The 72,089-nt window shown below is 36.5% G+C and overlaps 3 protein-coding genes across 6 annotated transcripts; 2 read left to right on the top strand and 1 right to left on the bottom strand.

Moving 5' to 3' along the window:
• The first annotated feature begins 1,008 nt into the window (after positions 1–1,008).
• Positions 1,009–25,126, top strand: LOC755047 (D-beta-hydroxybutyrate dehydrogenase, mitochondrial). Its single transcript, XM_001188132.4, has 5 exons — positions 1,009–1,798; positions 21,576–21,788; positions 22,648–22,830; positions 23,779–23,916; positions 24,655–25,126. The coding sequence occupies exons 1-5, from the start codon at positions 1,534–1,536 to the stop codon at positions 25,110–25,112; spliced, it is 1,257 nt and encodes a 418-aa protein (XP_001188132.3). The 5' UTR covers positions 1,009–1,533; the 3' UTR covers positions 25,113–25,126.
• A 14,252-nt stretch (positions 25,127–39,378) lies between these two features.
• Positions 39,379–66,758, bottom strand: LOC590523. 4 transcript variants are annotated; one of them, XM_030989286.1, is made up of 10 exons: positions 66,645–66,758; positions 56,903–57,400; positions 55,410–55,666; positions 53,277–53,342; positions 52,086–52,199; positions 48,699–48,808; positions 47,575–47,686; positions 44,640–44,770; positions 42,306–42,453; positions 39,379–40,140 (listed from the first exon to the last, which is right to left on the bottom strand). In XM_030989286.1, exons 2-10 carry the CDS (start codon positions 57,206–57,208, stop codon positions 40,119–40,121), a joined length of 1,266 nt encoding a protein of 421 aa, XP_030845146.1. In that variant the 5' UTR covers positions 57,209–57,400; positions 66,645–66,758; the 3' UTR covers positions 39,379–40,118. The 4 variants fall into 4 exon arrangements, with proteins under 4 accessions (XP_030845146.1, XP_030845145.1, XP_030845148.1 ...); XM_030989285.1 differs by having other exon boundaries at positions 66,640–66,747; XM_030989288.1 differs by having other exon boundaries at positions 56,903–57,238; positions 66,645–66,739.
• A 23-nt stretch (positions 66,759–66,781) lies between these two features.
• On the top strand, positions 66,782–69,454 carry LOC115925453. The gene is made up of 2 exons (XM_030989289.1): positions 66,782–67,872; positions 68,982–69,454. The coding sequence occupies exons 1-2, from the start codon at positions 66,904–66,906 to the stop codon at positions 69,264–69,266; spliced, it is 1,254 nt and encodes a 417-aa protein (XP_030845149.1). The 5' UTR covers positions 66,782–66,903; the 3' UTR covers positions 69,267–69,454.
• The last annotated feature ends 2,635 nt before the right edge of the window (positions 69,455–72,089 follow it).

The following is a 72,089-nucleotide window of genomic DNA, read 5'->3' as shown; positions in this document are numbered from 1 at the left end:
TAATTCTAAAAGCAACTAGGAAGTATATTTTGGTACATAGGTTTACTTAGGAAATTAACATGTGATGTAACATTACTCACACTCTGTCTACGGTAAAATAGTACTATGAATGATCTACTTATGTGAATATGAGAGGCAGAAAGCAGCCGCCGTTAGTATACCCTTCCGATCTGAGAAGTTAGAGATAATTATGATGCACATGTGATCGGAGAGATCAATTTGAGAGATATAAAGAGAAAGAGAGAGGGGAGAGAGAGAGAGAGAGAGAGAGAAAAGAAAGAGAGAGAGGGATAGAGAGAGAGAAAGAGAGAGAGAGAGAGAGAGGGAGAGAGAGAGAGAGGAAAGAAAGAGAGGGATAGAGAGAGAGAAAGAGAGAGAGAGAGAGAGAGAGAGGGAGAGAGAGAGAGAGGGAGAGAGAGAGAGAGAGAGAGAGAGTAACATATACATGTTTATAAATACAGGGGTGAGGAAAGATGAAAGAGGTAGCTGAACTTCCTGACACCTTTACAATTTCCAGAGACGCCGTCGAAATGTTGTCAAAGTTGAGCATCCTCATTTTTTAAAAATTTTTAAATATTTTTCACTAACATCATGTAGATGACTGTATGATTAATTTCCAAATTCTAGAAATTCCCACACGAGACCTGTAATTTAATAGGGAAAAGAGATGAAAATAATATCACATATGCGTCCAAAATTTTGTTCAAGGAAGAATTTTATTCACGTTTTACGTATAATGGATATTCCTACACCAGTGTATCGGTATTAGCGGGATATCAACTTACATAATTATTTGTGTCCGAGTCAAAAACAAATGCAATCAAATTACAATTTGAAACGGGTATGCGTTATTAGACTAATATATCTATTCTCCTTTCATACGTCTCGCCGACACTGGACTGGTCTATTCATTAACATGGCCATAACCTTGCACGCTGTGAATAGACTTGTGTAAACTGTCTTCTCCTCGTCGAGTATACTATACATGCGACGTTCACAGTCGTTTCATCCCGTACGAAAACGGTGGGCGACGCTCGATCCCGCGCGCCGCGAGAAATCATAAAACCGAAGATTGATTAAGAAAATTTGGAACAGTGGAACAGTATGGTTAGATTGCCCCCAAGCGGTTTTCTACAACGCATAATGAAACACGGGGTTTTCATGGTACACGACGCACAACGGTAATATTTCAAGCAGAGGATATATGATTATTATTCCATATTCGCTTTCCGTTGTCGTGTTCGAGTACAGTGCGAAAACCCGCACCAGGAGAGCGAAAGATTTATCGTTCACGACTTTGTACATTGACCAGTGATCAATGTTTTCGTGTGGGTTGAGGGTGCATACTTAGGAACCCTCCTGGCTGAGTACTTATACCAGTACATTCTTTTTGTGAAGCGAACTGGAATATAACCTCGGAATATATAGTTCACTGGTGGAATATATCCCATTTCGGAGGCACCCCTTTGTTGGCTATGAGCAAATAAAGGTCTACACGCTTGTTTCCGTATTGCAACTCCACGTATACCTACAATGATTCCACTGAAACTGCTCTGCTACTCCGCAATAACGCTATGCTTCAACGGGGCCGTGCTACGCCGCTACCTCCGGGAGGAGTTACGTCTAGCGTTCCCTTATACTTTCCTGGTGCTTTTGCCTACGATCGCTCAGCCATTTTGCCAGTTATTTCTGGGAGGATTTTGCGGAGTGACGGTCTTTGCAGTCGCTTGTTATTATCTGTTCAGGAATTTACCCCAGAAATGCCTGAATCCGAGAGGGAAAGCCGTGTTTGTGACAGGTAAGAAATATTGGACAATGCATATACAGTGACAGTACAAAAAAGAGTATCCCAGAAAAATATGTATTGCATGTATGCAAAGGGCATAAGCAGTATCGGTACTCTAGTATTAGTGAAATCTAAATTCATGTATGATTCAGCATGAACCTGAAATGTATTATCCAAAAATAAACACATAACAATAGCTACATATATTTATAGGGCCTATGTAATAACATTACCATTTTTTTTACCATTTGTATAAAACTGCTCTTTTGTTTGTAACTACTCTTATTGTCAGCTCTTGAATTTGTATTTTTCATCCTTTAATATGCAGGACCATTATATAAAACAGCCTGCAAGCTGATCAATGTTATCCTGTTAAAAGATGTTTTGATAAATAAATAACAAAATAAATTAACCAATAAAAGGAACCATAAAATAGCATGAATGCTATTCGAGTCTGGTACATTTAGTACCACTACCAGACTCGTATATTATATATCCTTGCTTCATTATTTTATACAATCTGTTGCTAGTATCTGTAATAATTATCTCTAGTAGATCATGATCATCTGATCAATCTGATCCTACAGACATAATTATAGGATATATAAAAAAAACTATATAAGCTGAATATTATCTTGACACTATTGAAGAGAGGTATATGGCATTATGCATAATATTTAAATTTGATATATTTTTCCTACAGACCTCTTCCTTTTTTATAATTTTTTATTAGAATGATATAATAATTATAATATTGTTACTCAAAGACATTGTAGTAAATAATGATTGGTGATTTATTTTGTTTGTCAAAATTGATCTGTCAGCTCTTCATCTTTTTTCTGTCCCTTCCACTCTCCCTGAGACGTGTTCATGACGAAAACAAAATCCATTATGATATCATATGTCAATTTTCACAGATCAGTTTTATATGAGCCATCTCCTCTTTCGAAATGTTTATGACGCTCACTGAAACATTATATGTTGTCAATGGAAAGATAATTGTCAATATTTCTGCATAGCAATGGACTACAACAGTGAAATACTTGACTATTAGTTCTCCTTGACGCGTTCCTATATCGAAATTTTTTTTCAAGGAGAGTATGCAGGATTTCTAACCCACATTTTGACTCCTATATTTTACCATTACCAGTTTTCTGCTTTTTGTAATTATTTCATTGTAATAATATCTCTGCAATCTGCATGTCATCTATTATATCAGACCATGCAAACCGATGTTAGGTTAACTTCGAATGGTGGGCATCTTGGGAGGCATTTTAAATTTGACGAATTTCAATCGAGCTTGAGATCTTTAATTAATTACCAGGTTCGAGCCGAAATTTCAACATTTGGTTATAGATTTCCCCATATAAAAAAAAAAATGGATATGCCTACTACGCATACATTGAAGGACCTCCATGCATGTAGGCCCCCATTGTACAGATTTAGATGTTCAGTCATTTGTGCATAGCATATTGATTTATTCCTTTTAGCTTAGGTGAGACCCCCTGGCTTAGTCTGAGTTCATCGCTCTGATGTATTATGAGAGAAAGAGAGAGACAGAGAGAGAGAGAGAGAGAGAGAGAAAGAGGGGGGGGGGGTGAAAGGCAGGGGATATGTATTCTACCTGTAGGCACATACTCTAATTTGACATTATACACGATTCATAAGGCATTGAGCTGAGCCTAGGTCTACCTTTTCACGGACTGTGTTATGAGTAGATATAGTACAGTGCATGTAGAGTGCAGCACTAGACCCCGCAGTCTGCATTATAGTCTCTTAATTCAGACACTGTTTCACTTTCTACGACTTACAAGGGTCTGCGCTTGCAGACTATGGGTGATGCATGACAAACAAGGTACTGTTCAACGATTTTGGTTAGCGATTGTGACGTAAAGTGACAGTAGTGTCTCCTACTGAGAAAGGGAAACCCCCTTTTATTTGAGGCCAAAGAAAAATCACGTGATCACCATGCAGAGCTGCAACTGTGATGTGCAAAACAATTTTGTTCAAAATAGTTCACTTATTTTTTGTAATTGAACGTCTTAGGGCAATTTTTTAATCATAGTTTCCTTTCTAGTTTAATGTAAATTTTGGAATCATTGGATTTGATCTGGTCTATCTCTGACACGGGTTCAGACGCATCTCTCGGATGTTATTAGTTATTTGTGCTGCAAGACAAAGTTTATGCTCCAAAGTTATGGTTTTTAGTTTATATACACCTTTGCATAATAGTAGTGCTAATTAAGTTCCATAGGTTCGAGAAGATTAAAGCTTTCTAGATATTTTTGTGCATAATTTACAAAATAGATATATAGTCAAGCCGATGAGGACTTCACAGAACCATGCTACCCAGAGTTAAATACAAAACACTTATGCTGAAGAGGGAAGAACAAAGCACGCTATAATAATTTCCACCTTTCAGCATTATAATCTGCGTTACTTATTTTTAGGCATTCCTAAGCATTATGCCTATTATGACTCATGAGTTTAAGATTTAACATGTTGGTCTACCCAAAAGCAATCGATATTAAAGGTACTATGTCCCTTTTGCAGCCAATCTCAAATTATGTAGAACTTGGCAGGAATTATGAATATGTCATGTATGTCCTATCTGTGAAATTTAAACGTTGACTGACTGGCTTTTTTCTTCTTTGGTAATAACATACATAAAATGAGCTGTGAATGAGCATTTGTCTACATCAATAACCTACTTCTTGTGATGGCCAAAATTAAACTGGTTGAATCTTTGCGAAGCATAAAACGTATGACCATTCGGTACAATGGTCTGAAAATCAAAGACTATTACTTATTGGTTCTATAGCTCCTAAGTCGATTTGACAACTAATAGTCGTTATTTTCCCACTTTTCAAGCCCCACCTTTTGAGGGAAGTTTTAAATTAGTATTGTCTTTCAAATGCCGTTGGAATTTAACCTTTTCATTTTTTGGCCTGCAAATGGGACATAGTACCTTTAACCCATATGAGTATCAAATAATGACCGCAAAACAAGGAGAGGGGGGGGGGGGGGGGTTATAGGGGACCTAACAAATCACAGCGTAATACAAGCCGCTATTCTATTCTTCTGTGTGATGGTATGAAACATGATAGCAGTTTTCCGTACACGTTGCTAATTCTACTTTATTACTATGAATTTCTGCGGGTTGTTAAATAATAATAATAGTACCTGTGTACTGTGTACCACAGTACCAGTACATTATCCAGAAATTAGATGCCAGTGTAATGGTATGAATTTTGGTAAACGATTTTTAGCCTGTGAAGTGAAGTGTGGACTGGAGTTGAATCGAACAGAGACACGCGGCCTCAATCAGAATAATGGTAAAACAAGAAACGGGTTCGTGGAAAAATAGAAAAGAAGAATAATTGAACTCTTTTTGGGTATAATTATACACTAGCATGGTTGCACACTGACAACACTGATGCTTCTGCTAACCCTCCATGTCTTTGTATACAGAAGAAACATTGCTATTCCATTCCTTGAATAATAATGACAGGGTAGAAGTGATTTAAAGACATAGTAGTGGGTTTCATGGGGGATCTGACACCATTCTCGTGTTTACCCAATAACGTGTTATCAGTCACCAAGAGTGGACTTCACTTTTACGACAGACAGGTCATGTGTAGTAAGTGCATTGTGACCTATAGCATACCGCCTTATGGAAGTTTCATCATACATAATCAGCTTTCGCTTATTTTCTTAACGGACACAGATACTTCAAAACAAAATAAATTCCAATATTAAAAAAGAGTGATTTAAATGTAATATATACATTTATACAATTTGACTTTTTAAGTTTTTGGGTCATTTGATTATATTTCTGCATTTAAAAAAAAAACACGCAACCTCAATACATATTATGCAGGCTAGAGTATTTTATGATGGGACTACGGGTTCGCTGCTTCAGAGACCTTTGCACTCACAAAGACATTAATTGGTAATTCAATAAACTTGAGTGTCCGCGAATTATGATACAAATCACATGGCCACTAACTACTACAAATTATAAGGCGTTCGGTGAGATATTTCTGTGTAACAGATATGAAGCAATGTTTCGTTTGGACACAATGGGAGATCACTAATTCATTGAGTGATTTTCTTTCATTGATTTCCAATCACGAACTGACGATGGCCTATGGGGCAAACCTTTCCCAGCGCCTCGCATATTTTTCGTAATAGACAAAGATTCTTAAGATTGTCATATAACCTACAATTAAAAAGTATAGCCTAATTACCCTTATTCAAAAGTGACTCAAAACATTACTAGTAATAGGCCTATACATGTAAACAATTGATTAAAAAAATTAATTGTTTCGGAAATTTTTCAACATGTAGTAGAAAGTGATATACATACAAGGTACATTATGTTATGAAAAAAAGTAAAAGTAGATATACGATCCTATAATATAAATATATTAAGTAATCATACTTTTCAAAAAACATATAGTTGACAAATCATTTCAAAATTGAAAAATGCAGGAGACCACCGTCTTAAGCTAAACCTTAAACGTGATAACCCTTTAACAGGCACCCTATTTGCTATCCTCCTCGAAACACTGCAACAAACACTGTCTGTAATGAAATTATCGGCTCAGTATAGTCCATGATATCACCATTATTTATCCTCGGGCTCGTTGGAAGGGCTTATACCCAGCTTTTCTACTCGAGCGCGGGGCATTTAATTACGAGATCAATTTGCCAGTGATTTATGAAGCTGATTTTTTAAAACGATGAGTTTAATCTGATTTTCTGCGTCGGTTAGGGGCCCCTCGCCTGCAATATTTTGAAGATGTATGTTTAGCGAGAATAATAGAGATGGGAGGGAAGCATTATCAAATATGGAACCATATGGGCCAGTGTTCAAGAGATAAATGAAAAATGGTTTGATGGTGGTATACTAATATGGTGAGGTGAACATTGTGATGGGTCTACAACTCTACATACACTGTTCCCATGAAGTTGGAATAGTTATTTAAAAACTTCCTTTCATGAAATGTCACTGACATTAGGATTTATTCTTGGTAGTTGAAGTTATATCTTCTCAGAATTTTATATGATAAAAGGATTGAAGGGTTCGAATCCCAGCAAACACACTTTGACAAGACATTAAACCACTCTCTACCCAGGTGTATTGGTACCCGGGAGGATGCGACAGTCATTGTAGTTCGCTCAACGTTATGATCGTAAAATGGCGCCCGATGAAAATGCTCCCCAGCGAGTGGAGAATGTACGCATTCATTTTGAGCGGACATGCCTGAAGCCGATTACCGGGGTGTATATAATATACATGTATCTGTAAAACGATGAGATACATCATCGATGTATTCAAACGCAATATAAAACTGGACTATTATTATTAGTGATGGTGGCATATGATAAGGTGATTCGGAAAAAAGAGATTAATTAAATGGCCTGTTAGCGTTAGGAATAATCTGGTTTGATATTTCCGTCACATTTTTCATCATATTATATTTTGATAAAAGGCTTTTTGGAAATTGTTTTTAATCTTTGGTCCCCTACAGTATCAGACTATATTATGTTATTAAAGCATAATACGTTCCCAAAATTGAGACAATAAATAAGGGCCTAATGAGTTCCAAAAAATTGTAGCAGGAAATGTATCATCGAAACTTAATTTCGTACAACGGTGATGTAGCACAGAGGTGAATAAATGATTTTGTAAAGGTGGGGGAGGGGGGGGGGGCGCTCGATAATATTCCGCAAAAATATCTAAACATATCTGACAAATGAAATGAATGAATGAATGAATAAATAAACAAATAAATGAATAAAGAAAGAAAGAAAGAAAGAATTAAAAAAGATGCATTTGTAACAAAATATTTATTTGAAACTATAAATACTGTCCACTTTTTTCTCTCTCTGGTTGTACCTTGTCAAGGGCATCTGGTTCGAAAAGGGGTACACTTTACGGTAGTATACTAAACAGGTTGTAAAGAGAATGTGAACATGTGCCGTTTATGCACCCCCTAGTCAGTCTTACTGCATGGACTAGGTAATGTTACGACATATCCTCAAATATCATAAGCACGGACCTGTCATCCGTGGTAAAAGAACGTAGTGTTTTTAATAACATATTACATGTATGTAACTATCTCCTTTGAGGCCTCTATTGAATGTATAGTATCGTAGTCGTTCTGTACAATGTGATGTGATATGCTGTTTTATATCAGATGATATTGTAATATAAATCATAAACAAACAAACAAAAGTTTCATTTTCACGTTTACACAAAAAGATACGATACAGTTCATCTGCATGTATATTTGTACATTTAAGTCTATGCAGTATGCATCATGACGAAGACCTAATGTATGCGGTGTGTGCAAACTGTTTGTGTAATAAATTATTTGATCGAACACTTCCTTATCGTGTAGTACATTAGTTATCCCTATCTTATATTTATCTTAGATTGCAGTTCGAGGAAGTGATTATTTATGAGCCAAACAACCAAGCATGATATAGCCCCTGGGCAGAACTGGGTTCACCATACTCAAAAGGGTATGCATGGGACAAGCATGTAGCTCGTATTTTGTAAGCATAAACCCTAAGCAGAGGGTCTGAATCTAGAGACTATGGATACTGCGCTGTATCCATAGAGCATGTATTGTAAATATGACACAACCAGAGACTGGCATAGTTATAGACTAGGCTCGAAGCTTTTTGAAATTCTGTTAAGTGTCAAATGGGGTCTGTGGCTGCAGACTATAGATAATAATAATAATAATATTTAGCTTTTATATAGCGCTTAACACAAATGTCTCTAAGCGCTTTACAAATATACATATACTATTACAGAAGAAAAAACGAAACCGAAAACTATTGATGTTTTATCACAAGTTAATTACAATTATAATTAATAAATGACACATATTTGTAAAGCTTATATCCTCTTCTTTCATGATTGTGATGCAACTCATCATATTATGATGCATATTTCACGCATGACTGATTAAGAACAATTTGAAGAAAGGGTACCAAAAAGTCATTTGGCGAACGATATCTGAATTTCAAAGAGAAAATCACATTTCTAGAAAGTTTGTCTTTTGCCCTTTCATATGACACCTCAATCAGGAAAAATGAGTCGGGCATAACAAATTTCTGTGTGTTCAAAGCAATGCTTGCATTTCCATATTTTTTTTTTATTAAACGCATATTTATTAAACTCATATTTTGGTATAGGAAAGGGTTAGTGGTAGTGAACAAAATATACGGGAGCGGTGACCTATTTAGCTCTGGGAAGCTCCCGAAGAGCTCTGGTAAATAAACAATGACACATTTCAATATATCGCTTTGAGAATATCTCACTTATTCAAAACCAAATCCTATAAGAGCTCCCTCGAGCAGAAAAGTAGTGGAAGGGTTGGGATTTAGGAAATCTTTAGCATTAGGGAACCAATCAATAACCAAGTGGTTGGAGAACGTATAGGGTTAGGTTTAGGAGTAGTGTTTTGTCAAGGCTTTAAGTTAAGAATTCGGGTAGTGTAGGAAATTGACCGGTAAACATATTCAAGTTTATGTTTCTTTCCTGGGGACATAGTACATACTGACGAGTTATTCTAGTCCGCATACATTACTTGTTGCTATGTCGGGTACGCTTTTCAGATTGTTAATAGCAGGCTTTGTTTAAAGACCGTCAATACTACTGGGCCAGAAGGAATTAGACCACACAGCGAGGTCACTGGCAGGTGGCTATCTCATTAACTCAGCTCTCAACTAACATAAGAAAAAGAGGATCATGGGGGACCAACAGGCACCGATTTAGGAAGTTTTCTATATAGAGGGAGCAAGTAGTTACTAGTACGACAGTGGGGCTTTAAAAGGTACGTTAATTGTTTATACTCATTTTAATATTGTAGTAATCCGGTCTCTTTGCCTCGGGTTAGTATTGTTGCTCAATGCTGAAGCATTATTTTGTAGAACCAAAATAGAATGTACCACCACATAGGCCTGTGTAGATCATATGAATGTTCGGTATTCCAGCATTGCAGTGGGTGTCATCGCGACTGCAACACAATATGACGTATCGCATTCTATATCATGTGCTGTGCTAATTACATACGTGCTGGTACAGTCACAGTAGCTAATTTAAGAGGAAGGGGGGGGGGGGGGGGGGGGGGGGAGGGGGTGACAGCCGATCTGTGCCCCAACCTCCCACAAAAAACACCCCAAAAACCCCGTAAACATGGCTTCCGGCATTTTTGAGTAAATTTGAATTTTATAATGTGATTATAATTTCTATTTTTCGAAATTATCCTCGACTTGCAGTGTAAAAGTATCTTACGAACATTCATCAACTAAAGTCTATGAAATCTCATTAAATTGTTTCAAGGGGAGGGGGCTTAATAAAACTGTATACAATAGGCAGAGATATTGTAAGTCGGGTACCTAAAGATTATTATTTGACATGCACTGTTTACTGAGAAAAGATGCCGATGTATATAGAGCTGGGGTAATAATTTCTAAATTTCTTCGGAAGCGTTAAAAGACTTGATATCACAATACAATAACGGAAAATTATAACACCTGCCTTTTCGAAAAAAATAGACGGATCTCCCCTTTAAGCGCAAACATTGTCATTCATGAGTGTAGCCTTTGGAGTGAGTCGTTCTTCAATCTTCAAATTGGCAACATATGAATCATAATTGTGTAAACATGGGTACAGCTGCCGAACAATGCGGTACATCAATGGGTGGTCAGGATTGCCGGAATAAGTCCAAGTGCTATGAACTATTCGCATAATACATGCTCATATATGTTTTTGTTAATATTATATACCGGATCCGGTAACTTTGTCTCAGATTTTGAAACAAAATTCTGGATTTAGCTCATGCTGCAATGATAATTATAAACCTTTAGGTCAGTTAGGAACCCCATGACTTTTACAAGCCGATCGCCTGTCTGATTATCAAGATATTTATGATTGGAATTACAAATTTTGAAAACCGTTTGCCTAACGGTTTTCATAACACTGCAGTCTATTGGAGAAAACGAGTATGGTAAAACCGGTCACTTAATTTTTTTTACTTTTTTGAGGCACTTCTTGACCATTTTGAAGCGCAATTTTTTAGGACTTCAAAATTACACCATATCACATACACTGCTAACAAGTTGGGCCGTGTATCTCAGATTTAACATTGTTAAACGATCCCTGATACTATGTTCCTTTTGCAGCCAACATTAAATTCTGTAGAACTTTGCAGGAATTATGAATATGTCATGTACATGTATGTCCTATCGGTGAAACTTAAACGTTAGCAATGTCCTAATATTCAAATTATGCAAGGAAACCCATTTACTTGCTAGACTTCACTGTCAAACACTATTGCGTGACTGACTGGTCTTTTTCCTCTTTGGTAATAACATACATGTACATAAAATGAGCTGTAAATATTCAATATTCGAGGACTGGCTGTTTCTATACTGGCTCGCGGGAAAGTTACATCCGCTGCCCAGGCGCTCCTCGGGGTGATAGCAGCGGATGCAACTTCCCCTTGAGCGTATAAAAACAGCCAGTCCTCTCGTAGAAGTCGATATCTTTATTATATATATATTTTTTTAAAACTGAAATCAATTCCTAGTGTGTCGTCCCCTTCTACTTCCCCATTTTGGGCCAAGCTCAATTTTTGTTATTGATATTTCCGTTTTACTGAAATGAAAATGAACAAGAATCTGAGGACATCTCGATAGCTAGATAACAAAATAGTCATTAACGAAGTGCAATTCCACCTTGTTTTGAGGCCTTGGAATTCATTTACAAATTAAATGAATTATTAAAACTATTGACCTTGTAGCATTATATGTATACAGGGCTAAATTACATGGATCCTTTCCTTATTTTTGACCAAAAAAGAAAAGAAAAGAAAAGAGAAGACAATTTTACTTGGGTAAAGCTTTGGGTCACTATTTTAAAAGATCAGTGCGCATATCGTAAAGTATAGGCACGGACTATAGTCTCTACACTCTTGGCAGATACATGTACCTTGCTGTGTTCTACCCTAGTTGCAGTGACACATATTTGCACTTTTGAAACTAGTGATGGAGGCTGAGGTCTTTCATATGACAATTGCATAGATTCCATGAGAGAGATAGAGAGAGAGAGAGAGAGAGAGAGAGAGAGAGGAGAGGGTGGGACAGAGAAAAAGATAAAATACACTTTAATAGAACAGAAGATGCTTTGCGTTTACTCTAGGGTTGATTTTAAAAGCTGATTTTTCGATGACAGTTATGAATAAAACAATATATAACAAACAATGGCCTCTTTCACTTTGGAAGTTCTGCTACCTCTTTTTTTCTCTCTCTCTCCTCCTTTTTTTCCGTGTACATCTCAATTTACAGCCTCCTTTCTCTTCTTCCCGTTTTCTCCTTCTTCCCGTCCTTCTTCTCACTTTTCCCCTCCTCTCTTTTCTCCTCCTATTTTCTCTGTCCCCTCCTCCTCCTCCTAATTTTTCTCCCCTCCTCTCCTCTATCGTCTCCTTCTGTCTTTCCATAGTGTCCTCCTAAAGTACCATGTTGCCATGGTGATAGAGGTCACGTCAATCAATTCCAGGTGAGAGGTAGCCTTTTGACAAGGCCTCGTGACTCTGGCTATTTTCCACCCAAATCAGCGGCTGAGATGAATCTAGAGACCCATGGTGAACGCGCGGTCGAGTGGCGGTACGTTCTGGCGTTCACTCGGGTTTTCGCGATTAGTCTCTTTTTAGTCGCTCGGCGTCTATCAGACATGTGGCCTTGCTTAAAGATAAACTCCAGTACTGGTAAAAAAAAAATAATAATTCTCACAGAATCAAACGAAACTTACACTGAATGTTCAAGATTACAAATAAATGACATGAGCCAAACAATTTTGGAAGAAAATGTATACTGGCTGAGTAATGAGCACAGAAAGACAAGGAAATCAAGGTAGTACTAGCCCCGACACCATGTGTGTTGTCCCATATATAGCTTTCTATGTGAGTGCTTGTTACTTTACCAAGACTCGGTCAAATTTATTATGATTTTGATGACTCCAGAACCTTGCAGTGCACACCAATACTTATATGCTACATGATCAACTGTTTCTGATCCTTCCACACCTTTTCTTTCACAATGCAATCGCATTACCAGTACTAAAGTTTATCTTTAAAGGCTTGGTGAGAGGGGGACATCTAGATTGTTTTGCGCCACGAGCAAATGCAGACGATCCCAGCTCATCTCCATATTCATTGTATACATGGTAGTTCTAGTACAGACCATCTCACTCACACCATTACAAACACACTGTATCTTACCTGAATTGCCTGAGAATTTATGTGTTATGTGTGTTATCTGACAATTCTGACTATTGTTCACAAATGATTATAGGCCTATCATTATTTTATTTTAACATTTCGAAAATGATATTGTAAAAACACGTACCCCGTACCCATATTGAAGATGCGAGAGAATTGATTGAATAAGAAGAAATAAATAGATATACTCCTTTTGCTTAAAGGGATCCGGTAACTTTGTCTTAGATCCTATAAAAAAATCCTTGATTTAGCTCATGCTGCCACGATAATTCTAAACCTTTAGGTCAGTCAGGAACCCCATGACTTTTACAAGCCGATCACCTGTCTGATTATCAAGATTTTTTATGATTGAAAATCGAAATTAAATTTTGCGTTTGCCAAACAGTTTTCATAACACTACAGTCTGTTGGACTAAACGAGTATGGTAAAACCGGTCACTCAAAGGTTTTTGCTTTTGGAGGCACTTCTTGATAATTTTGAATCGCAATTTGTTAAGGGCTTCAATAACACCATATCACAGACACTGATAACACGTAGGACCGTGCATCTCAGATTTAACATTGTTAAATGATCCCTTTAAATACCCCACGTCTTATCGTTAATACATAGCCCTAAGACCATGGTGCTATGTGGAATAATTACTGCATTTGTCGTTCGACCTGATGCTCATAGCATGTGCGCATAGTCTTGACCTTTGAAAGGGAAGAGTCGCCGTCACATCCAAGCAACCTCGTTTCTTTTCTCTCGTTGGTCTCCAGTGATTAGAAGGGAGATGTAAATATTGAAAGGCTGATCGTTTGACATTTTCATGCGAGCGCCACGTCTAGAAGACAAACACCGGCGCGTATCTGGTTACGCGAGCCATACGGCGTGGAAGTCATCTATCCCTTGTGATGTCCCTCTGTGTATTTATATTGGTAGTCTGCCATTTTAGGCTTGTTGCGTTCTGCCCTTCTCCCCCTGAACTCTTCCAGTCTGGATTCTCTCTCTGTCTGTCTGTCTGTCTGTCTCTTTCTGTATCTGCTTCTGCCTCTCATCTATCTCATGTTCTATCTATATTCTCTATCCCTCTTTCTCTCTTCCCCTCTCTCTTCTCTATCTCTTTTCTCTGTCTCCTCCCTGTCCCTGTCTCTCTTTCTCCCTCCCTCTCTCACTTTCCTCCCACTTTCCCCTCTCTTCCCTCACTCTTCTCTCTCCTTTCTATACCCCTTCTCTCCCCTTCTCTCACTCTCCTCTCCTATACCCCATCTCCCCCGTGTTTCTATCTGTTTCTCTCTGTTTTTTCTTCCTCTCTCTCCACCATGGACATAATTCAATGAAGCAACATGATAGAATCAGCAGTAGACTCGAGGGGGGGGGGGGGGGGGGGGACCAGCTGGTCCATTAACCCAATATCGCAATTAGTTTTCAGTGCACTGAAGGAAGCGCGCCCCTTATTGCTTTTCATGCTCCTTTTTAGCTCTCCGACAAAATGGGAAGGCACCCGATGAATTTTCTTTTGCTCATTTTTTTCTTCTTCTATATTGCATGTGATTCATCCACCCACCCCAATGTAGAGGTCAATTGCTGTTTGGTCTACATCCAGTTCGTCTAATAACCTTTGATTATCATTATATTGATCAAGTGATTATGAGACCATATAGATAGTCGACAAGATGGGCATTAGACGAACTGGGAATTAGACCGACTAAAAATAAGACTAAATGAGCAAAATACCAAATGGGTAGTAGACTCATTGAAGATAAGACCAAAATGGAAATTAGTCCAAGTGATATTATTAGTCGAAATGATTATTAGACCATGTGGATAGAAGACGGGATGGGCGTAGACGATAATGGGAATAGACCGATTGGGTAGGAGACGAACTGGTTGTACATGTAGACCAAACGGAAATATAACCATGTGTATAAGCCAATATCTTGTTTCGGAAATTCTCTAGATTTCTTTATTCCTCGAATATTTCCAGTAATTGATTCAATTTCGATATTCGTATGTTATCATTTGTAATGTCAAATGTATAGTGGTGAAGAGAGGCCATGCAAGACGGTCCTAAATCAGCCGAATTAAAGGGAATACTGAAATGAGGCTGCACATTCTTGTGAATTCTGTCTAGGCCCATTTCCTCCCTCTCCTCGCGATACAGGGCTAGAAGCCTAGAAGTGGATCATTATTTTTGTGAAAAGATCAGGTACTCCGTAAGTGCCATTAAGACACCAGGGGGTGTTTCACAAAGATCTTAAGTCGGACTGAACTCTAAGTTGAACTTTAAAATTATGGAGAGCCATTTGTAGCCTTAAAATGAAATATATTCAAAAGAGAAAATTCAACTATTTTAGATTTTGTATAAATTCCACATCAAGAACATGAAATATTTCATGATAATGGAAAATATGAATAATTTGAATCAACATTTTATACCTTTTAAAATAACTTTAACAAAATATTTTCAAGGATGTTAATGGCTTTCCATAATTGTTAAGTCCATCTTAGAGATATGTTCAACTTAGGATCTTTGTGAAACACCCCCCAGGTGATTCAAAACTTCGACTTGCATGTGTCCGATGCACTAAGGGATTTGTGAGCAATCAAGACTATGTGATCTCATACTTTATGCCTCTACTGTAAGGAAGAAGGAGGTTATATGAATGCACGTGTGACAAATGTCGAGTATGGCAGTCCAATCTTTGTTCCATTAGTCCATCAAAGCCGATAATGGGCAAACATTTTAACTTTTTATAATTATGTTGACGAGTAAATGATTTTATTCCTGTTTGCGTTCAATGCGACACAGGATATTTAGAAGCGTCCGTGGTTGATCGTAATTTATTCACTTCCCATCCCCACCCCAGTTCTCACCATCGCCCTCTCCCCCCCCCTCTCTCTCTCTCTCTCTCTCTCTCTCCTTTTCTCTCTCTTTAACTCTCTCTCTCTCCATACTTTTCTTCTCTATATTTAGTGTATACTCCATCACCAACTCCCTATCACCCCTTGATTGTTTTTTCTGACCGTAATCCCTCTATCTTTTAAAAATCTCCTCTTCGAACCTTCTGTCGTTTACGAGGTCCAATTCATTAGTCTTCTTTATTTATTCGAGCTCCATGCATGCCCATCTCGCCTTTGCCCGATCTAAATCTTGTATTTTATCTGGTTCAACTTTCACTATTTATGTTTGTATATAATACATGTATACTCCTTGCTACACGCCGGGCTGCTGAGAGAGAAGGACTATTTTTTTTTTCACATCGATGAAATATAAGATTTTTTAATCGATCTTTTATGTATTCATTTTTTAATATGTTATGACTACTAATTGAAAAATGACTCGGTAGACTACAGATACGATTGAGTAGAGAAGCATTTCGTTCGTTTTTATTACAGTTTCTTTGAGACTTTTATGGAGGTAAAACATACCTATACGATGACATTTCTTTCGATTTATACCAGAATGGCACTGCATGTAATACTATCCATGTAAGACATACACACTCTTTAGTTTCACATAGATGGGCAATGCTGGGAATGGGGTGTGTAAGAGAGAGAGAGAGAGAGAGAGAGAGAGAGAGAGAGAGAGAGAGATGGAGTAACTGTACAAAACGGAGAAATATATCAAAGATATAGATGAATAGGCAGAGAGGTAAATAGACTGAGACATAGATAGAGAGAGAGAGAGAGAAGGGGGGGAGATAGATAGACAGATAGATAGATAGAGAGACAGAGTGATATATAATGGATATATATAATTTTATAGAGGGAGAGAGCAAGAAAGAGAAGGGGAGAGCGAGATAGAGAAGGGGAAGGGAGGGGGGGGGGGGGAGCGATACCGAGAGCGGGATTGAGAGATGATTTTACTCCAAAACAAAGGTAGAGAGGGACACACAAAGGCAAAGGCAGAGAAAGAGATTGGAGAGACGGTGAGGGGCGGGGGGGGGGGGGGGGAATAAGACGATTAATTTGCCCTAGTAATTCTTGTGCTGTCACATGTCAATTAATTGATCTGATGTTGACACGCACATGCTACAGCTAAGTCTCTTAATCACCATTTCCCAATTACAAAAATGCAATTAGAGAAACATACTCACAACAAACGGATGCTTATCAACAGGGGGGAGGGGAGGTATGTGGGGTTACATCATACATGTTAATACTCTATAAGCAGTATTCCTACTTGTGGCATATTCAGTTTGCAGGCGAAGTCCTCCGTACAAAAATAATTAAGTCTAAATGAAAATGAGTATATTACCATTGAATGTTGAATATGAATTTCGGCCTGTTCATTTTTTTTCCCTGGTCAACACAATCATTCTTAGATAATTGGGATGCAAAATAATACATGAGATAAGTAAATAAATGAATAGATAAATAGATAAATAGATTAAAAAAGAATAGATGAATGAATGGATTCATGAATAGATTAATGGGTTTAATAATGAAATATTTGAATGAATGCTTTACGCGATAACATTTAATGAAGCAGTGAATAAAAAAACTAATAACATCACACACACACACACACACACCACATGCACAAAACAAGCATTGCACACTGTCACACACAATAAAAAAAAAAAAAAAATACAAGCACAGACATATACACACAACTATTGCATTAATTATACATCTGTATGCACCAGAATAAAAATGCTAACCTTTACATGTAGACAGGAATCGCCTTGAGCGAATACATTCGTAACACATGTTACCCTCTGTAATTGAGGCGAGAATGTAGGTCTTGCATTTATAATACTTGCATACATGGCGGAAGGATGAGCTAGAGAAAAATATACCTGGGAGGGGGGGGGGAAGGCTGAAACAGGCGTTGAATACAGAATAACCAATAAGTGGTAGACCATTCAGGGGCGGGTGGGGCACCTCGGCCAAAAAACAAGGAAAAAAAAAATCAACACCAACAACAAAAACAGACAACGACAAAAACAACAAACAAACAGTGCAATTATAAATAACTGGGCAGTTTGGTCAAAAATTCATCGGGGTATAGTCCCATATACCAATTTTTGTGTAATAATTGTTGATTGGACGTGATATTTATCAGGATTGAGTCGTGTTATCCTTTAACTTTGATCATGCCAATACTACACGGTATACATTTATTTCTTATGTAAGCCCCCTGTGCACAGTTCCTTCTATAGAGTTTCTTTCGCAATGTAATTCCATGACTAGTGCCCAACTTCATCTGGGATATCTGATTTCCAATAACGTATAAATGGTTTTCAATGATGTAATGTAAGCCGCCCATTCAGAAGGTTCAAGTGGGCTCTCTCGATGGGAAAGTAGGCAGCTCTCCGTAGTATGAGGGTACATACCCGTGTCAATCATGGTGCCAAACAGTGTCTGCACTTTGAGACTAGGCTGACGGCATACTGTATAGGCTCTGTACCTTATCAGCCCCTGTCACAGCCATAGACTGACAGAGGTAGGCTCTGCTCAAGGCTTGAGGAATTGTGTTAAAGAGTCAAGTAAAAGTCTGTACCTTCAGACTAAGCTCCCCGTGCGTACCATTAATGTTTATCACCAAATACACGGTGTCACAAAAAAGAATATACATAGAACTTAGTTATTCCTGGCTCACTTTCCTGATTAAGGTGTCATATGAAAGGGCAGAACATGAACTTTCTAGAAATGTGATTTTCTCTTTGAAATTCATATACCGCCCGCCAAATGACTTTTTGTTTTTCTTTCTTCAAATTGTTTTTAATCACTCATGCGTGAAATATGCATCATTAGTGTTGCTTCAAATGAAAGAGGAGGATCTAAGCTTTACAAATATGTGTAATTTATTAATTATAATTGTGATTAAGTTATGATAAAATATCTATAATTTTCGATTTCATTTTTTCTGGGACGCTCTGTATATATAGATAGATTGAGGAATTGAATCCAGTTTGATACATCAAGAAAAATACAAAAGAAAAAAAAAAAAAAAAAATTTACTTTGACAGAGCGACCCATACAAGCTACTAATTAGATTAATTCCAAGAGCATAGCACATATAAGATGATGAAGAAGAAGGAGGAGGAGAAGGAACAGGAGGTGGAGAAGGAGAAGGAGGAGGAGGAGGAGGAGGAAGAGGAGGAAGAGAAAGAGAAAGAGGAGAAGGAGAAGGAGAAGGAGAAGGAGAAGGAGAAGGAGAAGAAGAAGAAGAAGAAGAAGAAGAAGAAGAAGAAGAAGGAGAAGAAGGAGGAGGAAGGAGAGGAGGAATATAATCAGCGCTTATTACAGAATCCAAGCAGTTCACAAACACTTTGCAGTAGCATTACGAGGAATAATATAATACACCTAGATCGATGGAGAGAGCGAGAAAAAGAGACATCGAGTGAGAGAGGAGAGAGAGAGAGAGAGAGAGACAGACAAACAGAGACAGAGACAGAGCTGTATATAAAATACATTGTCTAGAAGGTGGAGGAAAATGCAACACGGAAAAGAAACGAAAAGAGAGAGAGGGAGACACACACTTTTTTTATGAGAAAACAAACAAGGAACGGAAATAGAATCGCATAAAGAGAAAAAACTTTAAAAATAGAGAGAGAGAGAGAGAGAGAGATGTCAAATTGAGTGAATTGTGATATACAAAAATATATATGTGTGTGTGTGTGTGCGTGTGTGCATGTTTACATCAAATTCATCTTTCTCCATTGAAAGTGAACTGACCTGTGTGATTATTAAAGTGATCCTTAGGAATTTATAGATCACTATGAACTATAAACACAATTATGCTTTAAAAATGTATCGATAATACCTCCTTCAACTAGGCCGACAAAATATGTTTGAACTTTCCCCAGTTTGAGAACTGAGCAAAAAATACATTTCAGGAGCATCTGCGTTCTCTTCTTTTTTCTCACCCCCCCCCCCCCCCGACAATCGTTCTGAATGCGTTGACCTTTAAATAGGGGCATATACTTTTATTTTTAGATGAACAGCACTCTTAAATCAGTTTCTATTTTCACTGATGATAATAACAAAATAGCAGACGACCTACAGATGGATGTTATAGCTACTGTTTGGGGATTGAATTTGCTTTTGTTTTAGAGCTATTTTGCTTTGCGCCGACGTGTTTTGTGACGTCAGTCTGTAGTCCGCATCCCCTGTTTGCACAAACTGTCATCTCGTAGAGTACACACCCACCCCTCCAGAAGAAGATTCACGTCATACGTGACGTCATCGGGGTCCTAACTTTCCCCACACTCTCTTGGATTTGGCTATTTATATCCCGGCGTGACGTCATTAATTGGCATCTGAACAATAGCGGCGTCCTTAATTCTTACAGACGTGAGATCGATGTCTCTTGAGTTGGAGGGGATGATCTCCAAGATGTTAAGGTGGGGGTGTAGAAGGCGAATTGGGTTAAGATGAGAAAAAAAAAATAGGGTACACGATAAACAGGTAGTTTGCATGCACCACCATTTTCCTTCAGACATTCGACACAGCTATAGAGAAATCAATAACTATGAATATACAATATTCAGAAAGAAAGTAGTATCAATTCTTCAAAGTTCATAAAAGATTTGTGAAATGTCACGCACGCAATATGATACAAATCATATATTCTGGCCATATAGGCATGGGGAAATCAAGTTTCTGGTGATAAAAAAGGGAAATTAATGGGATTAAACTATATTAAGCAATTAATAAATAGTGAGGACACGACGTCACCAAACTAATAAGCAAATAAGCAATTTGTGTAGTGATTTCCATTGTTCCATAGTTTTACATACTTTTTCAAAAAAATCGTAACTTTCTTATTAGTTATCTGATTTTGCTCATACTTTTTTGATTGGTTTGTCTGATTGTTCTGCTTCTATTCAAAGTAAGTTATTTTTTGGAGTGGGCTTGCCCTTTAATGGATTTTGGTGAAGTGATAAATTAGAGTCTGTGCCAACAGCCTAGTATTAATACGAGAGTGGTGAGCGATTCAAGTCTGAATAAAGACTGGCAAGATTTTCAAAATACCACCCTAAAGGTTCAATAGCCATGCATGTCTATCACCGATTGAAATATACAAACATTGCAATTAATTATATACCCCCTTCACGAGCTGCCGATATAACTTGGAAACACAGAATCGGTTTCCATGCAGTCCGGTAAACAACATCAATATTGATGTTTTCTCTTCTTCTTCTTTTTCTTGTTCTTTTTTCTTCTTCTTCATCACCATCATTCTTTCTTCTTCTTCTTCTTCTTCTTCATCTTTATCTTCACCATCATCTTCTTCTGTATTCTATTTCTTCATCATCATTATCTTCATCTTAACATTATTATTAATAGTATTAGTCGTATAAGTAGTAGTAGTAGTAGTAGTAGAAGTAGTAGGCCTAGTAGTAGTAGTAGTAGTAGTAGTAGTAATATTCTTCAATATAAGTACATACCAGCGTCGGGTGTATTCTCGTGTTATTAGTATTAGTATTATGATCATTATTGTTGTTATTGATGATCAATCGATTAACAATTAATTAGCATTTTTCTAATTGCAGGATGTGAATCTGGATTAGCGCACTCTACGGCAGCTCATCTTGATTCTCTCGGCTTCACGGTCTACGCAGCTTTCCTGACAGAAGACGCTAAAGCAGAGAAGGAGCTAGCAAAGCTATGCTCGGACAGACTGGTGACCCTATATCTGGACCCTAGCGACGATAACAGAGTGACGAGTACTGTCGAAGAATTGAGGGAAAGCCTCAACGGAAATGGTACGTTAGAAAGTAATCCGTGTTAAGAAATCATATCATGTACAGTGACCTTCATTTTAGATGGCTGATAATTCCCTTGGATTAAAATTATATCAGGAATTTTATTGATACATCAACATACTTCCCTTTCGAGTCATTTCAAACACACACATTTGAGACAATTTAAAGGAATTAAAAGCAGTACTGATTCATTAACATCTTGCATTTTTAGAGTCATTTACAACACACAGATTTGACAATATGTGAGGGAAATGCGACAAATTAAAATGTTGATTTTGTGTTTAGTAATTGCTGGATCCAGTGTAACGATCAGTAATAATATTGGTGACACACACAATAAATTTGTGGTCTTGGCTACGTTGATATCTTAATGTAGCTTTCAAGCAATAACATATTTGGAAAGAAATGAGAATTCAGAAAGATTTCCTATAATAAACTAGATCTTCTATAGCGCCGGTATCCGCCGACTTATACACTCGTATTTCATCAAAAATAAATGAGAATATTCTCTTGATTATGTATATGGTGCCTTTTGCTTACACTACCACCAGTCACAGTCACATCAATAGATTTTGTACTCTCGGATGAAATATATGGATAAATTCATATGTCGCACGGGTCCACTAATCAATAGAATATTGCAAACCTTTCAAACTTGTTTATATCTTATGACACGAAGTTGCGATAAGTGTGAATCAAATGAAAAAGTTCATAGTGCACAATTGAAATTAATATTGTACTAAGTTGATTAGAGTGTATTTGAGGTTGATATCCCCTGCAGTCAACCTCTAGGCATTGTACCTTTCGTAAACTTCCGTCATTGTCTAACTTGACTTCTTGTTATATTTACTTTGGACAGATTTATGGGGTTTGGTGAACGGTGTGACCTGCTGCTATTACGCAGAATCAGAAATCATGCCACTGGATTTCTACCGGAAGTTATGGTCGGTCAATGTCGAAGGTCAAATAAGGGTCACCAGAGCGCTTCTTCCGCTACTCAGGAGGTCACGGGGTCGAATCATCAATATTACGGGTATATCAAGTGAGTAAGGTGTAGGTAGCAGTACAATATTATTTTATACAAAATAGGATCAATGTTTACCAATACTTCTTGGCATATATATATTTATATCATGTTAATAAAATAGGCATTATCCTCCCTGGAGTTCCATATATAAGGTGGATGAGGATGTTTGTGTGTATGTGTGCGTGTGTGTGTGGTGTGATGTTGTTGTGTAGAGGGCATCAGTGACATAAACCAAGGTCCATCTGATACCACATGAATTTTTAAAAACAAATAATGTTAGAAATAATGTGCACAAAGTCAAAGAAATTGTAGAATCTACAGACCGTATTGATGAATAAAACTATATACAGTCAAACCTGACTATATAGCGACCGCACAAAAAGTGGTCTCTGTAGACAGGTTCCTTTAGTACATGTTTCAATGAGAAACCATTTTCAAGGGAAACAACAAAATCTTTGTAGACAGGTGGTCTTTGTAGACAGGCGATCACTAAAGCAGGTTTGAATGTATACATATTGAGTTATAGATAAATTAAAGATAAAGGTGAGTTCTGGTAAAAAAAAAGAAAATAAATTCTCACAGAATCAAACGAAACTTACACTGAATGTTCAAGATTACAAATAAATGTCATTTACCAAACAATTTTGGTAAAGGATGTATACTGGCTGAATAATGAGCATATACAGATTAGGAAATCAAGGTTAGTAGCCCCGACACCATTGTGTAGTCCCATGTACATCTTTCTGTGTACAGTGCTTGTTACTTTACCAAGACTGGGCTAAATCTATTATAATTTTGAGGACTCCAGAACTTTGCAGTACACACCAATACTTACATGCTACATGATCAACTTTTTCTGATCCATTCCACACCTTTTCCTTCACAATGCAATCGGATGACCAGAACTCACCGTTATCTTTAAATCGAACGTTGTGCTTTTTTTTCTTTGACTCCCGCTTTCAGACCGGCTTCCTGCACCGGGTTTCTCTGCCTTCTGCGCCTCCAAAGCAGCGCTGCTGATGTACAGTGATGTGCTGCGCTTGGAGATGAAGAAATGGGGCGTCCACGTATCAGTCATAGAGCCGTCCGAGTACAGAGCTGGTAAGTCCACGCACTTTAAAGGGAGTGTATCATGGGAAATACTGGTTAACCCCATCTACGTCTTCTTTTGGACAACTGCAGGTAAACGAATGGACTTGATTAACTGGGTCAGCGCGCTAGCGTTCGCGAAACAGACCGAAATTCTCCTCACGCTTCGGTTTCGCGTATGTTTTACGCACGTGAATGCTGCGGCCACGTCGTCCGAAGTCGTATTATACTCGATTGGCCCCGAGTAGGGCGACGGGAAAGACACAAAGTCTCGTCATGATACACTCCCTTTAAACACCCTGTTTAGTTTGTTTCGGTTGTACGTTGAATTTGTGTTTCTACATACCCGTAATTTAACTTCCATATAGAGAGACTATTAAAACCATTTACAGCAGAGTCTTTACGATTGCACTGACAGTTATTTGTTTTGTAGTAGTTGTTGTCGTTTTAATGGCAAACAGTCAACTTTTAGTATTATTGCTGAATAATCTTGTTTCATTTTTGTTCAAGCAATGTTCCCATTTTTCTGAAGTGATCGATGGATATGAGATAAATAGATAATAATATCACAAACTTTGAACTCGGCACGATGATTGAAAGTCCTTGTTTTGTGCGGTGAAAAGAGAAATGTCCTTTTGATCTTTTTGAAATAATATTCAAAGTGAAAGCAAGACATCGTTCTTGAAGCCCAATCTTTATGATAACGATATTGTAATGACATTTCTATTTTTACTTAATGACTCTGTACAGCTTTCAACAAAGATGGGAGGTTAAAGAAAGCTCTTCATCACATGACGCACGAGCTGAGCCCGTTGGTATCACGTGACTATGGGGATCAGTACTTCGACGCTGCCATGGCAACAGTGGATCGGGAGGATGGGACTGACTTTACTCCCGACCAATCAGCTCCGTGCAAAGCCATCGAGCATGCGCTGTTGGCAAAGAACCCTGATGAACATTACTCGTGCGACAAAACTTCCATTGTGCTCGGCGCCCTAACAAGCCACGCCCCCGCGTTCATCACAGATACCATTGCGAAGTTTCTGGCGGGGACGCAGATCTCAGAGCGTTGCCTAGCGATGACGTCAGAAGATAAAGACTCTGGGAATTCCCGAAAAGCTGCAGATGATTATAAAAATGACAACGTCGAGTCCTCCAAAGATGTAACTAACAATATCAATGCACATAATTATCCTGTAACCACCTGAGAAATCGTTATAAAACAAAAACCATTGAAATCATTATTGTTGATAATCGAAATGGCACATAAACTCCCTTGTAGGACAAGTCCACTCGAAAAACAACTTACTTTCAATAAAAGCAGAAAAATCAGACAAACCAAAAAAAAAAGTTTGAGCAAAATCGGATAACTAATAAGAAAGTTATGATTTTTTGAAAAAGTTTTTTAAAACTATGGAACAATGAGAATCACAACACAAATTGCCAAAATAGTTATCAGTTTGTGACGTCATGTCCTCACTATTTATCAATTGCTCTATATAGTTTAATCTCATTAATTTCCCTTTTTATCTCCCAAAACGTGATTTCCCCATGCCTTTGCCCAGGTTATATGATTTGTATCATATTGCGTGCATGACATTTCACAAAATCTTTTATGAACTTTGAAAAATTTATACTATTTTCTGTTTATTGTATATTCATAATTATTGATTTTTATATAAATAAATTATCAAAATTCACATTTTTCATGATCTAATTGGAAAAAATTACTATATATTAGTGCATCCACACAAAACATATTACTCTTGATCTAACTTGGATGCTGGTGTGAAAAAACAAGATTCTTAAGGAGAAAAAAGGAAATTTATATCATCATAATATAAAGAAAATAATTTGTGGATAGTGAGGACATGACGTCACAGACTCATGAGTGAGTTGCCAATTTGTCTAGTGATTTTCAAAGTTTTTAATGTCATTAAAAATTCATAACTTTCTTATTAGTTATCCGATTTTGCTCAGACTTTTTTTGATTGGTTAATCTGATTTTTCTGCTTCTATTGAAAGTTTATTATTGTTGGAGTGGACTTGGGCTTTAAGGCTTAACGAGGTGTTACTTGGGCGTGACTTCGGGGTCAATCGTGAATATTTCACTAATATGAGATATATGGCATTGTGACTTTGGTGTTAATAAGGGGCTGCAATATAACATATTCAAATGTATGGGGGTTTCTTTCCTGGGGAAGAAGTGACGACTTATTCCATTATCGTGTTATTAAGCCTTTTCGTAAATACTATCTGCGCATGGGCAGATAAAGGTAATTTCTGATAAGATTATAAAACCCACCGACAGGAATACATGCTCTTGTTATGTAATCATTATTCATGTGTGCACAAACGGTACATTCTTAAGATACACGAGGGCAAACAAAAGCTTGTCATTAAGCACATACATGACTTTGGCATTGATTATTCTAAAAGACACATAGTGGGACTTCTCCATGAGTGAAAGATCTGTGGATATTTGGGGTCATTTGACCTATGTGCTAACTGCGAAATGGTCTATACTCGGCATATAAACGGTATTCACGAAGATCATCTATTTCTTTGGCAGTGACTATTCTATAAAGTCAGAAATTCTGATTTCTCGATGGATCTGTAGATATTTTGGGGTCATTTGTGCTCTGTGCTTTCTCCGAATCCAATTCCTCTGATATTCTGCAGAAAAAAGGACGTAGGCCTACCTTGATATAATCATAAGCCCCTCATCAACTTTTCAAAAAAGTTTCTCAAAGAATATAGAAATTATCAGAAATGATTTGCTTGATAGACTATCATTAATGAATAACCCTTGACAACTCTTTCCTTGGTTTTAAAATAACTCTTGAAATTATGTTTCACCTTGCTTTTTATAGTACTATGTATTATATAATTTGCGTATATACATATTTTAATATCATATTATCCTGTAATACTGCAAGAAGATGATGGATAATGTGCCAATCATCATTTCAATAAAATTCTACTGAAACAAAATAGTGAATAAACCTTATAGTACCATGTAGAATATTTATTCAGCTTCCAAAGGCAAAAATTCAATTTCTTTGTTTTAATTTAGCAAATAATATATTCATGTATTTTGCAGAAAATTATGTATCATCTTGAAGATGATGCATATTTTAGTGAAACTATATCTTTTCGGGACACATGTATTGAGTTTGATTACACATTATTTATGACACTTTCGAGTTAGTTGATAAATTGAATTTATGACTGATTTTATACTACATCTTTTGCCTTGATTTATGTTTTTAAGGTTAATTAAATTGCCATTTGAGTTTTTAAATTAGTTTATTCTACTATTTACTTTTTAAAATTAAATATACTATATTTTCTTTGTTATGAATGGCCGATGAAAGGGAATTTCTTTCTGCAAACTTTCTGCAATTTGGTGCGTATTTTAAATTACTCTTTTTAAAAGCTGTTGTAGACATAAGAATATTGATTACTGAATCAATTTTAGGTCTTCCGGTTGTGATTTCTAAAGAGAAATCAAGAGATTTCATGATTATCACGTGTTATCAGAATGTAGTCATATAGCAATACTTGTAGAAAAGGCTGATGATACTTCATGTACAGTGTAACACATAAGTTGTTGTCATGGTAATGTATAATGGTCATGTAAATACTATTCAGACATTAATCAATGTTATGTCGAAATCTTGTATCGATGTTACTTCCACTTATGATGTGGTAGTATAAGTCCACCGCCCCCTTTTACGTTTAGGAAAATAGTTGAATGGAGCATGAGTGTTAAATTGTAATTCCTTGGACTAGTTCTCCAAATCGTCTGGTGTTGCAGTTCACGGATTTCCAATTGAAACGCGTTTTAATTCTATAGCATACGATTATGAAGGATATCCAAGATAAAAAACTTATGACAGTTTTTGAGAAATGGTCCTATAGCATACGATTATGTAGGATGTCCAAGAAGTTAGACAAATGACAGTTTTTGAGAAACAGTCCTTAGTTTTTTAAATAAACGTTCATTTAGATTATTTGGACCTCTGAAGATAAAAAGACTCAATAAATCTTTGTTTGGAATGGGAAAGTTTAGCGATATGTCTTGCCGATGTGATGTGGAATAGAATGATCAGTACTTGAATCGAACTCGCGTTTTTGAAACCTGGTATCTTTAACGACACTTTTTTTAACGGAAAAAAATTATGCAGAACGTAAAAAGGTAGAAGAATGTGAATATTGGCTAGTTAGATTTTTTAAACGGACTTTTTTTCTTTTCTTTTTACACGCTGATGTACATTTGGTTTAGGATTAATACATTTTGGTATATTATCAATTTTTGAAGACACAAGTTTAATCCAAATTAATTGATAAAGGTCAGATTCATTTATCAAATGTGATGTTATTTAATGATGGACTGTTTTTAACCGATGTAATAGCCATTTACAATTTTAAGTGCATCTGAAGTGGGGTACAGTCCGCCGTGCACGCTGCTTCGTGTAATCGTGTATTGTGTGCAAGATGGTCTGGAGTAAATGAAAGAAAACAAAATATATAAACGATTTTAAATCGTTGAAAGGATTTCTTTAAATACCAATATATCGATCAAAAATTAAGAAGTCAGGGTTATAGGAGACAGAAAAATACTTATTATAAACTGCAGCAACATCAATTTAGTAATATAGTCAGAAGTAGTAGTAGAAGTAGTAGTAGTAGTAGTAGTAGAAGAAGAAGCATCAGCAAAAGTAGTTCAATTGTATTTTTTATTATAATAAATGTTGAAGTATTGTACAAAGAACCAGGGGTATAAAAGGAAATATAGAATATAGTCGCAAACGTGAACGCTGGATGAACTTGTTCCTGAAATCGGTAGTATGCAAATAATAATAATAATAAAAACGTTATTTATAAAGCGCTTACCACCGAAGTCTCTATGCGCTATAACACATAAAATAACACACAACGCAAAATCAGTGTAACTCAATAACCAATAAAAGAGGCATTAACTGAAATATTATCTCAGTAAATTAAAATGTAGATACATACTGGAACTTTCTTATCACGTTTTCTACCTGCGCTTGCCAAGTTGAATTAAAAAGAATGAGACAAAATTAATGATTGAAGTTAATTGACACTCTTCTTGACACGTACCATATTTGTCATTGTTTTTGACACTGTACAACATTTTGTTTCCTTCAATATTATGACAAACATTATTTCCCAAACGCGTGGGATAGTTTTGCTTTTTAATAAATTATACATCCACGTGTTTAAATTGTGAAGCATGGTTTATAAACGAAAATAAGGAACGGATTTGGTACTTCCAAACCGCGCTTGAAATATAGAGTACATCGTAGGTTATTATATACTTCATGTTTAAAGAATAAATTACATGTTTTGTTTTTGTATTTTGATTTGTTGCATCGTATGTTGGTAACGGGGTTTGGTTTTTCTTGAAATAGTGCTATTTCTGTTAATTTTGTTTGAATGATCGAACATGATAATAATAATAATATTTAATTTGTATATAGCGCTTAATACAAATGTCTCTAAGCGCTTTACAAATATACTATTACCCCGGTCATTGGATTCAGTGCTTGCCCACACACACTGTGTGCACAATCTCCACTCCCTGGGGAGCATTCCAGCCGGGCGTTACTTGACGCTCACAAGCTGTTTGACCAACACTGACGGCCATGAACATGTCTCTGACAATAGGAATATACAACATCACTCCCGGCTTGAAAAAAAGAAGATACGTTCATATGTTTATTACATGTACATGTGTTTTGTCCGTATTATACACGGGGCATGCATTAACAATACATAATCTTGTTAGTTTATTGCAATATCAAAACGGAATGCGATACGGTTAATGCAAGCAGACCATGTCAAACTGTTCGGTATTTGTCGACGCGGTTAGTGTTACCGCGTTTGTCAATATTTCACACCGAAGCGGTTATAATTACCGCTTCCAGTTGATTCTATTGTTCATGAGGACTATACGATTCGCAGCTGTATAGAATAACCTTCCCCCCTTTTTTCCGTCGTCTCAGGATGGTGTATTAGAACACAATAAAAACAGGTTTAGTTGAACGTTAGGGCATGGTTTCACGTAACCATCATTATTACAAGTTCAACGACATCCCAATGGAACCCGTATTTAATTTAATACATTTGTTTCAAGGGGTTGTCGTTGGACTTGTTCTTACGACGGCTTCATGAAACGCTGCACATAACTTTATTGCAGAACTTAATGTCTATGTAAATGCACCATACATTGTATTGTACTAAATGTATCGTTATGTCATTATTCTAGTCTGCATACAATCGGTAGTTCTTTCATAACCTTCATGTTACGTAATCAGTATGCAAATATAATTATTTTGTTATACAATACGGTATTGTGCAAGTACAGAAGACGCACACAAATATTATATCCCTTTGGATATAGTGTCTATGACATTTGCGTTAGGAACCGTGCTATCGGCATTTAACAAATCATGATACATGTACATGTGGTTTATTTTGGCAATACCAAATGTGAGTACGTGGAAGATTTCCTGGAAATAACTTCGTCAGCATCACAAAAATATGTGAAATGAAAGGTTTGTTGAATTAAATAAAAAGTATACATAGATGTATATCAAGTATTAGATGCACAGTATGTATTTACACAAAGTCATAAAGGGTACTAGTTTTGATACAAGTTGAAAGTATACTATCAAGTACATAGACAATATACAATTAGAGAGTATTTGGTCAATAGATAATGATGTAGAATGTATAAACGATATTGTTTTACTTAATATTTGTCTGTTTTTTTGTTTGTAATGTCGCACGGAAGATTGGAGGTAGACGTTTGGGCAAAGGGAGTGAAAACAACAAGAGTATGGGCGAGAGAGAGAGAGAGAGAGAGAGAGTGTGTAAGTGAGAGAGTGAGAGAGAGAGGGGGAAGAGAGAGGAAGAGAGAGGAAGACAGAGAGAGTGTGAGTGAGAGAGAGACATAGAAAAAAGATAGAGAGAGAGAGAGAGAGGCAAGAGAAGATCGAGCTAGATAAAGAGAGAGAGAGAGAGAGAGAGAGAGAGAGATTAGGGGGGGGGGGGGTTAACGCTGGTTATACCTGGGATTATGTACAAATATTGTTCAGGTTCGAAAGTTAGTCCCGTCTGTCGGGAAAGGACGTAAATCATCCGATTGCTACGCGTCTTTAGAGAAACAAAGTGCACCCACTCCCACACCCTAACATACCCCACACACACCCACACCACATACAAGCACGCCCACACACATGTTCTCATCTTCATTCTGTCTTTCTTCGCTCATATTATCTCGATATCATATCCTCCCATTCAATCTAATGTTTTCATAGATTCTCCTCCCAATTCGTGGACTCGAGTCTAAAAACTCCCATCATTCGCTCTTTTATCCGATGACGTTAAACATGATAGCAAAGGCTTTCAAGAAATCGAATTATAGGTAATTTCAGTATCCCTTTAGTTGCTTTTACTATGAATATGACGGACAAAGAAAGAGGACAAAATATACAGTTTCTCATTCTACCCTCAACTATTGCTGTGGTAGACAAAAGAACATTCCTTCACTGCTATTATGTAAAAATGTGTAGAACAGGTGAATATGCATGTGACACCTGCTCTACACATTTGTACATACTAGCAGTGAAGGGATGCTCCTTTGTCTACCGCAGCAATTGTTGAGGGTAGAATGAGGAACTGTATATTTTGTCCTCTTTCTTTGTCCGTCATGTTAATAGTGAATTCGTCCTCGGATTACGTAATTTGTCATTGTGACGTTCGTACGTTATACAAGGTGAGACACAAGGGTATCACAATTACGTTTGCTTGATTTCTGAAGGTCTTTGCAATCACATTAGGGACTTTTAGATTCTGCACGACGAGAACGTGGACTGTCCTTTTAAGGCAATGTGACGTCACTACCAGTGCCTTAAAAGGACGTCACATTGCCTTAAAAGGTCAGTCCACGCTCTCGTCGTGCAGAATCTAAAAGTCCCTACTATCTAAGCTTTCACCAACCTTCAACTTTCTTTCAAACAGCATGCTAATAAGGGTACGGTGGCTTTGAAGAGATAAACAAATATATATCTACATAATAATGAAGCAAATTCACGTTTCATAGACAATCATTTAATAAAGTATAAATGAAGTTTAAATCACACACAGAGTTTAAATTATAAAAGAGGTCAATGATAATTATAAACATACATGATGTCGAAATATCTCACAAATATTACAATACACACAAAGAAATAATGGCAGGTATTCATATAAGCTTGTAACTTTATTCCGGGTTTGAGACCCCGACTTAGTTGGGAAAGATAGTCTACCGATGTATGGAGTGCCAAGTGTTAACCTAATCATTCGGTAAATTATCATATCGACCTAAATGGACAAAAGAAAACAACATAAATCATGCCATTATGAAATTCAGCTATCTTTCCTATAATAATAATATTCCGTTTGTATATAGCGCTCAATACATTGATCCAATGATGTGCCTAAGCGCTTCACACTTAACAGATATATTATTACCCCGGTCGTCGGATTCAGGCTTACCCGCACACAATTTTTGCACATTTCCCACTCCCTGGGGAGCATGATATGACCTTCACATCAGTTCGTTTATTAATTTTGTCACAGAATTACAGTGTTTCCTGCAAAATGAATGGGATCACATTAGGGCCATTTTGGCAAACCATAAATCAAAGGTGTAAGTTAAACAAGGGTCCTGTATCATTAACTCATAGCCTGCCATGAGGCTGCATGCACGCTATCGTTATAGTGCTTTGTACATGCGAGCAAACCATCGCTATCAGTGCCATGTGCGTCCGTGCACACTTTCGTAGTAGCAGTTATTGTTCATGCTCATTGTAGTGTGCTGTGTGTTTAGTACGCGCTATTCATAGAACCATCGCGTTAATAAGATTATCTCAATATAAACTAGGCACTCCATGATTTGGGGCTTGGCACAATGGGGATTAGCACTGTGGCATGATAAGAGTTAAAATTGTCATCAATAACAAGTTACGATAGTTGTTATAAGCTACTAAAATCCTTGCATTTGATTGGCTGTGAGAAGATTTGTCGTAGATCTGTGGCCATTGTTTTTGATAACAAGATTTATGAAACAGGACCCAGGGCCCTGTAACACGAAACTTCGCGTACAATTAATCGTAAAAATCTATCGTACATTATCTCCAATCGTGGTACTTTTTGTTGTAAAGTTACGATTGATTGAAGAAGATACCATGAATTAAAGGAGCTTTATTCAATTCGTATCCGTAACAAAAAAATTAATCGTGTGTTACTTTTTATTGTAATTTTATGACTGATTGAAGTTCGGGCAGATTCAATATATTATTACTTTTTACTGTACAGGGCCGACGTCCCATTTATTCTACGTTAATGAATACGGGCCAATGTATTTTCGTACAATACAAGACATACAATATTTATACACTGAACTTGGTACATAGATCATATGATTATGTTTTAAAAAAAAAAAAAACGATTTTTTTTTTTTACCGATTTGTTGGTTGCAAATTGCTTCTCTACCCACCTTCATTTACATAACAATGGCATTTCACATACAGAACGGCACATGTACTGTTACCCAATTAGTATAGGTTTTCCTGTCCTTTTCAACTTTTTTACCCATTCAATCTCATACTTTTTTCATTTAATTTCGTCCCGAAACCTTATCTTCATCAGCATCTCATAGTCGAAAGTGTCTTTGGCAATTCATTTTCGAACTTTGTCTCATCAATTTCATCATTTTGCATCCATTTTCCTTAAAGTCACGTCAAGTTTGTCATCATCGGCTGCCAACATACAATTGCATGAATCAGTCTCGTCATTTTGCAATCGATTTCGTCAAAGCGGCATTCAAATTCGTCGTTCGATCTTTCGTCATGTTTATGAGACAAATTTACATGTAAATGACTCTCTTGTAATTGGTTGCTCCGGCAAAGACGAATTTGATTGCAGCCTCGTTAGTCGAATTTTTTAATGAAATCTGGCGCAAATGAACGGATAAGGTTGAAATTGATTAGCCATTCACTAATTTGATTGACAAATGACTCAAATTGGCTTTGACATTAATTTGTAGGATCCCAGATTCATGGGACAAAATTTATGGTCACAAAGATGAGTTTGAGTGCAAAAAAAAGTGTTAATATTGACGGTAAATCCTATATTAGGCCTGTTAATTGATACACTCACTATAACCACATCTTAACATATTGCTCATTTCAATATACATACGTAACAATGACAACTAAAACATACACAACATTTCATATTACTGATCTCAAAGTACATGTACATCCCATATAAAAACTATGGTAAAAATTGATATAAATTTGCTCCATGAGGTTTACTTGTAGAACGACATATCTGTAGCTACTTTACATTTATGTCTTTGTTCTCCCATCCATGATAAAATCATTTTAAAGACCGAATGACGAGTCTATGAATAATAATAAGAGCAGAGCCATTTTATTACTTCTGAAACTTATTAATTCATTTGGAATGATAAAATCTTATTTGTAAGTCTGGCAGGCAAGTGTTTTGAATAAATGTCTTTGTTCCCCCATCCATGATAAAGTCATTTTAAAGACCGAATGACGAGTCTATGAATAATAATAATAGCAGAGCCATTTTATTACTTTCAAGATAACTTCTGAAGCTTATTAATTCATTTGGAATGATAAAATCTGAATATGTAAGTCTTACAGGCAAGTGTTTTGAATAAATGTCTTTGTTCCCCCATCCATGATAAAATCATTTTAAAGACCGAATGACGAGTCTATGAATAATAAAAATAACAGAGTCATTCTATTACTTTCAAGATAACTTCTAAAGCTTATTAATTCATTTGGAATGATAAAATCTTATTTGAAAGTCTGGTAGGCAAGTGTTACGAATAAATGTCTTTGTTTCCCCATTCATGATAAAATCATTTTAAAGACCGAATGACGAGTCTATGAATACAAATAGGAGCAGGGCCGTTCTATTACTTCTGAAGCTTATTAATTCATTTGGAATGATAAAATCTTATTTGTAATTCTGGCAGGCAAGTGTTTTGAATAAATGTCTTTGTTCCCCCATCCATGATAAAATCATTTTAAAGACCGAATGACGAGTCTATGAATAATATTAATAGTAGAGCCATGTTATTACTTTCAAGATAACTTCTAATGCTTATTAATTCATTTTGAATGATAAAATCTTATCTGTAAGTCTGGCAGGCAAGTGTTTTGAATAAATGTCTCTGTTCCCCCATCCATGATAAAATCATTTTAAAGACCGAATGACGAGTCTATGAATAATAATAATAACAGAGCCATTTTATTACTTTCAAGATAACTTCTAAAGCTTATTAATTAATTTGGAATGATAAAATCGTATTTGTAAGTCTGACAGGCAAGTGTTTTGAATAAATTCCATCTTGTATGAATGATACTTACTGTTCTGTACCGAAAATGTGGTATGAACTGAACAATAGATTCTGTACAAGTTGAACATTCTAGGTAATTAAGGAACAACTCTCCTTAAATTTCTTCCATGATTTGTGTACGCTTCCAAATGACATGAAAAAGGTACTTCCCTTACCCGTACTGGGAATCACTTGTCTAATTCAAGATCTGCAATTTACTACAAAATATCTACCAATTCATAGTAATAGATGTATTAAGGCAAGAATTATAGAAAATCGTCACGATCATCACGTGTAGCCTATCAAAAGAATATTAAAGGCAAATCCAACCATTATAAACGAGTTCATTTGTATGAAGCAGAAAAATAGGATGACCAGAATTGCAAAAGTTTGTAATGAATCCGAACAATAATAAGGAAGTTATTCAAGATTCAAGATTCAAGATTATTTTATTGGTATAAGTGTTTGAAGGATGAGATTACTATATCTATGCGAATCTCAAATTGCCAATTTGGTCCATAGCTCGCGACGTATACATGGACTACTCTCCCATTGGTTGTGTATACAAATAAAATCACTGTGTGTTTTTCTTCTCAGCGCTTTTCCCGTCGGGCACTACTCAAGATACAGCCATAGTTATACATTTTGAAGAAGAAAAAAAAAAAAAAAAAAAAAAAAAAAAAAAAAAATCACATTTAAGTAATTTGTTTGTGTTGGAAGGAATGAGCAATTTGTCCGCCACTACGTAACAATGACATTACCGATTCAGCCACTTTGAAATCCTCACATCTATAGTGATCACAATATTCCAATATTCACAACTTTCTTATGTTGCGTTTGATTTTTGTTCAAACTTTCTCTAGATTTTTCCGATTTTCTGCTTTCTAATAAGGTTGGATTTATCTTTGAGTCTATAACATTAATGTTATGGCTTTATCTCTCACTCGGCTAAAGGGTTTTGCTTGTTCCAAGATTTTACCCAAAATTGAACAAAACTTACTTCTAATTCACCTGTACTGCAACCACGTCCTATATACAAGATGGTGTTTACAACAGTTGTAGCAACTGTTCTACCCTTCCTAAAAAAAACTAATATATTCATTTTTCTTGAATGAAAAGATTGACAAATTTAAAAGAGTTTCCTTTTTGTTCTTAATTCTTTGTTCTTCATTCGCATAACATTCAAATGTTAATATTAAAAAATTTGCATTTATTTTAAATGCATATACAGTAGCACCTAATAATTCTTGGATATTCAAAATGTTTGATTCACGCTGTAAACAATGATATAAATTGACTACCAAAGACATTTTCATGGGTGGAGCAATATATGAATGAAAGTTTCTAGTCTGTTTGTCACATAGACATTTAATGTGATGATGGCTTAAAAAGCAGATCTAAAAACTAGCATTTATAGATGTCTTAGATCTATACAAAATATTTTAAAAAATGATATTAAACTAAAATATGCATAGAGCTGGTTTAGGGAAAAACAGTCAGTGGAATTTACTCATTACTTAGCCCAAAGGAGCCTCAGTACCATTGAAATATGGAACGAAAAACAAACAAAATCTTCATAGAATGAAAACATATTGAAAAATTAACTTTAAATTACAACTAAAAATCAAAATATTAGATAAGAATGTCACAACATATCTATAATTGAAAGACTCATCTTGCAAACTAAATCTAATAGCTGCACAGAAATTAATTAACCCGTAGAGTATAGATTTTTCTTATTCCCATAGTCCTATTACAGGAGCCAACTTGTTTCAGTACGCAGTGGCTTAATGCGTCGGTAAAATCTAAATTGCTGTTTGGTTTACTGCAATGACGTAAGTTTCCAGTAAAGAGAGAGAGCTACATGAATTCATTAGTTCTTCCAAACCTAGTTAAAATGGTGCATACTGATGCTTAACGGTCTGTGATATAATTAAATTAATGTGAAATAGACTTGACTTCCCTATTAAACGTGATAATGATACTTTTCATTAAATCAAACAGCTTTATGATTTCATAGGCTCTTTGAAGTACAGTTACATTTTTGAAAGGTTTATGAAATGATGACATGATTATAAAACAATTTGCATAAAGTTAAATTCCCATGCTACAAAAATAAAAAACCCTGACAATGAGGCGAATTTGTGTTCTAATACTGTAAAATAAATCTTAAAAATTACTTCAAACAAAAAAAATGCATACAGTAGTTTATATCTTAAACTAAAATGTACTGTAGATTTGCTCCTAGAGCACATAATTCTAAAACGAAATGAGAAAGAAAATTGATATCATTTTAGAAACCAATTTCCAAACTGCATCTGGGCAAGGTATTGATTAATGGGATTTAGAGATAGTCAAGTACACCTGTATATATATGTAAAATTTTATTTTAGATATATATAATCTTTAAAAATTGCACTTCAGATAAGAACCATCTACACAGTCATGGACGATTATCAAAGAGGGTATAATGCACATTTGATGACTTTGATATAAGGATTTCTGTAATCAGTGATTTGTAAAAAATAATGTAAAAATCTATTTTAAAAATATCTTGTGTCTTTAAAAATTGCATTTCAGGTTAAAATCATCTACATAAGTCATGAAGAGGGAAAATGAATATTTCATGATTTTGTGATTTTGCTTTGTTTTTGTTGTAAAATTTAAATTAAAAAAACTCAATAAATGTGGGGAAAAAAACTTAAGAAATACACAGAAATAAAATGATTAGTATCTGAATGTTGAGTATTTATGTACTCAGAAACTGGTCCTTTCCATTGAAGAAATGCACTACATTATCTGGGGGAGTTTCACAAAGATCCCAAGTCAAACTTAACTCTAAGTTGGACTTCAAAATTATGGAGAGCCATTTGTAGCCTTAAAATAAAATGTATTCAAAAGCGAAATATCAAGTATTTTAGACTTTTCATGTATTCCACGTCAAGAACATGAAACCTCCTTGATAATAGAAAATATGAATAATTTGAATCAACATTTAATGTCTTTGACTTTATGCAGGTTTAACTGTGGTTATATAGAGTCCAAGAAAAAAAGGAAAAAAAAATTCAGGGGCTACTTATCAACCTTGCCTGCATGAAAATAACATTTTAAAATTAGTTTTGCATCGAACTCTATGCAAATTTAAGGGGGCTTTTCTGATTTTGGGGGCATTTCGGGGGCTATTTTGACCTGAGCCCCCATGTATTTTGTTCACTGATAGAGTCAAATCAGGAGGTGGACCCCAGACAGGTCTGAGTGTCTGAAGATTATCCATAATGACACAATTTACGATTTCATGATTTTATACTTTGCACCAACCAACTCAATCACTGCAAAAGGTTGTAAGTACACTTCATTTGATTTCAGGCAGTGATTAAAATCACATCAAAAACACTATGAAAGGTTTGATGAGCTAAATAGGTTGCCGAGTAATATTTATACAAAACACAGCTTGGCAATGATTCTTGTTTAAACTGACATTGGCCTACGAACACATTACTGAAACTTTGTCCAAATGTATAGTTATTCTTTACGAAGTTCTAAATAATAAGAATTCTTGCAACTGGAATTTTGTGCATTGAAGCCTTTGGGCCAATCAAGTTTGAAATTCTGTCAAATCAAAAAATTAAATATCTGTCATATTTAATAGTATCTGACAACCTTTCACTGCAAACATGAGGGAATACTCAAGGCAGACTTTCAAATCTCTTTCTCAATCTCTTTCTCCCTCATTCTACTGATCTAATTTCCCTTTTCTAGAGCTTTTGCAATCAATCATTTTTCCTTTTTTGTATCTTTCTTTTTTTTGTCTTCTACTATTTTCCTCCATTTTTTTTTTTTTATTTCCCTCCAATTTTTTTTAAAGAATTTCTTAGCTACATATTTTTCTATTCATTGATTTCTAAGCATACTTTGTTCATGTTTTATTGTAAAACAGCATCTGAGGAACTAACACTTCAACAAGCTCTGCTTTCAAGTTAGTTCCTCTTTTCTCGTGCCTTTTCCATTATATTTGTTGTTACATTGCATATTTGTTGTGATATAATTATTCTTGTATTATGCTTTGCATTAGAAAAAAAACTTTGAATCTTAGTGTGCTTTGTATCTTTTCCTACAGAAGTTACCAGAAAAAGAGAGGAATATAGGATTCATAACATCAGTTTTGAAACCAAACAATAGGAATCATTCCTTTAAACAGGAATGGTAGGCAGTTATATGTTACAATGTCTGGGGGTGTTTCACAAAGACTAAGATCCACTTTAAGTTAGACTCAACTATGGCAGGCCAGTCATGCCACTGGTTGCTCTCACCATTGGTCTCTCAATTATGATCTTTAGATGATATGCTTTTCCTTCAATAATGAACTATCAAAAAAGGTAAATTTTGTAGATTTGTGACCACAATTTGCAAGTCCCTTGAGAGATCAATGCCAGTAAATGGTGAGAGCAAACAGTGGCATGAACGCCTGCCATACCGGTAGTTAAGTCCAACTTAAAGTCGATCTTAGTCTTTGTGAAACACTCCCCTGGGCAGAAAACAAAAACAAATTAGCTAGCATTAGCATCACCCACGTAATGCAGTACCATCTAATCAATGGTATGTGTACAACCAATAATGGCATTCATGGCTGCAAATTTGTTGTGAAAGAAATAGTATCACCATCGCAATTGAAATCCAAAAGCCTGGCAGGTTTGACTTAGGTGGCTGTGGTGAAAGGTGAGGAGGACTCGGTGCACCTCAGACAAGGGGGAGGGAGCAGTTATGTCTTCTTTTCCCGGTTACTAGAGAGAGTGGGAAAAGTAGAACAATATAGCTGATAATTAACAACGACATTAAATATATGACGCATGCGTATGAGTTCATTATACAATCTATCTGCATTCGAGTTGAGGCTGTATCGTACTGAAGCCTGGGAGATGTTTAATAAATCTGTTCGTAAAATTACACATGACTTTACGAACAACTTGAATATGAAGTGCCAGATAGGATGCCCAAAGTTTTTCCTGATGTTTTCACAAAGTGTGACTAGTATATTTCGAATAACCTCAATCAAATTATGGCAAAAAACATACTTTGTATTAAATATGTTTGTTATAATAAGAATTTTAATCTACATTCGCACAGTTCAACTTTAGTTGATGCAGTTAAAAACTGATTGAGCATCCCATTTGGCTTTTCATATATAAGTTATTTGTAAAGTCATGCATAATTTATGAACAGCTTTATGAAACACCCCCCTGAAGAGGTTTTGATAAAAGCACAAAGCACATTTGCTGGTGGTGTTTTACAAAGATCCTAAGTAGAACTTAACTCTAAGTTGGACTTAAAAATTATGGAGAGCCATTTGTAGCCTTGAAATAAAATATATTCATAAGCAAAAATTCAACCATTTTAGACTTTTCATAAATTCCACATCAAAAACATGAAATCTCCCATGATAATAGAAAATATGAATGATTTGAAACAACATTTTATGCCTTTTAACATAACTTTTACAAATATTGTCAATGATGCTAATGGCTTTCCATAATTTTTAAGTCCAACTTAGAGATAAGTTCAACTTAGGATCTTTGTGATACAGCCCCTAGGTCTCTTGGAGAGGACTTCAAGCTTACTTTTGCAAATATAATTATACACATTCTTTCTTTAATAGCAGTCAAGTAAAACCATCATCAAAACCTCAAATATAAAATTTGATGGCAGAATCTGATAGGGTGCATAGTGTTGGTGGGTTGAAGTGACTACCATGACTAATAATCTCTTCTTTTCACTCATCCACCATATTGTGGACTCTGTGACATAAATAACTACTACAGGTGTATGAAAGGTAAAGGCCAGTTTTAGAAACGCCCCCCTCTCAAAAAATGAAATGGAAGCTCTTATTACCAATCATGTGAAAGAATATGTTTTGACTAATACGTGACCATACAAATTTTGCCGAGAAACGGCCTACTAATTTTGATATATTTGGTACATTATTATATCTATTTGGACCTGATAGATATAACGCACATGTCGCGCATGTGACACGTAGTCCCATATACATCTTTCTGTGTACAGTGCTTGTAACTTTACCAAAACTGGGCCAAATTTCTTATCATTTTGATGATTCCAGAACCTTGCAGTACACACCAATGCTGAATAGTTAGGTATATGCTAGATGATCCACCTTTTCTGATCGATATTCCACAACGTTTCTTTCACAATGCAATCGCATGACTATAACTGGTCTTTATCTTTAAACATTTATATATTCGTGCCTTGTTCCTCTGAGTTTACGTTTATATTGTTCGACTTCGGCTTTCTGTTTCATTCTTCCGTTTTACTCTGATGAGTGCAAGACGTAAAGCTTTAGTTATGGCTCTTTTCAACGGGATTCTCCAATTTTGTAGTACCAATCATCTTTTCTATTAAAGGTAAAAACCAGTTCTGGTCGTGCGATTGCATTGTGAAAGAAACGTTGTGGAATCGATCAGAAAAGGTTGATCATCTAGCATATAAGTATTTGTGTGTACTGCAAGGTTCTGGAATCATCAAAATGATAAGAAATTTGGCCTACTCTTGGTAAAGTTACAAGCACTGTACACAGAAAGATGTATATGGGACTACAATATATATTATCATATCTATCCGGCCTGGATAGATATAATAATTTACCACATATATCAATTAGTAGGGGTTTCCCGGGTAAATTTGTATCATCACGTATTAGTCAAACCATATTCTTTCAAATGATTGGTAATCAGAGCTTCCATTTCATTTTTTGAGAGGGGGGCATTTCCAAAACTGGTCCATACCTTTAAATATTTTATGGCAGAATATGATGGGGTGCACAGTGTTAATTGGTGTATTAATTGAAGTCACCACCATGACTAATAATCTCTTCCTTTCTTTCATCCACCATATTGTTGTACTATTGCAAGATGATAGAATATCGTAGACTTACTGGTAGCAGTATTCAGCGATACCCCAGCCCTTCTTTCCATTGACGATCACATCAACGAAGCCTTCGTAGAGTTTAGCTTCTCTGTCTTTGCCCATGTAAAACATCGGTGCTACCTTCACCTTCACCTCGCAGTCAAATCTCTCTCTACCTACAAAGAGAAAATCACAGAAAGAAATGTTTTGACATGAGGGGCATTTACACTGTCATCCAAACACGCCCAAAATGCCAAACCGGAGCCTGACCCCGATATTTCAGTGATGTTACCAAGGCAACTAAGCTTTACCGGCAAAAATGCCAAGCCCGAAACATTCCAAATCGAAGTGTGATCTTTTGGCGTGTTTGGCAAGTATAAACGCTCGCAGTTGTAACATCGCGATGTTAGGTCACGTGACTTTAAGAGCGGAGCTAGCTGTCGTCCTTGATGAAAATGATAGAACGATGAAAACAAAGAAAAACATAAGGAAAGACAGAAAGAGAAAGTGATAGAAGGAAGAAACAAAGAATAACATAAGGAAACACAGAAAGAGGAAGTGATAGAACAATAAAAACGAAGAATAACATAAGAGAAGGTGATATAAAAGGAAGAAACAAAGAATAACATAAGGAAAGACAAAAAGAGGAAGGTTTTTGCATCGGAGTGCCGCGCATGCGCATTACCAACCAAAACATTACTGAGCTTTTCAGTCGGTGATGTTTCAGCACAAGTGTAAACGGGTGTACGAAACAGCACGACTTTTCTAAATGAGGTATTTGACAGTATAAATGCCCCTTCGATATAATAATTATGTAATATTGAATGGCCTTGAGTGTGATACAAGTTAATTCTAAAAGCTGATGAGCATATTTCAGGAGTCGGCAGGGCGAGTGAAATATTCTCAAAGTGAATGTGATATTGAGGGCTCAAATGCCTCTGGTCTGGGCAACAGTGAAGCATCTCACTTTTGCAAACCCTGGCCCATAGGTATATCATTTCTCTCCTCTTCTCCTTGCTTCTCATTTCCTTCTCTTTCTCTATCATTTCTAAGATAATTGTATTTATTATGTTGACTTTGTATATACTGTAAATTCCTAATAATAATTTAAAAAAGAACGAAATACATTTGTGTTCCATGACCCAAAAGCAATTCACACTCGAATCTCTCTGTACCTACAAATAGATAGTCATCACAAAAAGAAATGTTTAATATTGAAATAATACTGATATAATATTGAATGGCAGGGATGAGCATATTTCACGATTCAGCATGGCGAGTGAAATATTCTCAACACATTTGTGTCTTATGACCCAAAAGCCATTCAATATTATTATTATTTTTAATTGTATTTTGGGGTATAGCAATCTAAACCAGTGGGCAACAACAGAAGCAATAGAGTACCGAAGCTGTGACATCATAAACATCCATTTTTGGAATTTCTCAATTTTTCTTCATTTTCCGAAAGAGCATGGAAAATAATGTCTAAATGTCGAAAACCAATTGAATATGTTAAGTATTGGCTGAGATACATGTATGACCATCTGAATACATAGATTTCCTTTAAGAACTCGGTGTTATATTGTGACATCATAAACATCCATTTTTGGAATTTCTCAATTTTTTCTTAATTTTCCGAAAGAGCATGGAAAATAATGTCTAAATATCGAAAACCAATTCTCGCTACCCCAAATAGCGATTCTGCCGAGATCCGGGGAAAATCCTGAAAACGCGCATTGCATTATGGGATAACTTTTCGACATTACAGCTTCCTGTGCAGGCGTTCGTGATCACAACCCTCTCTTTCACGGTAGAGTTTAACGGCCTTTTGTGCTAAAGTCACTAATTCTGCCCGAAGCTTTCCATTGCATATTATAATCTGTACAAATTACACTGATTGGCATCGATTTTAGCGTGCGTGAAAACTCTGCACAGCGAACACAGGCGCTAGCGCCAGCGGGATGGGACTCTATACCGGAAGTTGTAGTGACGACCCGAGAGAGTGAAAATTACCTCGTCTCGCGAATTTCGAGATTTTCGTACCTATTTAGGGTAGCGAGAATTGAATATGTTAAGTATTGGCTGAGATATGACCATCTGAATAAATAGATTTCCTATAGGAACTCAGTGTTATATTGCTCTGGCTCGTAATGTTATGAACAAGAGCAAAATAACACTGAGTTCCCATAGGAAATCTATTCTTTTAGAAAGTCATATCTCAGCCAATACTTAATATATTCAATTGGTTTTCAACATTTGGATATTATTTTCCATGCTCCTTTGGAAAATGAAAAAAAAATCCAAAAATCCAAAAGTAGATTTTTGATGACTTCACCACTCTATAGATTGTACCATGACTTACCACAGACAAAGCTGAATTTGTATTGGTCTGGAATCTTCCACGTATCTTCCCCTGTAGAAACCATATCAAAGGTACTGTGTGTCAAGGTCACCTTGTAATCTCCAGGCCGCATCACATACCCTGTGGTGAGACTACAAATAAAGAGCAAAGACCCATTAAGACAGTATTAAAGATAAAAACCAGTTTTGGAAACGCCCCCTCTCAAAAAATGAAATGGAAGTTCTTATTACCAATCATGTGAAAGAACATGTTTTGACTAATACGAGATCATACAAATTTTGCAGAGCAACCGCCTACTAATTGATACATTTGGTAAATAATCATATCTACATGTACCTAGTTGGACCTGATAGATATAACGCATGTGTCACGCACGTTTGGGATAGTCTCATACATGTTTACATCTTTCTGTGTACAGTGCTTGTAACTTAATTCACCAAGACTTGGCCAAATTTTGTATCATTTTGATGATTCCAGAACCCTGCAATACACACAAATACTTATATGCTAGATGTTCAACCTTTTCTGGTTGATCCGAAACCGTTTCTTTCACAATGCAGTTGCATGACCAGAACTCAACTTCATCTTTAAGACAGTATTAAAGATAAAATTTATTTCGAGTCATGCGATTGCATTAATTGTGAAATAAAGGGTGTGGAATGGATCAGAAAAAGTTATATACTTTAACACAGTTGCTGGGCGATGAGGGAATGGGGGAGGGGGAGGGGAATTATGGTTCTGCAGGTGGAGGATAGGGGCCATGGGTTAATAATTCCTTCATTTTTTTTCATGGTATGTTTTCTCCCATTCCTACAAAGGCTTGGCATTCCCTATATTAAGCTCAGCTCCAGTTATGATCATGCGATTGCATTGTGAAAGAAACTATGTTGAATCGATCAGAGAAGGTTGATCATGTAGCATGTAAGTATTGGTGTGTACTGCAAGGTTCTAGAGTCATCAAAATCGTAATACATTTGGCCCAGTCTTGGTAAAGTAACAAGCACTATACACAGAAAGATATATATGGGACTATACACAGATGGTGTCGGGCCTACCTTGATTTCCTTATCTGTCTATGCTTATTACTCAGCCAGTATACATTTTCTACCAAAATGGCGATTGACATTTATTTGTAACCTTGAACATTCAGTGTAACTTTCGTTTGATTCTGTGAGAATTCATTTTCTTTTTTTACCACCCCCAAAACAAACAAAAAACTTCAGCTTGAATGTTACCTGCACCTACTGAGAAGTTAATTAAAGGTAAAGACCAGTATTGGAAACGCCCCAATTTCAAAAAATGAAATGGAAGCTCTCATTACCAATCATGTGAAAGAATAAGTTTTGACTAATACATGATGATAAAAAATTTGCCGGGAAATCGCCTACTAATTCATATATTTGGTAAATTTGTTTCTCTCATGGTCTGTGAGAGATATAGGGTAGTCCCATATACATCTTTCTGTGTATAGTGCTTGTAACTTTACGAAGAATGGGCCAAATTTCTTATCATTTTGACGATTCCAGAACCTTGCAGATGCTAGATGCTAGATGATCAACCTTTTCTGATCGATTCCATAACGTTTCTTTCACAATGCAATCGCATGACCATAACTGGTCTTTACCTTTAAAGTTACAGACGTAATTAAAGTTACAGACGTAATTAAAGTTACAGACGTAATTAAAGTTACGGACGTAGGTTGTTTAGTATGTCATGAAGATCATAGTACATACATATACACTTCATGTCTATTGTGAACCTCTTAGGTGGAAACGTGTCCTTGAAAAACAAGAAATTTTATATTTCTATTTATGAGCAATAAAAACATGCACAGGTACTTTAATTGGCAACCTTCTTATGATACATTATTATTACATGAACAATAAAAGGTTTCATTTTTCAACAGTTCTCACGATGCTCTTGAATTGCACTAGATCTACACAAAATAATGTTTTTGTGAGATAATGAAAAACTGATTATCAAATTTGAAAGAGCATACAATTCATTTGACAAAATCATTTTTGTAAGATCAAAATCGGTTCAGAGATGGCTGAAATATCCATTTCAAATATTTGTGGAGGCCCCACAAATATTCACTCATTTTGACCCAGCCCTTGAAAAAAACGAGAGAGGGCCCGTATATTGTTATCATTAATTAATTAATTAACGGTCACCATATTTTTTGAAAGTGGAGCTGAATTGGTATGATCGGATTTAATCTAAATTTCACACATTTTGGCGTGTAAAATTACCTTCATAGCAATAATAGGCCCTAATAGAGCACTAGAAATGTCATAAATAAGAATAAGAGTAATAACCAAGCGCTTTGAAGGCATTTGCGGTCTGAAACAAGAACTCAACTATCCCTTTAAAGTGACTCGGTAACATTGTCGAAGGTTGATGAAAAAATGTGTACTTTCTGTATGAAATGTTACTTATTATATTCCTTCTACTGAACTTACCCTCCAACAGGCAAAAAATCCAGAGAAAATTCTCAAACCACAAAGATATTTATGGTTTTCTTTGAAGGCGTCACTGTGCGACACCCTCTGACAGAGATTAGCAGTAAATTCTCCCAACCATTTTTGACTTTTGCCAACTGTTTTTCCATGAAAATAAGACATAAGACAGGCATTTAAAATTCTTTCAACACTAATAAATGTCTGGAATGGTATATAGAACCAATTCATTGCTTTATGATGATTTACATTCACCTAAAAAGTAATTAAATTATAATAATATAGTTGGGAGAATTAAGGAATTGATCAGATAAGTTTTTCCCTGTTTTTATCAATAATAATGGTCTGTTTTCACTCAAACTTTTAGATTATCTTTAATTATACATCTAGCATTGAAGTCACTACCTTAGCACCATTTTCTCTCATCTGAACAATGTTACCAAGTCCCTTTAAAGCTTATAACTACCGGTACCTACCATGACAGCCTTCCTGGATAGCAGATCTTGCCTGCATGTATACAGGTACCATCTTCTAGATGTAACATGTGAATGGCATAGCGGTGAATCTCATTCCAATCTCGATAGTTACCTTCATAACAAACACATGAACATAGAATTATAACCAATCTTTCAAAGTTGGGTTTTAAACAATGAACTGCTTTTGAATTACATTCCTTTCTCTTTGGTTTCTTAGTAGGCAAGCTAGCTTTAACTTTGTTATTTCATAGGAAAAATAATCTCTAAGTAATGCCTGGCTGGAATGCTCCCCAGGGAGTGGAGATTGTGCACACTAAATCCAATGACTAGAGTAATATTATATCTGTAAAGTGCTTAGAGACATTGTATTAAGCGCTATATAAGCGGAATATTAGTATTATTATTAATTGCAAACGGAAAAGGTTATCTTTAAATATGTTAAAATATGTTCATGAAGTTGAGTGGGTTGCTTGTATTGAACGTAAATAATTTTGTTTTTATCAAGTGCTAGATGATAATTGACAAGTACAGTGTAGACTCATTTGATTTTTCTGACTTGTGACGTGAAGCATTTGTTCAAATTGCATCGAGTTAAATTTCCAAGACTTTAGGAGATTACAAAAAATTGTTTAATAGAATTTGAGTGCGAGGGTGTGCGTGTGTATATCAAGTGTGTTTGAAAGAGAAAGAAAGAGATATTTAACGGAGATAAAGGAGCGATTGAAGAGGGGACGGAGAGGGGATGGAGAGGGGATGAAAAAGGAGGAAAAAAAGGGGGGGGGGGGGGTTGGTGAAGATAGAGATTGGGGAGGGGAAAGATAAAGGAAAAACAGACATGGAGAGGGAGAAAGAGAGGAAACAGAGACAGAGAGAGAGAGAGATGATGATGATGATGACTGCAGAGATTGGGGATGGGATGAAAAGAGGGAGAAGGGGGTTAAGACAGAGATTAAGGAGGGGGAAGAGAAAGGAAAAAAGATAGAGAGAGAAGGTAGAGATGGAAGAGAGAGAAGGTAGAGATGGGAGAGAGAGAAGGTAGAGATGGGAGAGAGAGAGAGTGAGACAGGTAGACAGAGAGAGGGAGAGAGAGAAATAAAAGATGACGGCTGAAGCCAATGCCCTACCATATGAATGATCTCTCATGCCCACTACTACGATTTCCTGCTTGGCGTGACCTTCGACCTCAACTGCACCTGTCATTTTTCCGAACTGTTCATGATGGGTCTGATGAGACCTAAAAAAAAAGAGAAAAATTCACATTACGAAAATAGTTTGAAATAATAAAAAATAGACCTTCCAAAGATAATTGCAATGAAGCTGCTTGTAAGTATCGGCTTGCATGGTGATGTAGATAAATATTGTACAGTAGGCTTGCAGGTGCACCATGTGAGAGAGAGGGAGGATTGAGGAGTCCTGAAAAGGACTCTCGGTAATCTTTCTTGAGGGTGTGTAGTCCTGAAAAGGACTGTTGGTGTAGTCTTAAAAAAGACTGTTGGTTATCTTTCTTAGCTTATAGTTCTAAGGAGAACTATAGCGCTTGGAGAGGACGAGTGGCGGGAGTGGCTCGATGTCTGAACAGGTTGACTATCCGTCGTCAGGAGACCAACAGATAACCAACAATCTTATTCAAGACTACACCAACAGTCCTTTCAGGACTACACACCCTCAAGAAAGATTACCGACTCAATGTTACTTGATGTTGACGCCGCCGCCGTCACCGGAAAAGCGGCGCCTATGTCTCGCTTTTTGCTACGCAGGCGAGACAATATAAACCAACAATGAATATACAAGATATATCTGCACATACCGCAATAATTGAAATTGATATTAGATACAAATCCTAAGAGTAGCTCAGTGATAACTAAAAAGAAAGAAGACAGTCCTTCTCCTCTCCTCCCAGCCTATTCCCTCTTCTTTCTGTCTTTCTTTCATACTTTCTATATTTCTTTCTTTTTCGTCTCTTAGCAAGTGACATATCGTCGATGGGGTGAAAAAACCTTGTATCTCAATTTTTTGAGATTTTGATTTTTTTGCATAATTTTGTACCTAATGGCCTACGACACCACCTGATAAATCCATAGAACGTCTCCTTCTCGGTTTTTTCACAAATTCCACACAAACATCCTTAAACTAAACCTCGTAACTTTAACCCCCTTTGAAGCTGCACTGACAAAACCTCGTAACATAAGATACGTAATTCCTTTTCCTCGTAACTCACACATGGCCTAACAGTACCGAAGTAAGCGTATTCAAATCCTCGTAACTTATTCAACCAAATCCTCGTAACTCATTCAGAGTTGAAAGTAAGAACTCGTATCTCGATTTGAATACAAACTAAAAACTTGTATCTCAACGTAGATAAACGCAAAAACCTTGTAACTCACTTTCAAATATAAAAACAATTATTTTACTGTATTTCAACAATGACATTAAAAATTGTATAAACATTTCAGTTTTATAAAGAAAGGACGGTGTCACAGCACTAAATTTCTTGAGACAGGAATTTTTTTTCACTCTCCTGAAAATTCATGATTTTTGAGATACGAGGTTTTGTGCTCATCATTTCTGACTACATTATTGATATACTATTTATTATGTTTTAAATATTGTACAATTCTAATGAATTTGCTTCTAATTTGTAATATCAATTTGCTGTATTTAGGCTACTTTGATATTATTTTATCCTTTTCAACTGTATATAGTTGTGATGTATTTTCAGGGCCCCATTGAAGACCAAATTTTGTTGAATGGGCTACCCTAGCTGGTGAAGCATTCATGAACGAATAATATACTTCCTGGTTTCACCTTTTAGTGATATTCTATTTACATCTTTCGATCCAGAATGCTCTGAACTACAAAATGTACATGCGCAGAAAGTACAAAAAATTGAGACCATTTTTGTTGCTGTACATCGTGTCAATCATGAACAAGGGCGATTTAATCGAAAAAAGTCATTGAAGTATCTACAAAATTAGAAGTACAGAGAGAAATTTATATGGACTATTTTTGTGTACAAATCCACAATTTCTTATTCATTCACACTGTTCCATTTAAAGCCCCACTGCACTACTTTTAGCTACTTCCTCCCTCTAAATAGAAAACAATGCCTAAGCGGTGCCCGTTGGTCCCCCATGATCGTCTTTTCTTTGGTTAATTGAAAGCTGAGTTGATGAGATTAAACCACATGTCAGTAACCACGCTGGGTGGTCTAATCCCTCCTGGCCAGACTAGTGCGGACAGGCTTTAAAGGGATCGTTTAACAATGTTGAATCTGAGATGCACGGCCCTACGTGTTATCAGTGTCTGTGATAGTGTTATATTGAAGCCGTAACAAAATTGCGCTTCAAAATGATTAAGAAGTGCCTCAAAAAGTAAAAACCTTTGAGTGACCGGTTTTACCATACTCGTTTTCCCCAATAGACTGTAGTGTTATGAAAACCGTTTGGCATACGCAAAATTTGATTTCGATTTTCAATCATAAATTTCTTGATAATCAGACAGGCGATCGGCTTGTAAAAGTCATGGGGTTCCTGACGGACCTAAAGGTTTATGATTATCATTGCAGCATGAGCTAAATCAAGGATTTTTTAAACTCATATCCTGCCATGAGACTGCTAGCGCGCTATTGTTATAGTGCTCTGTGCACGCGAGCGCGCTATCGATTGAATGCCACGTTCATGCTAGCGAGCCACCGCTACTCTGCTTTGTGCACGCAAGGGCGCATATGTAATAACAGTCATTGTTCATGCCCATTGCACCGTGCTGAGTGCTTTTGCAGCGCTATTGAAAGTACCATCGCGTGCATCAGATTATCGGCTTTGGATTACGCATCTTTGAATACAACAGTCAGATTGGATTTTCTCGAGTAATTTAGCGATTTGTTTTTGTAAAGATTTAAATAACACGAGCTTGAACCAACCTTAAAATTAACTTGGCACACAGGAGATTTGTGGCTGTCACAATAGGGATTAGCACTGTGGCACTGGATGCATTGTATGGGTGGCAGCTTAAGAGTTAAAGGATCTAAGACAAAGTTACCGGATCCCTTTAATATGCATTTAAGTTTTTTTTCATTTATGAAAAAGTGGAAATACAAATAACTGTTACCTATTTGAGGAGAAAAGGTCCATTCATTTTAGAAAACTCTGACCTGCTGTGGGCTAGATTCAATTTTTTTTTTTTTTTAAGCAGATTTTTCTGCATTTATTGATAAATCAAATATAAAACATTCAAATAACAATAATATATACAGTAGGCTTGCGGGTGCACCATGTGAGAGAGAGAGAGTGGATTGAGGATTGAATATATAATATAATTGATAAACATAAAGAGTGACAACTTAAATACACACACATACAAATGAATATATATATAATTGAAAGCTTGAAAGTATGGAGGTACAAATGTAAGTAGAAATAATCATGATGAATGCAGAGGCCAACTATCATATAAAGCAAGAATTCTTGAGTCGATAGCAGCCGGATATTGAATCATGCTCATGTTTTCCTTACCGTTTTAGCTCATCAAAAAACTGCTTTGACCATTTCTCCCTTGCAATGGTATCGGCCATGAGAGAGGCATCCAAATCGGTGTCAAAGTCAAAATAAGTTGTAAGAGCGGTCCACCTGAAAGAATGAAATTAAATAAATAAGAAATCTTATAGGAGGCGCGATAGCTCAGTTGGTAGAGGAGTGGTCTTGTGATCCGGTGACCCAGGTTCGAAACCAAGTCGATGCACTAGTGCCCTTTGGTTAGGCATTAATCCTCATTACCAGGTCCCTCAGAGAGGACCTAAAGCCGTCGGCCGTCTGGTTGCTTACTTACAGGCGTTTATGCTTTCTTAGCAGTTAGGTAAAATAGCCACCACCACCACCACATCGATTGAACAGACTACGTTTAACGAAAAAGAAAGACAAAAAGTGGACACTATTCATAGCAAAATACTCTAGAGGAAAGCAGAAAAAAATAGAAAAGAAAAGAAGAGAAAGAATTTTTTTAAAAATTAAAAGAGAGAGAGGGAGAAAGAGAGAGAGAGGAAGCGAGGTAGAGAAGAAGGATAGTAGTTAAGGTAATGCAACGTTTGGGGAAATTTTGAGAAAAAAAAGAGAGAAAAAGGTGGACATATCTATCTGGAAAGCGCTTTAAGAGGTCCTAAAAAGCTTTATATATTTAAGAACTATCTATTGTAATTATAAGGCTATTATTCATAGCAAACTACTCTAAAAGGAAAGCAGAAAACAAGAAGAAGAAGAAAAAAGAAAAAGAACAGTTATTTGAATAAAATACATGTAAATTACAATATCTCTTGCAATTTATGAAGCTATTTAATATCAGATATAATACCCAAGTAAAATATGCATATTTCACATTAACTCGTTTATTAACACCTACACTGTTTATTGCTTATAGAAGTTAGAGAATTCAGTAGTTATTTGAATAAAATACATGTATATTACAATATCCGTTGTAATAAAGCTATTTAATATCAGATTTTTATATAAACAATACCCAAGTAACATATGCTTATTTCACCTTAACTCCTATGTTTATTAACTCCTATGTTTATTGCTTATAGAAGTTAGAGAATTCAGAAGTTATTTGAACTGATAAAAAACATGTATATTACAATATCCCTTGCAATGAAGCTATTTATGATCAGATTTTTATATAAACAATACCCAAGTAAAATAACCATATTTCACCTTAACTCCATGTTGACTTCCAAAAGTTTTCCGTTAGTCCAGTCTTGCTTTTTAGCATCTACAAGTCTGTAAAAAAAAATGATACAAAATATAGTTATTTATCATCATTACAAATCAGTGCATCTTAGGCTTTGCGAAAAAGTACCTAGACGACTGTGCATTTTTATAACAATACTTCATTGGTTGTGAAAAAGAACTTGGGTAACCGTGTAGTATTTCTCCATCTCTCATGGTCTGGAGATCAGCCCGATCACTCGTAAATACATGTTTAATTACACATACCGTAATTAACGTTGTATAAACCGCCCTCGTGTATTAATCGCACCCCTCTTTGTCGGCAGCAAGCCAGGTCCGTGTTAAAAAAAACCCACGCGGGAAGGCCTTTCATTTAACTGCGAGGTGCAGCTGAATGTGTAAGATCATTAATGTAAATTAAAAAACAGTAGAGGACCTAGGATAGAACCTTGTGGTACACCATGTGTAGGAATTATTATTATAAACTACATATTGAGATCTATCAGAAAGATTACTTTCAAACCAAGATGACAGAAAAATTGAGTGTTGTTCTAGTTTCCTAGTGGTGAGTCAACACACCGATTACTAAGCTGGGAGACATTGCCAGGCATAGCGCCAGGTGGAGGGGCATAAATCAAAACTTTAAACTGTTTTTGGTGTACCGTGTATAAACCGCACCCCCGACTTTGAATTTTTATCGGTGGCAAAAAGGTGCGGTTTATACACCGTTAATTACGGTAGGCAGAAATAATAGATGGATGTATGCAGGCAGGCAGCCCTTTGGGGGGGGGGGGGGGGGGGGGATAGTAACAGTTATTTTTTTTGTATCCATTGCTATTTACTTTCCATTCGATGGCTTTACATATTGCTTTCTATACTTGTTTTGCATCTTAAGCCCCGTCTTAACCCTTCCTGTACTGGGCTATTTTGAGCACCCTCTGATCTCGGCCGTCGAATGTCCGATGATCACGAAAATTTGCATATTTGTAGATATTTACGTAAGGAACAAGATGGTATGATTAGTTTTTTCCTAATATGCAAATTTTTGTTGTTAAGCCTAATTAATTAGGCTTAAGATGCTAATTTTATGCATTTTACAGAAAACTCTACATATTTGTCCATAGACTTGTGAAGAATCTTGAAAATGTATTGAATAAATGTTTCTTTCATCTCAAATTCATGAGGTTTCATTATTTTTATGATATTTGAAAATGCATAGGTTAATTTGCATAAAATATGAATATGCAAATTACGCATTCATGAATATCAAATCTGGAACTATATTTAGGGAACTAGAATCATTACAAAAATTGTCAGACTCCCCTTTTTGAATGTTGAAACTTATTATTCATATGAAACTTCTTTTCTAACACAAAATAGTTATTTGATGTAATTAATAATGATAATTTATGCAAATTTGATGCGATTTTCAACTATTTATTTTCTTATGTATTTTATTGTTTTTTATTTCTTATTATATCTATTGTTTTATTTCTAATGTATTCTTTTGTTCTGGAATACATCAAGTTACTCTGAGAAACATATAAAAGCAATTTGATATCAATTCATATCTTCACATTTCTGCTTGTACATGAATATATGCAATTATAGCACTTTTTTGATGACATGCGCATACTGATTGTTATGTAACACCTTACAGGTATATCCGATTTTGACGAAAATGGTATCAAAATGTGCGCAAGACCTGAGGGAAAAAAGTCATGAAACGACAAAATCGAAATTCAAAGCGGTTACGGCGCGATCTCCGAGGGGCGGGGGGGCCCCCCCCCCAGTACAGTAAGGGTTAATAGAACTTTTTCGAGCTCACCCGAGCGATATGTGGATGAGAAACAGTGGGAGGTCTGATCGTAAAACACGGGGTGAGCTTTTGGACACCGTCTTAATCAGCCATCCCCAAAAACCTCACCCGGGTAGGTTACCATAACAACCGCACCTGTCTCATGGCGATCAGCTGGCGTGCGCTGTGTACATGTATACATTTTTTCATGGCGATGACGTAATTTAAGTATTTTTTTCCCTGTACTACTGGGGATGTGGAAAGGGGTCGAGAGGAACAGCTGGGGGAGGGGGAGGGGGGGGGGGGATCGTGTTCCTCACCTCATTTTTCCATGGTACGATATCTTCCATTCCTTCATTGGCTTAACACTCTCTATGCAGAGCCCCCCGACCGAGTGTTTATCAGGATCGCAGTCCTCTAACAACGTGCCTGGATTGTCGGGTAGCTGGAGTACTCCAATCCCGGGGAGGACCAAATATGTCAGGACATTCGCCATCTGGTTCTGACGTCTCGCAATCGCCGTGACGACGTACACGCCATCTTTGTTTGAGCCATTGAAATAAACGGCATCTACAGCCTGGCAATATCATGTTAAAAAAAGAGAAGAGTACATTTGTGAATACTAAATTGTAGTGGCATGTACATACAGGAAAGGTATAATATAGAGGGATATCGATAACAGAAAAACAGAAGACATTTTGGATGTTTGGATTTATCACACATGCAATTTTGCACAACACAATCGGCACCAATTGACACAATAAAAAAATAATAATAAATAATAAAAACGTTACTTATAAAGCGTTTACCACCGAAGTCTCTAAGCGCTTTAACACACAAAATAGACTGACAAACAATTACATATTAATCGAAACAAAAAAGTGCAAAAAAACCCTACAAATTACAATATGGAATAGGCCTACACATCAAATTGAACAGAGTTCATTAATCATTGAACGCAATTTTGAAAAAAACAAGAAGGATTCTATGCAAGACAATGGCTTTGCACATGACCTGCTTATGGTAGCTCATATCAGTCAAAGTCTAACTCATAAGGCAGGAAATAGAGTGTCAGTAACATCCAGATAGGAAATATGCTGTTATTCTAGATGCCACTTGCCTTCAAGTTCAGGAAGCATGCAGTAATTCATGTAATAACATTGGTGGTTAAAGGCTACTTCCCATGTCTTTACCGATTCCTTTAGGGCTTCTATAGCATCTCCCTACAAAATATAGCAAGGGGGGTGTTTCATAAAGCTGTTCGTAAAGTTACGCATGACTTTACGAACGACTGGTATATGAAATGCCAGATAGGATGCCCTAATTTTTTCCTGATATTCCAATAACCTCAATTAAATTATGGCAAAAAATTACTTTGCATTAAAAATGTTTGTTATAATAAGAATGTTAATCTACATCTGCACAGTTCAACTTTAGTTGATGCAGTTTATAATGATTGAGCATCCCATTTGGCTTTTCATATACAATTCGTTCGTAAAGTCATGCGTAACTCTACGAACAGCTTTATTAAACACCCCCCTGCTCCCTAAATATTATCATTACCAATTCTAATATCATCATATTTTCTAGACACAAGATTTACTAGACAAGGGATTTTCATGGGAGTGTTTCACAAAGATGAAGATCGACTTTAAGTTTGGACTTAACTATGGCAGGCCGTTCATGCCACTGTTTGCTCTCAACATTGTGATCGGGTAAAAAAATAAAATGAACATAAGGAAGAAAAAAAGAAAAATCTCAATTTTTTTTTTTAAATCGGGAAATTATCAGGCCCGACTATTATGCCACTTGCCTTTGGGAAGAAGTAAGCTGGCGGCAGTGGTTGTGCTTTGTCCATATCTTCCACTTTTTCAAAGAGTGCCATGCCATACCCCACGGCACCCTGCTGGCTCTCTAAGGTCTTCCCCTTCTTGGCCGCTCCCTGTCTCTTTCTTAGCCGAAACATGAGATAGAAGATCCAGTACTTGAGACCGAACCAGCGCCCTCGCTGGGAGTATGTGCCCAGGATCGGTTCGGGGTCAGAGGTCAGGAAAGAGTTGAGGATGTAGAGGACCGGAGGTAATACAAGGAAGAAGGCTATGGTCGACAGGATGCCCATGGTGATGATGATGATGGTTTACACCGGTATCTGAAATCAATAATACAAACGAGATAAGAATCGAGATAAGAATCGGTTCGGGTCGGAGGTCAAGAAAGAGTTGAGGATGTAGAGGATTGGAGGTAAGACAAGGAAGAGGGCTATGGTCGACAGGATGCCCATGATGATGATGATGATGGTTTACACCGGTATCTGAAATCAATATTAGAAACGAGATAAGAATATGTCAACAAAGACAAATGAGGTGGCCTGGAAGTTTTTTTTTTTTAAAGAATCTCATATTGAGAGATGAAGAGAAAGAGATGTATGGCAGGAGATGGTGATGTTGATGGTTTACACCTGAAATCAATAATTCATGAATGATATTCTGTCGTTGTGAGGCAGTCAAAGGAGGTGCACACCGTCTTATTTCTTGTTTGTTTGATCCTATGTTTGATCCTATGTTTGATCCTATGTTTGACCTTTTGTATGTTTGACCCTATGTTTGACCTTATGTATGTTTGATCTCACTCTCATTTTTATTATTATATATGCATGGTTTATTGAATAAAGAACAGATGTATATTAAAGTTGTGTGTTTATTATAAGTTTTGGTAAATAATTTTTTAGTCAGACTATGGTGCGCTTAGAGACACCCGTATTAAGCGCCTACTAAATATTGTGTATTATTATTATTAACAATAAAAACGAGGTGCAATTATTCTAAAAATTCAAACTAAGATAGGACATAACTTTCATAAAAAGAAAAGATGCAGAAGATAGTGGTATCGAGGACGAGTAAGAGGACGCCCATAGTGATGATGATGATGATGGATCATACTGATATCTGCAAATATAAGAGAAAAGGGAGAGATGCTTTGCTTTTGTCAGATATGACCAGACAAAAACGTAGCTGTTTTGTAATGATGTTAAGTGTAGTATACCGGTATGCTTTATATTTTTTTAACACAGATCTCAGGCAATATGCACGATTTGTTTGTTGCGCCCAGTTGCCATTTGTTACAGGTAAGCGGTTGGTTCCAACTTCTATATGAAATGAAAGAGTAAATTAAAGGGATTGGGTAACTTTGTCACAGATTCTAAAACAAAATCCAGGATTTAGCTCGTACTGCAATGATAATTATAAACCTTTAGGTCAGTCAGGAACCCCATGACTTTCACAAGCCGAACACCTGTCTGATTATCAAGATATTTATGATTGCAAATCAGTCTATTCGTGATCATTTTGAAGCGTAATTTTTTAGGGCTTCAATATACACCATATCACAGACACTAATAACACGTGGGGCCATGCATCTCAGATTTAACATTGTTAAACGATTGATGGCTTTAAGGGTCAGTTGAAGAACTAGTCAGTCGTATTAAAAAGACAGATGTGAATGACTGGAGGTATATATTGCAAGGATAAGGGTCATACTGTAAATAGGATATCTCCATATGGCATCATTGATGGGCTATATGCTGGTATCTGAAAACAATAATAAGAAGAGGAACAGATTTGTAACTCGTTCAAAGGTCAAACTAAAGCCTCGTTCAGATGTGAGGCAGCAAAACCCCATCGTTTTTGAGGATGACCTAAAGTGTAATAGGCTTCCTATTTCTGTATCTGTAGCATGCAGGTTGCCATTTAAAGAGAAGGTTGAGTTCTGGGAAGAGATGAACAAAATTTGTGAGCGTTATCATTCTTATTATGCAAGTGTGGAAGAACATCAGATTAAAGACATGTTCCCTGAAAAGCACGGCTCTTCAAATGCCTTCATATTCTAAATATGTCATGTAACATCGTAAAAATCCAGGGTAGGATTTTTACGCCACGTGTTCGTGTAGTCCCATATACATCTTTCTGTGTACAGTGTTTGTAACTTTACCAAGACTTGGCCAAATTTCTTATAATTTTGATGATTCCAGAACCTTGCAATACACACAAATTCTGATATAAGCTAGATGATCAACCTTTTCTGGTTGATTCCACACCGTTTCTTTCACAATGAAATCACATGACCAGAACTCAACTTCATCTTTAATTACTTACCGTATATAAAACAAATGCCGTTTTTCTTTTGCCATGGTTTACCACAGTTTACCACGTCAAATCTGAACATGCCTTATACGGTGTGAACATGCCTTATGGTGTCATTGATATGAAAGAGTAAAGGACACAGCTTTTAGGGTTGGTCATTTTGGGTGGCGTTCTCGAAAGCGGACTAACTTTAATCCATGGTTTAATCCACCGACCAAGTATGGAATGCCAAGTGTCCATGTGAATATATTTTAGAATAATTTGATATTTCCCTAAATTACTGTTATAACATAATTACAGTATATCATAGTTATATTGTTGTTTTTTAATTAAGTTATTACATTTCAAGTGAAAAAATACACGGTCTCAGGGCGAACGAGCCCCCGAAATGCCAAAAAGAGCCCCAGAAAGTCATAAAAGAGCCCCCCCCAAAAAAAATGTGCATACAGTTCTATGCAAAACAAATTAAAGAGTGTGTTTTTCATGCAAGCAAGGTTGAAAAGTATGTAGCCCCCCCCCCCTCCCCCCAATTTTTTTGATAACTTTTTCCCTGTACATTTCATTTTAATTTAGTGACAAATTAAATTATTCGAAAACATATTCATATGGACACGTGGCATTCCATATTTAGTTGGTCTATTAAACGATGGACTAAAGTTAGTCTGCTTTCGAGAATACCACCTCTTGAAAAGAAAGTTGTCGAGGACAAGAGGTCAGTATTGCAAGGATACTGGTAATAGAGAGCTATTGTTATGGTGATGCTGGTAGGTTAAATACTGCAGTAGGATACAAACAGAAAGATGAATTCATTCTAAAATCAAACTATTGTGTAGTATCATTTACAGTATTAGATCACAATCAATGCAGGTTAAAGGGATCCGGTAACTTTGTCTCAGATTCTGAAACAAAATTCTGGATTTAGCTCATGATGCAATGATAATTATAAACCTTTAGGTTAGTCAGGAACCCCATGACTTTTACAAGCCGATCGCCTGTCTGATTATCAAGATATTTATGATTGGAATTACAAATTTTGAAAATCGTTCGCATGACGGTTTTCATAACACTACAGGCTATTGGGGAAATGAGTATGGTAAAACCAGTCACTCAAAGAATTTTACTTTTTTGAGGCACTTGTTGATCATTTTGAAGGGCAATTTTTTTTAGGGCTTCAATATTACACCATATCACAGACACTGGTAACATGTAGGACCGTGTATTTCAGATTTAACATTGTTAAACGATCCCTTTAAGCATAAAGCTGTGGGTTGGCAATACAGCATCTAATAAAAGGTACATGTACGTGAATTTGTAGCCAATGTCAAATTCTGTAGAAATTTTCAGAAATTATGTCCTATCTGTGAAATTTAAACGTTGGCAATGTCCTATTATTCGAATTATATGCAAGGAAACATGTCTACTATCTAGACTTCACTGTCAGACACTGTTGAGTCAGTGACTGACTCGTCTTTTTTTCATTTGGTAATAACATACATGAAATGAGATACATGAGCATTTCGATACATCAATATTAATCCACTTCTTGTAATGGCCAAAATTAAACTGATTGAATCTTTGCACAGCACAAAATGTACAACCATTTGACGGTCCGAAAATCAGACTATTACTAAATTGATTCAATCACTGAAGTGGAGACGACAACTAATGCTCATAATTTTCCCACTATTAAAAAGACATTTTCAAGCACTTTTGTTTTGAGAAAAGTTGAGAATTAGTATTATCTTTCAAATGCTGTTGGAATTTAACCTTCTTCTTTTTTTTTTTTTTTTTTTTTTTGGGGGGGGGGGGGGCGCGTACCAATAGTACATTTGCAATTTGAAATAGTTGAAGAAATCAATGCAGTACGTAATTCACAAGTAAAATAATCAACCTACACATTACCGTATACAAACCTACATGTACATGCAGAGACTAAAAATAATCCACACATACGAACCTAGTTACTAGAAAAATCCAAATCCTAGAAATAACATGTAGGTTCCTGTAACAATTGAATAAAGTCTGCCAAAGTCTGCTCACTGCAGGTCTCTCACTGGGTCAATGGCATGGTGTTAATTACAGATGATATTGTACAATGAAGTTGGGACTAATCTACTACAGTGTATCTGCATGTAGTAATAATCTTTAATCAGCTGTAGGTTGATGGTTACTAGACTGCCACAGCTTTAGTTAAAAGTTTATTGACTTTAGACCTCAACTTATCTGCCATTGTCAAAAGTTTCAAAGTTCTTTTCCTGTTTTCGACCTTGTTATATATACACACCTTGTTATATTTCAATGGACATACACTAGCTGCATGTTTTTGCATGATTCTGCTTGTTTCTTTTTGAATTCATCTCATCGATACTCCTCAATCTGCCTGCAATATAGGGTGCGTTTAAGCTCAATTTTGAAGGCAGAATGAGCGATTTACAACGCTCATCATAAACGCTCATCGTAATCGCAGTTCCACGGTGTACTGTTTATGCTCACTTCTCTGGCTCCTCCAGGCAATTCTCGCTGGGTGGTCTTAACCCTTGCAGCTGGATTCGCAAACCTGCACTGTGCATGCTACGTAGACCCACTAGAGGTCAGTGCGTTGACCCCATTTAAACGAGTTTACAAAACGTAAACGCACCTTTTTGTGAGTTTACGATCGGCGACCGTGATCGCCGTTTTTCGGTGATTCTACAAAAGTGAGAAAGGACGCAACCGTGTTTTGAACTAAACGCGTAACAGATGCCTGATTCTGGCCAGAAAAAGTTGAGCATAAACATACCCATAGTCATATTGAAATTTGAAATAAGTATACTAAAAAATCTTTTTGTTCTGCAGGTGTGACACAATTCAATAACATGACGGACATGAAGAAAGAGGACAAAATATACAGGTCCTCATTCTAACCTCAACAATTGCTGTGGTAGACAAAGGAACATCCCTTCACTGCTATTATGCAAAAATGTGTAGAACAGGTGAATATGCATGTGACACCTGTTCTACACACTTTTACATGTACATAATAGCAGTGAATGGACGTTCCTTTATCTACCACAGCAACTGTTGAGGGTAGAATGAGCTATATTTTGTCCTCTTTCTTTGTTTTTCATGTTCATAGTGAGTTATATTTTGACGTACATGTACATATAATGTACATGTGGGTACATTATAAACAATCAAGTTACTTAAAATTGTGCACATACTGTAAACAACAAAGAAAATGCAGTGCTTTTGAGGAGAGGGGGGGGGGGGGGGGTACTACAACTGGCCTTTCCCACTTTTAACCCACAGTCAAAGCACACATGTACAAACATTAAATACACATCAAAATGTGCCCCTTGTAATGATTTTAGAGCCTATTATTTTTCATTGTTAGGTAAAATATCCCCTGCAAATACCAAGGTGCATTATAAATACATGTACAAAACTCTTTTTCACTTGTCATACACATGTCAATCACAGATCTGTCAGCATCTCTATACCCCCCCCCCCCCTCCCCTCTCACCCCTTCCCCTAAAGATTCCTGGATCTTATGGATACCTTCGTATGTCTACTGTATATTGGCTTATCAATGCGCTTGATTTAGAATACCATGAGCTAGACTTGTACTATAGTTTGCATACATGTATACACAAACCTTTGTCAGTCATTGAGCGTAGCAGTGTCTGCATCGTAAGACTATGCTGACTACAGCACATTAGGCCATTAAAAAAAAAAATCATGTTTAGCGTTCCCGCCCACTTCCTTTTTGGGGGCCGCCTGCTTTCTGTTTTTTTTTTAATGAAAAAACATGAAAAACATACTGATCTTTTCCTGAAGTTTAAAAAAGAAAGAAAAAAAGTGGCCCGACTGTCAGGCAAAAAAGTACCGAGCGGCCATTTTAGGAAAAAAAGAAAAGAAAAAAAAGGGCCTCCTCCTTCATATTTTTCAAAAAGGCAGGATGCTAAACAACTTTTTAAAATTTGGCCTTAGTATACTGTATGTCTAGAGCTAGCTCAAGGCTTTAGGAGTTGTGGTGGAGAGTCAAAGTAGAGTTTGCATGTGCCTTCAGATGGTGTTTAGGATCCATGTATGTATTAGATAATCGCCAGAATTTATGATAAGGCTCCCTAGGAATAGCTCATCATACAAAGTCCAACGGGTTCCAATTGGTTAATTTCCTTTGTTTGTTAGACTCGTATCTAAAACCTTATCAGACTAGGAGCATGCCAATCTCTGATCATTCTTCTTATATCACCATGCTCTGATCCTCACTATCGCCAATATGTTAATAAAATACCTGTACATGTACTGTATATTACAGTGGCATATCCAAGAGTGGGGGGGGGGGGGACCTCTCCTGGGGAAAAAATAGGTAAAAACCCGTTAATTTTACCTTTATTTGGCGACAGGTCCCCTCACCTGGTGCTCAAGGGGGAGGGGGGGGGGGGGTGCGGTTTTTAAATTTTTGAGGGCAATTTTTTTTTAAATTTAGTGCTCCTTATACCCCCCCCCCCCACACACACACACACTTTTTCTGAAAATGGAATTTTTTAAAAATTTTGAGGGCAATTTTTTTTTTAAATTTAGTGCTCCTTATACCCCCCCCCCCCCACACACACACACACGCTGTTTTTTTTTCTGAAAATGGAAATTTAAACACTGGAAAGTTGATTGATAACATCATTTAGTATGATTTGATCCGGGATATATCTCATTAATGAAACATTGTAATGGATATTATAGTCTCAAACAAACCTACACTTTAGGCTACACCATTACATGATTGCAGGCCATATGCCCCAAATTTAGTAATCTTCTTTTGTGTACCGTACATCAAAAGACCGAGGTTTCCAAGGTTGATCTTGGAAAATGGAAATCTGATACAGGTAAGTTGTTCAATAAAATCACTTAGTATGATTTGATCCAAGATGAAGATATATTAATGAAACAATAATAATAATAATGATAATACTCAGTTAATAGCACTTTTTAATATTACAATCAATAAAGCGCTTCCATACTTGGAGATTATTACCTTGGCTTTAGCTGTGCTGCCATAGCGGCGCTCTAGCATTTCAAAGAATTAATTCCTGCCAGGTACTCATTTACATCACCTGGGTTGAGTGTGGCAAATGTAGATCAATGTCTTGCCAAAGGACATTAGTGCCGCGGTGGGTCTCAAACCATGGACCTTGTGATCGACTGTCCGGCGACTTAACCACTCGACCACGGCACCTGTACAGTGTACAATGTAAAGGCTATACAAGCCAATACTATTAAACTAAGTGCCAGCACCATTAATCCATGCCCCAAGTTTAGTAATCTTCTTTTGTGTATTCAAAGACCGAGGATTTCAAGGTATATTTAGGAAAATGGAAATTTAATACTGGTAAGTTGCTCGATAACATCACTCAGTATGATTTGATCCAAGATATATCTCATTAATGAAACAATGTGAATAAGGCTATACAATCGCACACCAACCATCACCGTTAAAGGTACTATTTCCCTTTTGCAGCCAACCTCAAATTATGTAGAACTTTGCAGGATTTATGAAAATGTCATGTATGTCCTATCTGTGAAATTTAATCGTTAGCAGTTTCCTAATATTCAAATTATGCAAGGAAACCCGTTTACAGCTAGACTTCACTGTCAGAGACTATTGAGTGACTGACTGGCTTTTTTCTTCTTTGGTAATAACATACATAAAATGAGCTGTAGAGGGTACATGAGCATCTGTCTACATCAATAACCCACTTCTTGTAATGGCCAAAATTAAAAGATTGAATCTTGCGCAGCATAAAACATAGAACCATTCAGTACAATGGTCTGAAAATCAGACTTTTACTTATTGGCTCTATAGCTCCTAAGTCGATTCGACAACTAATAGTCGTTATTTTCCCACTGAAAGACATTTTCAAGCCCCCTATTTTTTAGGGAAGTTCTAAATTAGTATTATCTTTCAAATGCTGTTGGAATTTAACCTTTCCATTTTTTGGCCTGCAAATGGGACATACATGTACACTGTAGTACCTTCAATGGAACAGTGTAAAAGCTATATAATCGCACACCAACCGTCACCATTAAACTGACACCGACACACCAGATACACACGACGCACATCTGTGACATAGGGAATAATGCATACTCATGACTCCACCAAAGCTCATGCCAATATTTGCTACCGCGCATGCATGTTCATGCTCACAGAAATGCAGTATACAAACATATTATACGATGTCCCGTAAATCTCTGTGTATAAGGCGCACTTTTTTGCTGCCGAAAAAAAATTGAAAGTCGGGAGTGCGTCTTATACTGTACATACCTGTAGGTACACACCACTCGGAAACTAGAACAACACTCAAATTTGTCTGTCATCTTGGTTTGCAAGTAATCTTTCTAATAGATCTCAATATGTAGTATAATTCCTCCAATTTTGCTTTGGCGGTACCACAAGGGTTTTATCCTAGGTACTCTACTGTTTTTAATTTACATTAATGATCTTACACATTCTTCTAAAAACGACATTGTTACTTTTATTTGTGACAAGTTCACAAGCACAAATCAGCGCCTTCAACTGCACCTCGATGTTAAATGAAAGTCCTTCCCCGCATGTGTTCTTGTTTCGGCAAAAAAAAAGAGATTTACGGTACATGTACATGTACATGTATGTAAATGCTGACATAAACGACTATTTTGAAAATATAGGAAACCGAATTATATCTGCAAGACTGCGCCTGAGTTATGTGAAGTTATCTACCGATTACCGAAATGTCTCAGATCGTCATTACGGTAAATAACTTCACGCAGGCGCGTGCCCGCCCGCCCGCCCACAACCCACCATCGGTATGCCCTTGTATTGTGCAGCGGTTTGCCGTGAAACCTGTGAAAAAGTGTATAAGGTCTACTACTAATATCAACGTTTATCCGAAAAATACTCCAAAAATAACAAGAAAATTGACACGAAACAGGTAATAAACATAACAACTCTTAAGTCATGATCTTTATTTGGACATTTAATGAACATTTACTTCATTTTGGAGTTACGCCGGAGTTATGGGTCAAATTTTGGATAGAGGTTTCTGAACAAGCGCCGGTCTAGTCCTGCCGGCTGCCTGAGGCAGGCGATGCCGCGATCGGCCTGTTAAAGTCATGGAATTCCTGACTGACCTAGGCCAAACTAAAGGTTTATAATTATGATTACAGCATGACAAGCTTTGAATAATGATAATTTGATATGACACTGAGCCGAGCTATTAATTATTAATATTAAAATCCAGCCTTCCATTCATTCCTATGCCAGCCGCTGCATGGGCATGGTCATGCATGCATCATTTATTCAATGCATGGCCATGCAGAATCCAGGGTTTCGTTTCAGAATCCGAGGCAATTGAATGCTACCGAGTCACTTTAAAAGTCTGATATTGCTTACCTTACCTTTGATGCGATTCTTGGGGGTCAATTTTTGGCACGTCAGAAAATGGCAAAAGGAAAACGAACGGATATCTACAGAAAACTGTCTGCACTGTCTATTGCGCTTGTATTGTTGTGTATGTAGCAACTAAGATTCTTGGTCATGTGACCATCTACTCCGTCAGGTGACATCTTCATGTAAATAACTGTTTTCGCGATGAGCATGAGAATATTGTAGACCAGAATTTCCATATTAACTTTGAGCCGGTATAAAGTTGTAGAAATGGAAATAAACAGGAGAAAAATTATCAAAAAGACGCAGAGAAAACTATCAAATTTAGTCGGTAAGTTGGATAAAGAAGAGCCCGGAATTCGAGCGTTGTTTGAATTGAGTGCGAGCTGCGTCTTTCCAGCGGGAGCTGTGGAAACCGAGCCGGCAGAGACGGCAGACACGATGAGGTTGTTTAGCCCTGCGAGCGAGCCTCCCGTTCCCAAGAAAGGGCGACAGACATACCGAATGTGGAAGGCGATGGTAGAACTCGACTCATCGCCATTCGGAAAATCTAGACTGACTGAAAAGATGAAAAGGCTTCGCTTTCTTCCCCTCGAAAGATACAATGTTGGTCCCTTCAACATCGATGGATTAACATCCGGCATCACAGAATTTCTGTTTTTATTTTTGAAGGCTTTCTTCCCAGGGCTGGAAATCACTTTGGAAAGTCCATATGACATCTCGCAAATGGATCCAATTAGCCGCTACCATAAGTTAACCCATAAGAAACAGTACCTCGTCACAGATGTATACACCAGACTTCATAGAGCCACAGATTCTAACAGGAAGGACTACATACTCGGGCTAACTTGGACTGACCTTTACCCCTCAGAGGACCTGAACTTTGCCCTGGGAGAAGCCCTCTACAGTCACCGTTGTGCAGTCTTCAGTTTTGGGCGATTTGAACCACTTTTACACAATGAGAATGACAGAGATATTGCTCCCAAAGACATTGATACGTCTGCAGTCGTGTCGAATTCCTCAGGGGAAGGCTGCTGCGAAGAGAAGTCGGGGTGCGGACGGAGCTTTGCGTCAGACGAGAAACAAACGTTAGGATGTGCCGAGGAGAGCAAGGCAGGGAAAGCCAAGGAAAGGGAATTACCCCATCATTCAAAAGACGTGTCACTGGATCAAGAAAAGAAAGATGGAGAAGATGATGTCTTACAAATAAATGCTGATATCCTTTGGAAAATGATGAGGGTACATAAATCTATAAATTTCATTTTTGTTTGTCACAATTGGTAATTTTTAATTCATGTAAAACTGCTTTTATGTTGATCACTTTGATATTACTTTTTTCAATTTTTTAAGGCTAGAAGGGCGTTATGAACCCCATGTTAAAGTATATGACACACTTGACCCTTCTGAGTTCTCATACCGGTACGTGTATATTGAATGCGAAATCAGACCAAAAGATATAGTCATCAAGATGACAAAAGTGCAACTCTGAATTGTTTTTGTTTTTATGAAAGAAGTATTAATAAATACTGTTTGCTCAGGTATTTGTTCTAATTTTTCTTGAAAGTTTTACGTTTTCAGTTAAAGGTAAAGACCAATATTTGAAACGCCCAAATTTCAAAAAATGAAATGGAAGCTCTTATTACCAATCATGTGAAAGAATATGTTTTAAATATTACATGACGATAAAAATGTTGACGGGAAACCGCCTACTAATTGATATATTTGGTAAATTAGTATGTCTATATACTGTTGAGAGATACAAATGCACGTGTCGCGCACGTGTGTGTAGTCCCATATACATCTTTCTGTGTACAGTGCTTCTAACTTTATGAAGACTTGGCCAAATTTCTCATAATTTTGATGATTCCAGAACCTTGCAGTACATCTATGCTAGATGATCAACCTTTTCTGATCGATTTCACAACGTTTCTCTCACTTTGCAATTGTATGACCATAACTGGTCTTTAGCTTTAAATTTAGAATAGATTTAGAATAAATTTAGTAAATAATGCATTAATTGAGACACACCTTGGCCCTGTTTCATAAAACTTGTTTTCAATCACAACAAAGTTATCAATAGCTTCCACTTTCTTCCTTTTTGTTGTTGCTGTGTGTATTTAAAAAGTTGAGTTTGTTTTGTTTTCGTAACCCAAATTTATCAAATACTCCATGTTGTGAAGAATATTTAGGATTTATATAATTTTATCTATCAGCCCCTCATCCTCTCACCATTTCCAAATCTCTTCATTCTCTCTCTCTCTCTCTCTCTCTTTCTCATTTTGTCTGTATCATAATCAGTCACTATCCCTTAATTCCTTCTTCTTTCCTTTATATTTCTTATTTCACAGGTTTCAAGCCATGAGGTATGTCATTTATTCGGCCTCTCCCACTGTGTCTTCTTCCACTGTGCCATGAATGAAAGCAAATCTGTCACCGAAGCTTTGAAACAACCTCTCTACCTATGTCCTGTATGTCTTCGTAAGCTTCAGAAGTTCTTCAATTTCGACATCCCTGCCCGGTACCGACAGATCCAGGATGTATGCCTGAAAGTTCAAAGGTCGTATCCATCAGAGAGGATTGCGGAGACAATTGATTGGTTAAACAGAGTACAAGAGTTTTTGTCAACTGATTGAATTTCTGCAGTCTCAATATTACATGTACCTAAAGTTGTAAATCAAAAAGATTACCGGTAAGTATAGAAAAGTAATATATTCATTGTAATTTGTTATTTATTTATTTATTTGTTTTAAATTATTTAATCGTAATAATATAATGCACTTTAGTGTGCCATAATATCTTGTAAAACTATTCAGTCCAATTTTTTTTTTATTGGGGGGGGGGGGGGGGGGGGGAGTGGGAAGTTCTTTTTTTATAAAAAATAACAACTTCATCATCGTAATCTGATGAAATTTCTCAAGATGCATTAAAAATATCAGGCCTGATAAAAATCCGATTTAAATCTGTTTCCCGATTTTTTTTATTTTTCCCGATTTTTTTCCGATTTTTTCTTCCCGATTTAAAAAAAAAAAAAAAAAAAAAAAAAATCCAGATTTTTTTTTTTTTTTTTTTTTTTTTTTTTTACCATTTTTTTTTTCTTCTTCCCTATTTTATCCTGATTTTCCAGATTTCCCTCTTATTTTCTCTATTATTCCCTATTTTGCCCTATTTTTCCCCCAATTTTCTTATTCGAAAGGGGGGAAATGTTGTTAGGTGCCATTTTTTCCCCGCGAATCCTCTTTTTTTTTTTACTCAAGGGGGGGCGTGGTTGAGGGGAAAACAAAAAATCTATTTTTTTTTTAGTGCTCACTATCACCCCTGAAATATACAAAATTAACATGCATAAGTTTTGCAAAAGTTGGCAGAGACTTAAACACAAATATTCTGGACGTTCCCTGCACTTCTTCTCATGGAAATACAAATGTTGAATCTTTTTCTCTCAGGCAAGTATCTGAGAAATGAAGTTATAAAGGTCAAATAGTTCAAAGGTCACAGGTCAAATGTTGTATGAAAAATAAGACTCTATTAACAATTGCATTGACGACTTATCACCAATGCCTTGTGTCTATTCGCATTCTGAATTCTTCTGCTTATTCTAAATTCCTATTAGTTTTGCACGCAGTGCTTGTTATCCCTATCTAGCTAGGTCATTTTCTGCGGCCTGATTCCTTTAAAATTTTGTAGGCGTAATGTCTGGCATCCAATCTAGGTCACCTGACTCTTTATTTTCCAAAATCACTCATGCGTAACCCCTCAGTTGCCATTTTGTTCGTTTCTGGTCCGTTTTAAGGCCTTTCTTACATCCTTTATTCGTTTCTCCACTATACTTGATACAACCAACTTCTAAGAAAGTCCTCTAGGTAGTCTAAGAGATGTTCTTTCATCTGCGACTTATAACCTGGCCTTCAAAATGCCATCTTCATAATCGAAATTCAAATTTCGAAATTGGATCCGTCAAAAATCGCTAACATTCTTTAATAAATTGACCCCTAAATTCTGTAAAGTGCCCTATCATACCCATTCAGTTTTGTCTCAATTTTTCTCAGTATCTTTATCTCATCATTGCACATACCAATGCCGAATGCCTAGACTTTTAGAGTTTTTAAAATGGCTTTCTTACCCTTACAACTTCAAGATATGCCCTTTCCTGCCATTAACAAAAAACAAACCATTCCATTCCATTCCATTGACCAACTTGCAAAAATTGCTGTTGAAAATCACGCTTTTCGGGAAAATTCCAAAATAACTTTAAATTGCTCTAAAATTGCAAGCCTTATACCAAGGTCAATGAAAGTAATCAGACATTTGCATCTATGTATGCAACAACTGTCTGCCAAGTTTGGTAAAATTTAATGACGTCATCGCAAATTTATCACCCAAAAAGATTATTTGATATGCATTACATAACAATATGTTTAAGCCAGGCTTGCAGTACATTTTGCACAGGTGAAAATGGTGCCAAAATGACCGCAATGAAATGTTCTTTTGAATGATACCAAATACAGTATGGGATCACACAGAAAATGTTAGTTAATCGCATTTGAATGAGGTCCACAATACAGATCCCGCTGTAGAGTTGTAGACCAGACAAAAATTGAACGATTATCTGTACTAGTGTATGGGAGGGATTATACCTCCCTGCGAGGTCACTGGACAGGTGGTTATATCAACTCGGCTCTCAATTAACATAAGAAAAAGAGGATCATAGGGGACCAATGGTCACCGATTAGGCATTGTTTTCTCTATAGAGGGAGCAGGTAGCTACAAGTAGGACAGTGTGGCTTTAATATTATGTTATTGTTCCTGGAAATCTTTTTTTGTAACTTCAATTAATCCACATTTTGTAAATTTATGTATAATTTTCAAGTAATTTTCTAAAGTAATCCATGCATAGGGTATTGGAAAATAACATTTATCTTCAATTCTCTTGAATAAAGAGAGGAAGCATTATTATTAAATGAAATGAGAGGAAATACCCTGTTGCCCAATGTTAATTTTGACATTCTCTTTTGCACATGTATTGTCTTTTGATTCTGTAAGTAGGGGGTGTTTCACAAAGATCCTAAGTTGAATTATCTCTAAGTTAGACTTAACAATTATGGAAAGCCGTTAGCATCTATGAAACTATTTTGTAAAAGTTATTTTAAAAGGCATAAAATGCTGTTTAAAATCATTTAATAACTTCTATGATCATGGAGATGTATCATGTTCTTGGTGTGAAATTTATAAAAAGTCTAAAATACTTGAATTTTTGCTTTTGAATATATTTATTTTAAGGCTACAAACAGCTCTCCATAATTTTCAGGTCCAACTTAAACTTAAGTTCTACTTAGGATCTTTGTGAAACAACCCCTGTCCCCAGGTAACTCATTTATTCATAGCAACATCAATGTCAGTGGATTTTGATGCAATACATACAAAGGCATCTTTGAAAATATTTTTCTAATGATAGAATTAAT

Source organism: Strongylocentrotus purpuratus, unplaced genomic scaffold, assembly GCF_000002235.5.
Source record: "Strongylocentrotus purpuratus isolate Spur 01 unplaced genomic scaffold, Spur_5.0 spur5_scaffold_18, whole genome shotgun sequence".
Taxonomy (NCBI): domain Eukaryota; kingdom Metazoa; phylum Echinodermata; class Echinoidea; order Camarodonta; family Strongylocentrotidae; genus Strongylocentrotus; species Strongylocentrotus purpuratus.
The sequence above is the reverse complement of the archived record's forward strand: the minus strand, read 5'-3'. Positions and strand labels throughout refer to the sequence as shown.

What these genes read in the sequence shown, in the direction of transcription:
- LOC755047 (XM_001188132.4), top strand. Translation starts at nt 1,534, where the DNA reads ATGATTCCACTGAAACTGCTCTGCTACTCCGCAATAACGCTATGCTTC. An exon ending in GAAAGCCGTGTTTGTGACAG is followed by an intron (nt 1,799 to 21,575) that starts GTAAGAAATATT and finishes TTCTAATTGCAG; the next exon opens with GATGTGAATCTGGATTAGCG. An exon ending in GGAAAGCCTCAACGGAAATG is followed by an intron (nt 21,789 to 22,647) that starts GTACGTTAGAAA and finishes TACTTTGGACAG; the next exon opens with ATTTATGGGGTTTGGTGAAC.
- LOC590523 (XM_030989286.1), bottom strand. Translation starts at nt 57,208, where the DNA reads ATGGGCATCCTGTCGACCATAGCCTTCTTCCTTGTATTACCTCCGGTC. An exon ending in TCGTACCATGGAAAAATGAG is followed by an intron (nt 53,343 to 55,409) that starts GTGAGGAACACG and finishes TTTTTTTTACAG; the next exon opens with ACTTGTAGATGCTAAAAAGC. An exon ending in CATGAGAGATCATTCATATG is followed by an intron (nt 47,687 to 48,698) that starts GTAGGGCATTGG and finishes TTTGTTATGAAG; the next exon opens with GTAACTATCGAGATTGGAAT.
- LOC115925453 (XM_030989289.1), top strand. Translation starts at nt 66,904, where the DNA reads ATGGAAATAAACAGGAGAAAAATTATCAAAAAGACGCAGAGAAAACTA. An exon ending in TCCTTTGGAAAATGATGAGG is followed by an intron (nt 67,873 to 68,981) that starts GTACATAAATCT and finishes CTTATTTCACAG; the next exon opens with GTTTCAAGCCATGAGGTATG.